The following is a 72,089-nucleotide window of genomic DNA, read 5'->3' as shown; positions in this document are numbered from 1 at the left end:
ACATACTTTTTTATTCAGTTTCCCTATCCTCTCCCAGAGTCATCAGTTGCTTATAAAAAGTAATTAAATTGAATCCACGTGATGGGAGGAGCAAGGAGAATAAAAGCAAGTGCCAAGCAATAGCATTGAAGGATTTGCCAACTTGAAAGCCTCTATTTCATTTCTCTTAAATTCGTCTGCCATCTTTAGTACTGAACTCTGCCTGTTTTATTCCTTTTTGTTTGAATTCTGGACATTTGTAATGGCCCGGGTTAGTTCCAGCAGCCATTGATAATATAATGGGATAAGTTGTACAATGAGGATACTTAGTCAAGAGTAAGATGTAGTGTGCTATTATACATTTATTCTTAAATAATATCTAGAGTTCCAAACCAAAGTGCAGGGCATATCTTCATAATAAGTTAAATGTATAACTAATTAATAATAAAAACAGTGTCTGCAGTGGAGGTTAAAACTCCAGAAATAAAATCTAAATAGGTTAAAAAGCCAAGGTTAAAATGCAGTCAGGATTTTCTCTTTTATATCCAACACTGAGCTTCTGTGCGTCCATCTAAACCGTGTCTCTGCTGATCACCTACCTAGGTCTGTTCAGCCACCAGAGCTGCCTACCGACAAGTGAAGTCCACCTTCAAACCGGCTTACCTCATTCAGTCACCACTGGGGTGGTTCAAGCCTGAATCATATGTTCGCCATCATCCCTCATTGTCTGTGGGGACCCTGTGAGCCTTGCTCCTGCCTCCGACCACCATCTGTCAGGGTCTGCAGGAGCCCACTCAGGAGCAACCTTACCTCGAGATCACCATTCGCTCACTCTTACCCAACCACTTGCCTCCACACTGTCGCACTCGCTCTGCCTCAATCCTGATTTTTTGTCTTAAGAGACTTAACTTCCATCACTCTTTCTTGGTGCTTCTTCTTTTTCCTTCCATCTCAATCAGGCTCTCCTACTTACATGGGTGGAGTGTCCTAATTACAACCTGCGGAGATTCAATGAGGAAATTGGAACCAGCTACGCCCTCACGTGCAAGCATGCTGAGCCCCAGTCTCCTCATTAAACATTCTGGGTCCACACAAACACGTACACCCACACCCACAGACCTAATGTCACACCATTTCTATTTAAAATCGAACATACCCACTGACCCAAATGCATCTTGTCACAACATTAACAGATACTACTGTATATAATTTTCATCTTGAATGAGTAAAGTGTTTATTCCAAAAGAAGAAAGGAATAACTTAGAGATCAAGAGTGAAGAGTAATGTAGGTGTAAAATTAAGAGACTTGTCAGTGAAAAACATCGTATTTTTAAAAACAAAAATGTTAAGCAAAGTAGAAGACAAAATATCAAAGCCAGAAGGTCAAAACACAAACTTAGTTCCTAAACAAATAAATAACCACAAAGTAAATCATTGTTGCTTTGAAAATACCAGTCTTAGCACTGACAGCTGGGTAAGTGAGTTCTTTTTAGGATAGTGATACAATCAAACAGCCATGAAAAAGAGCTCCAATCCATTTGAGCAACGCAATTGCACCGCACTTTGCTACATTGGTGTCAGGAGTGCGGGATAGTGACTTAAGCTCTGATTCAAGCCCCGCATACAGGCTGTGTGGATCGTGAAGTGCACCATGAGGAGTGCCAGCAGTGGTACTTCCCCTAGGACGAGCTGACTAGTGGATCAGTGAGGCCGCAGTTACATCTGCCCCGCTACAATGGTCAACAGACTTGGGAACCATTATGGTCCCAAGTTCAAATAGCAGCCAGGCATAACGGTTGGTACACCCGTATCACTGCCATATCTCTGGGACTGCTACTTGAGGGGGAAGCTGCAAAACTGCTGCTGAACCTCTTACTGGAGGATTACAACTTGTCCACTCTGGTCACAGTCTTGGAGAGGAGGTACAAACAACACCATTTTCTTGAACAAGCTCAGGCCGCATTATTCAATCATCAAAGAGATCCAAAGAAAAATTGAAATCCTGACCCGTAAGGCTCATGCCAGCTTCCCAGAGGCCCTGCCCAAACCGCTGGCTCTGCAAGCCTTTTTGAAGGTGGTAATGTTGTTAAAGGTTCAGCCACAGCTTTGCTTGGCTGCACCACATAGCATGAAGTGAGCCCTCGCAGAAGTCTAGAGCAAAGACACCCCGTCCAGCTGCTCAGATCATCAGTGGTGCCATTCAAAGTATTCTGGAAACTTCACCTGGGTGACTCCATGAAGGAGGCATTGCTCCACCTATCCATCCCTCAACCAATGGGCATCCACACTATTGGCTTCTAAGATCTATCGTGCAGCCCTCAAGTCCCCTGTCACTTTGGACCCAAAAGCTGTCAGGCTGTGGTATACACTGGAATTACTATTTCCAAAAAAAGAAGATCCTGAAATTCCACCTCGGCCCACTTGAATGCAAACAGATTTTGGTTGGAGTAGTGTATATTTGGGATGGCCTCCCTAGCCACTCAAGAAGCACTTCTCGACTTTGCTAGATGGATGCTGCAATTTCATAACCATGAAGTGGGTATCTTCAGCAATAAGACACATTCTCTGCCTTCTCAGATCCAAAGTCCATTCTCCTGTTGAGCTCTGTGTCACCCCGTGTAGTGGCAAGGTTGGCGTCAGACTACATAGTGGGCTTCTTGAGAGAAGTCAGACATGGAAACACAAAAATGTTGTATTTTTCCAAAACAAAAATGGGTTTTATTTACAGATATACAAAAAAAACCCTACAAAAATAATATAAATAATATTTACAGTGAAGCTGTCAGTCCCAAAAATGAAAACTAAAGACAAAAATGTATGCAGTAATCCCTCGCTATATAGCGCTTCGACTTTTGCGGCTTCACTCTATTGCGGATTTTATATGCATATCTAAATATATAATGCTGATTTTTCGCTGGTTCGTGGGTTTCTGCGGACAGTGTGTCTTTTTACTTCCTGTACATGGTTCCTCAGTTGGTTTGCCCAGTTGATTTCATACAAGGGATGCTATTGGCAGATGGCTGAGAAGCTACCCAATCAGAGCATGGAGTTAAGTTCCTGTGTGATGATTGGCTTAGCGACGAAGCGAATTCGATTCCGCTGTGTTAACCAGGAAGTCTCGTCTCGCTCATTCAGCATCAATATGTTTCGCTGTGTAAAGAGTTAACTTTTGTGCTCTTTTGTGTTTATCTTTGTGCATAGTCAAGCCCTTCGTTATGGCTACAAAATTATCTGCTCCTGCTACTGCTTCAGGGGCCGTGCCCAAGCGCCAATGGAAGATGCTAACAATTGCCAAAAAGGTAAAAGTTTTGGATATGTTGAAGGAAGGGAACAGCTACACCGCTGTAGGACACCATTATGGCATCAATAAGTCCACGATTCTTTTTATTTAAAAGGAGGAAAAGAATATAAGATCTACGGCCGCAATGTCCTTTAACCAGGGCGCAAAACGAGTTGTAAGTGGACGTAATAAAGTGGTAGTCAGGACAGAATCTGCTTTAGGGATTTGGATTGAAGACTGCCAGAAGAAGAACAACAGCGATGCTACACAGTCGCCTGAAGAGGGTCCTTTAGAAGAGCTGTAACAGTCTCCTTTGTTGTGCAGTAAAATTAAACTCATTGTTAACGGACAAGTCATTGTGTCATTGTTGGAGAGTAACCATAATAACTTTTCTACATACAATACTTATTACATGTACATATGTTTAATGTCACTGTACACACATTTTACTGTATACAATTTTTCTTGCATTGTACGTATTTATTGCTGGTTCCCTGTCTGTCTTAATGGCTGTAACATATGTGATATTGGAGACGCTCAATATCTTTAAAATAATATTTAGGTTTTACTGTATATACTGTAAACAGTGTGTTTACATTCTGTACATAATTTCAACGAATTTTACCTAATATCTAAGAAAATACAAAGGGTTTATGCTGTATAACTGTGCGGGAAATGTTTATAAGAGTGTGGGAGAGTTTATAAGGGTCTAAAATATATAAAAATAACCATATGAACATATGGTTTTTACTTTGCGGATTTTCACCTTTCATGGGGGGTTATGGAACGCAACAACCATGATCGAGGAGGGATTACTGTATGCACAAAATTGTATTCTTCCTAAAGAAAGAAAATAAGCAGGAAGAAATACCCACAATGAAAATCAAAAAATCCACAAAAAAAAATTACAAAGAAAAAATCTATCTATACTAATAAAAGGCAAAGCCCTCACTCACTGACTCACTCATCACTAATTCTCCAACTTCCCGTGTAGGTGGCAGGTTCATTCATTACAGCTTACTTATAAAAGTTAGGCAGGTTTCATTTCAAAATTCTACGTGTAATGGTCATAACTGGAACCTATTTTTCTCCATATACTGTAATGGACGTTAGCTCGATGGAGGTGGGGGGCGGAGCTGCGTGTGACATCATCACGCCTCCCACATAATCACGTGAACTGACTGTGACCGCAGTACGTGGAAAAGAAGGAAGAGCTCCCAAAACGCTGAAGAAAAACGCAAAATACTTTATTAAGCCAGATACAAGTTTAATGAGAAGACACAAGGTATAAACGAGACTTTGGATCACTTTGTAATGAAGTTAAAATTGCTGTAGAGAGAAACTTTTAAGTGCCGGGTCTTAGCTAACATTAAATAAAGCCGTGGACATAGCAACATCACACAAGAGAGCAGCTCACGTGAACTGACTGACCGCAGTACGAGTGATCACTTCCATGCATGAAACCTGTTCAAAAAACGTATTACACAATTGACAAGGTGGGAAAAGAATGTGCTCCAAGCTGAGCTCCACAGCTAACGCGGTCTTGCGGAAGCAACTTCGTCACGCTGCCACCAAATACTCACAGAGAAATCCACAAGTTAATACACACGCTGTCTCTAGAGTTTCTCCACACTCAATGTATTCCTCACATCCCTGTTACACCCTCTGATCTCTCATTTCAATTCAGATGCCTCCAATTTCCAGTAAGGCTCTGTTTCACGATGAGAAGTAAGAAGTCTCAGGGACAGACCCAACAAAAAGTTGCCATTGATTTCAGGCAAGATTGCTTTTCTCCTGGACAACTATACGTTGCATTCTCAAGAGTGAGCTCACGCAGCTTCGTCATATTACAACCAGAGTGCTGAACTGATATATAACGTGATATATAAACAGAACTATAATAATCGTAATTAACTAACAATAAAACAGCGGAGAACCCGTGGATTAAATAAAAATGCATCTACCTTGGCAAAGCAAGGAAAGAGGATGGCTTTATATGTCGTTCGTTTATAAAACAGCAGAGAAGTTGTGTAAAGGCTGCTTCACAAAAAGCCAGCAGAGCGCCTTCTATGAGCAGGCAGTCAGCTAAAGAAGGGAATCAATAAATATCTCTAATCGTGATAAACAAACAAAAAATAGCGTACAAGCCACGGATTAAATAAAGGAAATGGGTACCTGAACAGTACAGTAAGTCTCGAATAGCTACACAATAACTATAAGAATCGTAATAAACGAACAATAAAACAGTACAGAACCGAGAAGCAAGGAGAAACGACGGTCTTATATGGCGTTCGTTTATAAAGCAACGGAGAAGCTGTGTGAAGGCAGCTACACAAAAAAACAGAACAGCACCACACTCTGAATGTATTCCTCGCATCACCATTATACCCTCTGATCCACCATTTCAATTCAAATGCCTCAAATTTCCAGTAAGGCTCTGCTTCGCGATGACAATTAATAAGTCTCAGGGACAGACCCTGCAAAAGGTTGCCATTGATTTGAGGCAACATTGCTTTCCTCCTGGACAAAACTATACGTTGCATTCTCAAAAGTAATCTCAGTGCACAGCTTGGTCATATTACAACCGAAGTGCTGAACTGACAACGTGGCATACGTGGGGATTTTGCTATATACAGTATATATATACCTGTATATATGTGGATATGTATATATACTGTATGTATGTATGTATATATGTATATGTATGTATGTTTATATGTGTCTGTGTGTATATATATATATATATATATATATATATATATATATATATATATATATATATTGTCACAAGAACGAGACATGGACAGATAAAGGTTTGGGGCAGCCTCCGTATAATGTGGTATCCTGGCTGCAAAAGTCGTTTTAACAAATAATCAGCACTGAAGTGCATTCAACTGAGTCCAAAACAAGACTGAGGAAACAAAGGAAAAGGGGCAGGTTTTAAAGGGGGAGACAGGAAGTGAGGTCATATGGATGCCTCCGAACTGCCTTCACTCAAGCCCTTTAGCTGCCTCCCATGCGCACGTGTGTGTATATATATATATATATATATATATATATATATATATGACAGCAACACTCATAACAGTGACAAAACAATTACATTGACAATCATGTTACGTTATTTTTAAAATGTTTCCTTTTCTTTTTCATAACTTCTTTAACACACTACTTCTCCACTGCGAAGCGCGGGTATTTTGCTAGTATAAAATAAAAATAAAAAGTGCAACATAAACCCAAAGTTTATATAAATACCTCCACCAAAACAATACTTCAACAAGGAGATATCTACACAAGAAAATACAGTATATACAAGTAAAGCACAAGCCACTGTTTGGTAGACTAAATGAATTTCCCCTACACACCGCTGAGTCTAAAGACAACCCCTTGTGGTAGGAAGTGCCTCTTATCGCCCTCAGCCAATCCTGTGATACACTGCTCCCTTACACCAATCATGACTGACATAGGTGCTTTTGGTACAGGTGCTCCTCTCAATCCGTGCAAGGTATGTATTAAAGAGGGCTAGTGGCCTCACATGCGCAAGAGCGAGTAGGAGCGTGAACTTGAGCGTATCCTGATGTGCTCGATACACTACACTACACTACAAAAGTAAGTTATTTTTTTCTTGGGGATCCCCTTCTCACGCTAAGACATGCACAAACTTAACTAAATGCTTTTTACCTTTTCCTTTGCACAAGGGATGGTGGCTAAAAAGAAATGCTCAGCCCGATGACTGATGATGGGGTACACAAGCATCCTCCAGTAGGCTTGACCTGGAGGCACGCACGACCTGTCATTGGCATCCCACTGCGTGAACCTGCCATCGCCAAAGTAAAAAATGACCACGGCAATGCACCCTGCACTTTAACGACTTAAACAGGTAATTGTTGTAACTTTTATTTTGAGAGAAAATCAACTTTTGTTTAAACGGGTAATGCCTAGGAAGCACATTACCACACACGACGCTCCGCAAAGCAGAAAAGGTCAACCAAATCGTCTGCCGTACCCCAAGCCGGTCCTGTAGCCAGTCAAGAGACAGCTACACTACTGTTTAGTGGATGCTGTCATTGGAATTCAGACTGGATGCATTTGCTTTGGGTTGCTTTTTTAGGCAAACATTTTCTGCCTTATCTTTGCTGCCTTGCCTCTTTGTGATTCCTTTTTGAACATTGCAACATACTATTTGTATGTAAAGAAAAAGTGTGTGCTTTTGTCCTTTACGCCATTAAAAGCCTGAGCTCCATTTTGGGTCTTTGTAGACCGGAAAGCCTGCCATTTGCATTTGAGACTAGGTTGCCTGGGGTGAGGCCTTTTTCTGAGGTCCAGACCTTCCAGAATCCTTTCCTGGGTTTTGTTTATTTTTTGGTCTTACAACCACAAGGAAACAATACAAAATAATACGAAGGGGTGGTAACTATAACTGTAAAGAAGATAAAGATAAAAATTCATAACCTTCAAAACATAAAACCTTAGGCAAATCTCTTAAGGTGTCCCTTGCTGCACTTCTCACCTTGACTCCTGTAGCCTGCCAAGCTTGACAAGGTGTTGCTATATTTTTCTCCCTCACAGTGCAGCTTTTTCACCTGAGCTGCAATGGCTGGAGGGGCATTCTGAGAGGATGGCTACCTGATATCTACTCTAAATTTTTATTCAATAAAACTTCAATGACATTATCATATATGGTTGAAAATTCTGAATGCTTTATCACCATTAGAAAAATAGTGCAGCAAACATGTACATTTGGTTGTATTGTGTTCTTTACTTGTAAGATATCATATACTGTATGTTTATATTTTGAATTGTATCCCTTAATACACATGTAATACAGTACTTGAAATTTTAAATTTCTTTGTGGGCAACATTGCATTTGATAATTTACCTTCAGTAACAGTGAAATGCTATATTGGAAATAAGTTTTGATGGACTAAATGGTCCTTTCTTATTCTCTGACTTTCTCCGTACTCCATTTAAGACGTTCTTTTCCCACATTAAACTGTTTAACCCAAATAGTCCAAGGGTAGTTTCAAACATAGGTGTGACAACATTTTAATTCTAACAGGTGATTTTATAAAGCCTGACAGAAACACAACGCCAGTTTAGCTAGTTGCCTGACAGTGCCCATATAATACCTTAGACTCTAATGGAAAGGAGCACGGCAGACACATGAATGACAAATAAAGTTATAGCACCTGGCTAATGAGCACTCATTATTTCCATACTAATTTAGATCACTAGAAAGCCCTGCAAGAAGAACATGCTGCTTTTTGTCATTCATTTCTCATCTTGGTTTGACAAAACCTTATTATGCATTTATATTTTTCACCCTTTTTTAAATATATTGGGAGGACATATTACGAATAAGAATACTCAGATCAGAATATAAATGAGAAAGCCCAGTGACACAGTGGTTAGGGCTGTTTTCACTCATCTCCAAGGGTATGCGTTAAAATTCTGGTAAAACCAGTGCCTGTATGATGTGACTGCTAGGGACCATTCAAATAAACAAATTATGGGAGGTTTGATTACGTTTTTAATTCTCCATAGTAGGATGTGTTTAATATAAGGAAGTAACAATAGAGTGTGCAAGCTGTGATTTTCTCCTGCTGGCAACATGGTTCCTATTAGTACACAAAATATAACACACTTAATCTCTAAGAAGTCTTTTTCAAAAGCCTTTATTGTGGCCTCTTTTTCTTTGTAGCTCAGGGCAGCATTTTTCTTAGCCTTGACACTTTGGCTGGGTATTGTGGAGTTCCTTCATCTGCAGCTGCTACTAGTGAACCGAATAGGGCACTTTTAGACTGGGCTGGAATTAAGTAAACAGCACTGATTTTTTTTGTTGTGGCTATCAATCGTGAGCTCTTTCCTGTTCTCTCGGAAGCTTCCAGACCTCATGTCAAAAGAGAGAAAAAGAAAGGCATCTAGATCTCCTCATCTTTCCCAGGTTGGTCTTGCTTGCCTTCTAATTTCTTAATGGGTGGTAGAGCAAATGATGACTGTGGAGCTTATATCTTCCCTCCACATCTGTATGGCCTTTCCTTGCACATCCCGAAGATGTTTTTCCTGTTCTGCAGGAAAGATAAAGGCTGGAATTAATTTAGTATGGAACCAGAACATAAGACGTGGACAAGAAAACAGGCAAAGATTCATACCTGGGAAGTCAAACACACAGTCCTAAAGCCAAAAATCAGAAATTTAAATCATAGTCAATATTTAATATGCAAGGATTCATACGATAAGAACACAATCAAAAGTACAATATGACAGTCTTAGTTTACAGTCCATAAACTTAGATGTATTGGAAGAGTTTATTTTGCTTTTTATAGCCATGACCCTGTGGTGTCACAGCAGCTCACTTCAGGGTCATTGACCTAGCACCGCGATATACAAAATAGCAGCACCCATAAAAAACAAAATGGTGTAAAAATTACTTGCAAAAATAATTCAATCAAATTAAATTAATTTAATTTGGAACTGGACATGTTGCAAAATCTAAAATAAACATGAAAAGATTCACCAAGGTATCACCAGCAAGCCAAAAATGAGAGATTTTCAAATCATAACACGTGCTATGTTAATTGAGAACTGATAATGAATAAGTGAGTGTGTATATGTGAATAATACAGATATGTGTGTTATACTGACACACACCAACTCACCATGACCCAGCACTACTGAAGCAGGTTAGAAAACATAAGGATAAGGATTTTAATAGAAATGTTAAGCTTAATACTGCAGATTCCTTTAAAATGTATTTACTAAGCAAACATAATGCACTGTAATCTGTAGAGATTTACTTTTACCATCCGAAGTTATTTATTTCTTATTTCATCTCTATATTGTAAAATAAATCATTAATAAGTCCTAACACACTGAAAATGAATACCATGAAGAGCATTCATTTAAACTTTTGTTGCAGTGTTATACTAGTGGAAGAGGAGTCCCAGATTGAAAACCCAATCAGAAATGCATTATTATGGTACAAACATTGATCTGGTAAAAATCAGTTGGGACATTAAGGATATACTGTATATTTTCAGATACACAGCCCCTGTGTTATGTTTCATTTGACCTACATAACACATTTGTTTGGCCACCAATAAGCCACTTGGAACACATGTCCAGCCAATCAGCAAGGCCGTTTTCATACTGTATGTAACAATCCTAAATTTGCATGGCACCGTGGTTACAGCTGCTGCCTTGTAGCTCCATAGTCCTACAACTGAATTACATCATGAACACTGTCTTTGTGGGCTTTGCACATGCTCCCCTCTCTGTGTGGCTTTTTCTCCAGGTACTGTACGTATCCTCCTGCAACCTAAAAATCTGTATGTTGGATTAAATAGCAACAGTACAATTGAGGCTGGGTGTGCCCTGCAGTGGAGTGAGACTTTCTTCACAGTAGCTTCATATTTTGTATCAGGACAGGCACAGGTTTTTCTTGACCTTGAATTGGATAAAAATGTTAGAAAATGAAAGGATTTTTTATTGATTCTTTTTCCCCAAGTGTAATTAACTTTGTTTTTTCTTATATTGCCATATTTTTACTTTCACAGGAATTCTGTTTCACTCATACTTGACTTTGCGGCCAGCCTCTTCATGTAAGGACACAAAATAGAAATGATGGGGTTGTAAATGATTTCTCACTTGTGATTTTTTGGGGCTCAGGAGCAAGATGCTGTTGTGATTGCCTGGCACTTAATAATATGACAAACCTTGTAGTTGTTAAAGCCATCTTGGTCATTTGCACATGGGGAGTTCCCCTATGGCTCAACTGGGTAAAATGGTGCCTTCTGACTCAAGATCCCTGAGTTTAACCACAAAACAGAGATGGACTGTGCCTTGAGCAATTTATTTGCCAGAGAGAATGGACCAGTATAGTACTGATAATCGTGTATGTTCGTCATTATCATATATACTCACGTATAAGTTGTGTCTTGAAACCCGAAAAATCGATCATAAAATCTGCCACAGACTTATACGCCCGTTCAAAAATGCGACACTTAAAAATGTTTCTTTACATCTTCGTGCTTCCTCCAATCTCGCATCAATTTCTCAGATGCATCAAATTTTATTGCAGCAGCACAGTTACAAATTTCTTTTGCTACTTCAACAACATTTAATTTAAAACCAGCTTCATATTTTCTTTTGGTCGAATGCTCCATCATAGATAAGGGATGCTCTTACGATAAAGGTGTATAAGGGTGTGAGATACAAAAGGCACAAATCAGTACAAACGTTGTTTCAGAATAGTTTGGGTATTACAGTGTGGTCACATAGGCACAATACATAGAAAAAAAAGGCAGTGTGCTCCGTGGTTACTCTCTAAGGTGGGCGTTAGCATATCTTAATCTCTTGGACCAATAGCATGAGTTTTCTGCATTCAACTTATACGACCAACATTATAAAATATCAGAAATTATATGGTAAAATCATGTCCCGACTTATCCATGGGAGAACTTACCTGCGAGTATATATGGTAAAACCCACAAGCCGAATATGGAAGCACCACATTGTCAATGGCTGAGCTAAGAATTAAGCATAGGTCGCTACAGCTAAGCACTCTTACTCCACACCACAGCCACACAAAGTTCATCTATATTTGACACTGTGCCTGGCATGATTTGGGTTAAATAGTTTAAAGAAATGTTTCCACCCAAAAATGATATTTTTTATTTTTAAGTTACTTAATCCATGTAGGTTGTGTGATGGCTGAGAAATATTTTCAATCCCAAGTTTTCATGCAGAACGGAGATAACAATGTCTCTGGTAGAACGGTCTAACACATGCATTTCTTCACTTGTGTCTTGCGGGCCACTCACGAAGCTTATGGCCCGACTCCTATATAGCACGACAGCTCTGAAGATGATGCCTTTAAATTAATTTAACTCCAGTTTGTTTTTTTGCATTTGAAAATCACTAATATTATTTCTACAAACTTAAAAATAAAGTACTATCCTAAGTTTTATTTGTGCAACTTCTGAACCTGATATACAACAAACTGCTGACAGCACCACCTCTTCAGTACTGTGATCGCCAGGATTAACAGCACTAAAGTCACAGAATACACTCTGGAGGGACAACGATCACCTCACAACACAAAATGGTGAAAAAAAATGATGTCAATCGTATTTTCGCTGCAAATTTCTTCTTTGAATATCCTTGAAGAATTATGGAAAACGTTTGAAAACTGGCTGAAAAAATGCCAAGAAAATGCTTGCAAAACTCAATTAAAAGGCTCCAAAAATGCCAAGCAAGTGTAAATGCACCTTAATTTGAGAAATATAACATACTTTATTGTATTAAAAAATGAGATTGAAGATTTGCAGTTTGAGGTGTTTTAGCTAAGAGCCCTGAGCTAGAGGTGTCCAAAAGCCTTGGGCCTTGTCTGATCATTTTCAACATTCTGTATGCACAACAACATAGAACTTGACTCCATTATCTTAAATATAACCTGATTGCAAGGAATAAAAAGCTAATGTAAGTTCTTTACTTAATGGTAGAACTTAAGGGAAAGGTGCAGAAAAAAGTTTATTCCACCATCAGTATATTTTCTGAAGCTGCACTACCATTATTGAGATGCATGCAACCTTAGCCTATTCCAGCTACGCTTGTAAAGAAGAAACCAACCTTGGATGGGACAACATCTCCTCAATGTACCTACTTCCAGAATGCACATCCACACTCACACATACCAAGCCAATTTACTGCTTTCAGTTAACTTAATCTGCGCTACTTTGGGATGTAGAAGAAAAACAAGTTTCTGGTGGAAATCCATAAGTGCATGAGGAGAACATGTAAGCTTCATGGAAATAGAGATCAGACTGTTACAGGTGCCCGGGCAATTGGGCTAAATACTGCACCACCTGAGATTTCATAAAACATACAGGCAATCTGAAGTTTGAATTAGACTGTTTTGTTTCTGTGTACGCATTGTTGCTTCAGATCACATCTTTTTAGCAAGTGTGGTGGAAGGCCAAGACCCTTACCCAGGCGGGATGCCTCAACAATGGAGGGACTCGGGGAGACAGCATTTTCAGAACATTTTCTCCCTCAGACCGATAGGGGGAAGCCCTCTTGGCTTACAGAAGGGCCACAGATTTGTAGAATGGAAGCTCAACCCAGCTTGTGCCCGTTGGCATTGCCAGAGGTTGGTTGGAAATTTACTGGGCCCTGTTTGGAAGTACTTCCGCGACACCAGGAAATGCTGCCAGAAGAAGGTCGTTAGACACCTGGGGCCTCATGTATAAACGGTGCGTACGCACAGAAATGTTGCGTAAGAACTTTTCCACGTTCAAATCGCGATGTATAAAACCTACACTTGGCGTAAAGCCATGCACTTTTCCACGGTACCTCATGCCTTGTCGTAGGCAAGTTCTCCGCTCGGTTTTGCAAACTGGCGGCACCCAGCGTCAAAGCAATGGTACTGTTCTTGTGTGATTACTCATTATTTTCATGACGCGGCTTTATAAATACACAGAAACTAACCGCATATTGTTTATTAGTGTAATGCATCTGATTGTAATTAACTCGTAAAAATATAATGGTCCAGGGAACAGCCATAGTATTTCAAATACCATAACTGCTTTAGCGTTGTAACTCTCACTTCTCCTTCTTCTTCTTCTTCTTCTTTCAGCTCCTCCCGTTAGGAGTTGCCACAGCGGATCATCTTTTTCCTTATTACTCTCACTGCACGACTTGGAGTATTTATATCACTGTATCTGAGTGTGAATCACAGCAGCAGCTGATCGGAAGAAATTATCGGTATACAGCTTTAGGACACGCTGTCTCAGCCACTGCAAAACATTTTAAAGCCTTTCCTGTACAGACCTCGCGGTTCAGAAACAGTTTAATCCCAAGAACTTTAAATGCACTCAATCAATTGCTCCTTGTAGAACGGTTTGTACTTATAAGTACAATCACCCCACTGTAAACTTGCACTACAGTTATAATATCTCACAACCTGGGCCACTTTATAAAGCGCGTATTTACATATGATGCGATATCATTTTAAGGTGAAATGCAGCAAAATATGTTTGTTAAATTATACACATAAAACTTTAACTTCATTTAAATAATCTATATTCTTCACTGGGAGTGTCGTGAAGGATAGAATAATTAAACATGTACTACGAAGATATTTCAATGTTCTTTAAACATTTTGAAGAATCGGGCTAAGCTTACAGATGGCTTAACGTCTATTACAGAGCTGATTGTATGGCGATTGGTTACTTGGGGAAAGAAAAGCAAGGACTCTTGGGGTGGCCACGCCAATATATATTGAATATAAAACAGAAAGAGAAAATAACAACACAGCTAAAAGCATGGCGACAAATTTCGACAAAAATAAATGCTTGTCATGAGCACGAGGCTCATGAAACACATGTTTAATAATGTGCTTTAGCTCCTATCATCATGAAAATGACATCACGTATACATCTCAGTATTTTAGTTATTCAAGAGCTGTAATATCACAAATGTAATGGACTCTGTGTCCAGTTGGAGGAAGAGAGCCAGTTTAAGAAGCAAGTAGTGATTCACACACATAGATCACATACGAGTAGAAGATCAAATACAAAACAAAGCATTTAACGTGCTACTTTAATTACGATGTGATTTGAGAAACTGGTTAATTAAACGATTTTAAGATGAAGTTTATAATGTTCTACTAAATGACAAAATAAACTACGTGATTAAAGTGGAAATGTCGAGATTGAAGTTGACATTTCGTGCTTTTTCCCCACCGTGTGCCTTTTTCTCTGTACCCTAATAAACTTTCATATGACACTCAGACAGTGGGCTTACAACTCTTCTTTTCACGGCAACTTTAATATGTGACTTCTTTTTAATTTCCGGCACTGCGCGATTTTGTGAATGCGAGCTTTCAAGTTTCTCCAACACGCTATGTCACTCGATCAACTTCCTTTTGTTGATTATACCACGGTTTATTTGAACAAATAGTATGTTTTTCCTTTGCCTCCACTTGGTATTCGCTGAAATTCTTATATTTTCCCCGTGCTTTTCCCATTGTCTTTTCACAGAAGTCTGCGCTTAAGGGCGATTTATATTGATTTGCATATTCAAATAGGCGTAATTCTGGGAGGATTTGGGGCATTACAAAATCTTGGCGTGCACGCGTTAGTTTTCACACTGATCGGGATTTATGTAGCGGAAGAGCGTGGAAGTTAGATACGCACAGATTCCTGCATCTGGATTTTTCTGTGCGTAAACACATTTCGGCTTTTGTGCTTACGCCATGTTATAGTGAGAGTTCTACGCACGGCGTTATACATGAGGCCCCAGGAGTCTTTCTGGGTGTCCTATAAAAGAGGACAACCACCGCTATTCAATGGCCAAAATCTTGAGGAAGAAGGACAAAGCCTGTATGGAGGATAAGTGGTGAAAAGACTGTGCTGTATTTGTTGGCTTTATATGTACTGTGCTAAGTATGGAGCATTAGAAAAGCACTTCCCTACGGAGAAATAAAACTTCTGTACGCGCCTGGGGCTTCACACAAGACATTAATGTTAAGCTCCTCAGTTTGTGCTATTTTTGACTCTTTGAATTATTGCTTTTGTCTAGTTTCTGCTTAACTTCTAGTATGGTATTGCAGTAATCTGCCAACCTCTGTGTCAATTATAAAAATTATAGTTGCCCTGTAACAGTAACACAGCCTAAATTTTCTTTGGATTCCTATAGGCATTTTGGGCTAAATGTTATGACAGTAGGTAAATGCGTAGAAATAATAAAGGTAAAATCAATATAAATCAGATTTAATGATTTTCCAACAATAAAAAAAAAAAATTACTTGCCAGGAGTAGTCCACAGAATTGCCTCTCATCATGTCGAGAGTTAAAACTTCATTTCCTGTCACATTTCCGAAATGCATATTTAGGCAGTGCACATCTTAGAAATATTTTCCTGCAAGAGAGTTCCTTGGGATGGTGACATCATTTTCCCGCTGTCTGTGCTCATGACATGCCTTGCATGATTTCCAGTGATGAGTTTGTGAGCCCTTTCTTGTTCACTCAAAGGACTGAATGTGGAAGCACCACAAAGACAATGGCTAAGCTAAGAATTAAAAATAGGTCATTACAGCTAAGCACCCCTACTCCGCAGTGTGGCCACACAAAATCCACCTTTGTTTGACACTGCCCTGGCACGATTTGGATTAAATAGTTTAAAGAAATGTTTCCACCCAAAAACTATGTTTCTTTGTTTTTATGTTACTTAACCCATGTAAGTTTGTATGAGAATATGGTAAACAATGCTGGACAAACAGCAAACAATATAAAAATGCCTATAAAAAAATCTTGCATTGATCATGTCACACAATCCATGTCAAGTCATCCAATTGTCACAATGCCCCAAAAACATGAATTTCTATTTAACTAATGTTAAAAAAGCACTTCCCAGAAAATGCTCTTGTGAGCAAAAATAGAAACACATATTTGAATTGTAGTTACTGTGCACATGGGAGATAGTTTAAGAGCTTGACTAACTGGGTTTCTCCGCTGGACCAGAATTTTGTTCTAAATCTTTCTCCTTTTGTTCCTCTGCAGACCAAGAGAAGACCCCACCTCTTAGAGCCATCACCAGCTTCAGGTCCTATGAACCTGCCTCCTAAGGATGTCACTTCAATTTCCGGGCCCTCTGAACCCACCTATCCCTGTCACCTGGCTATATAATGGCCATGTTTCCATTTTGTACTTCAGGTCAGTTGTGGATTCAGATCTGTAAAGACCTCTTGCATGAATTTCACATATTTAACCAAGTATACAGGGTGGCAACCCCAAACCTTTTTGTTGTGTTTGTGCTTCTGATTTTACTATGGTATTGTAGTTATCCATCAATACAGTATCTGTGTGTGTTATACAAATTATAGTTGCCCGATAAGAGCAATATAGTAGCAAACTTTAAAAAGCATATTTTAACACAGCCCACATTTTCTTTGGATTCCTCTAGGCAATGTGAGCTAAATGTTATGGCAGTGTGTAAATATTTAGAAATAATAAAGGTAAAATCAATATATATCAAATTTCATGATTTTCCAACAATAAAAAAAACTTGAAAGGAGTATTCCACGGAATTGCCTCTCCAGAGTTAAGAGCTAATTTCCTGTGACATTTCTGAAATGCATATTTAGGCGGTGCACATCTTAGCAATATTTTCCTGCAAGAGAGTTCCTTGGGATTGTGACATCATTTTCCCGCTGTCTGTGCTCATGACATGCCTTGTATGATTTCTAGTAATGAGTTCATAAAGAGATTACCTGGCAGCTTTTTGAAGGTACAAAATGGCAGGATCAAAGCAACCAAGGCAGCAAGAATATTACAGATCTCAAGATGAATAATATCAGCTTTAAGTCATATTACAGGTTTGCTTAACAGAGGAGAAAAATGGCAAAAAAAGCCCTCACCATATATTATGTCAAGTAAAAGTGAAAACTAAATCCTGTGTTTGTAAAGATCTTTGTAACTTAAACTATTACAGAATCTTAGAGCTGAGTGATTGATTTGTTTTGACTAAGTTTTCAAAATTTCAGAATGTTACCAATTTGTTTTGTGAAAATTGTCAAATTTAGAAGTTGAATATGTAGTATGTAACTCTAAGAACTCATCAGCAAGGTTACCTGACATTTTCTGATCTTTAAATACTATATATGTTATATACTGTACCTCCCACCACACCCACAATTAAAGGCACTTTGTACTGAATGGTTTTGTAATAAAATGTGTTAAAGCTAATTGTATTTAGGTGTCAGCATCTCTAAGAATCATGATGTTCTTTTACAGTGATTATATGGCAAGTTTATGTATTATTTTAATTCTAACAAAGCTCTGGTTGTTTGTGATTACTGCAGAAGTGATATCCCAATACCCAGTGTATATGCTTTTACAAGAACAACACAAAAACATCATAAAGGTTTGTGGCAGCCACCCGTATAGTGTGCCTTGGCTGCAAAAGTTAATTGAAATAATTGTGAGATGATCACAGGACTGAGTCCAAAACAGAACTAATGATGAGGAGGCAAGTTGGCAGCTTTAAAGGCCAGGGCAGGAAGTGATGTCAGCAGGACCGTCACATCATCAGGACAGGAAGTGCCATCATAAATATGCCCGGGCCCCAGGAAAAGGATGTCATCGGGACCGGAAGTGACATCATTGGAGGCACCAGAACCAGATGCGTTGTCATCGGAGGCGCTGGAACTGGAAGTGACGTCGTCGGAGGCACCGGAACCGTGCAGGATTTCCCAAGAAAGGTCTGCAAGAGATTGAGAAAGACATTTAGTGCACCTCGCTGCCCCCTAGTCTGGCATAGAATTAGTTACTTAGGTTCTTTACATGTCTCCTACTCCAATGTGTGTGACAATGCTAACATACCGGAGTATTTTTCAGGGTTTCCTCTATCTGGTTTCAGGTAATGGGAGCAGAGAAATAGAAGTATGTGATCTATTAAGTAAGCTGCTTTTGTTGTCTACTAATTAAATTGAACTTTAGTACTTTTACACATTTGTGTTAATCATGATGCTAGAGATTTACAGCATATAATTAAGAATTTTATTGTACTCTGCACATATGACAATACTATTACTAATACTAATACTGTCTGGAGTTAGTGTAGAGATGCATCAGTGTGCATCTGCAAAGGATAAAAAAAAATAAAGGTTAGATTTCCAGGCTGAAAAGGAAAGAATATTAAAGATATAATGTTTTAGCTCTATTGCCTTCATTGTGTGTGCAACTAAAAAGGAAAGAGCAGGTAACATATATAGGAGGGAACAAAGCCTGGGCAAATTAAAAAGAGGAAATATGTGATTAGGTGAAAAAATCTGCTATCATTGAAGATCAATGGGGGAATTAAAAAGTAAGACCTGGAAAAATATGTGATTCCCAGGATGAGAATGATCTTAGCTTCTTCAGATTTTCTTTGAAAATTGTCTTTGAAGCCCTGTGAAAGAACACAAAAATAGTGATCAGTGTGACTATGATCAAGGGATGTGAAATGTTCTACAATAGGCTTTGTAAGGTCTTTGATCTTAATAGTATGAATGTGCTCCCTAAAACATTCTGCCTTCCATTTCCCTGTATCACTACATAGATGTTTGGAATCTTCCTGCAAGAAATGCAGTCAATATTATTTTTAGACTGGCAAGAGGCCTGTTGTTTAATATACTGTAGAAATTACCTGGGGGGAAAACTCTGCCAGCTGTCCCTGGTCTTCACTTGAAGATTTGTCTCCCACCTTGCTGGACAACTCCTGTTCAATTTCAAACCCGGTTCCTTGACTGACATTGTTTGTGGCGATCCCCTCTCTATCCACTACAGGGGAAGGCACTCTGCAGGTGGCCAAGACCAGTGGGAAGAGAGAATTCCTGTTTTCCTGTTCGGAGCGGCCAGGGTGAGGTGTCTGATATGGCAGTCCAAACCTTAAAATTCTTTCCTTTAAATTTCAGAGGGAGTAATATAGTCTCGTGTTTTAATGTCCACATGGATACAGTGGATTTTCACTTTTTCTGTGGTCTTATAAAGGGATCTGCTGGAACAAGTCTCACAGACTACACAGAGGTCGCTACCAGAGTCCAACAGTGCAGAGAATTCCTGTCCGGCCAAAGTAATAGAGAACTTAAAATTGTCCTTCTTTAACATCTTGAGGGAAACTCGCATACCTGGGCCAGACAAATGGCCATGGTTTGCGCAGGTATGAGATGGCACTCTTGAACTAGATGTACCGGTTGTTTACAGCGAAAGCAGCTGCGTTCAGTCCACACCATGGTGTTCTCACAATGGCATCTTCTCCCTTTGGCGCTGGTGACCCTGGAGGTCTGTGCTGGCTGGATCAAAATCAGGGTAAAGCCTGGGTAGCCCCGCTGTTTCTAGGTGAGTTGTGCACCCTCTAGTCTGTGGGTCAGATCCAGCAGCAAGTGGACATCGTTCCATAGAATTTCATCACAAAGGCTTTTGTCTATCCCTGACAGGACTACATCAATAGCAAGCATCTACACAATACTCTCAAAAGGGTCTGTGCGGATCCAGTTTTGAATCAAGTCCACTAAGCCCTGGATCTTTCCTCGTATGGAGCATTCTGGATCAATATACCACAGACAAAACTGGTGCCCTTTGACCACTGGGCTGACAGCCGTGTGGAGGAGGATCTGTTGCTTCAAGATGTCATAACCATTGAGTCTTTTGGGAGGGAGGTTTCACACGGCCTGTAGAACCTCCCCAGTTTAAAACGGGGCCACGATAGCCGGCCAGGTTCCCTTGTCCCGATGCATCAATGTTTCCGTGCGCTCAAAGCAAAACAGGAAAGAAACACTCTGGGTCATTCGAGGGAGCCATCTTCACCAGCACATCCCTGGAGAGCACGAAGACAGGTGCGCCTGCAGGAGTCTCATTTTGCACCGCTGGTATCAGGATATCAAATGCCTCTTGGGGTTCCATTGGTGCAAGACCCCACTCCTGGTACCATGTGATGTGTGAGCCACTGTGTTGCACCCCAAAACATGAAGCTTAGTCTCAGTAGTTTAGCAAAACCAGCTTTATTCAACTTGAAACAGGAACAACAGAGTTATTTATTGCAGCATGAGCTACCACTCTCCTATACACAGACACAGCAAACTGATATAATCGGGGCCAGGTCAGTGGCCAAGTTATACTGTTCCCTGCATTTCTAATGTCCCTTTCATCACCCATCGGCCACAGGCACCAGGCCACCTTCATGAAATCTGTTCCTGATTGTTTGGTCAGAGACATTCACACCAGTGGCCTGCTGGAGGTCATTTTGTAGGTCTCTGGCAGTGCTCATCCTGTTCCTTCTTGCCCAAAGGAGAAGTTGCCGGTCCTGCTGATGGGTTAAAGACCTTCTACAGCCCTGTCCAGCTCTCCTAGAGTAACTGCCTGTCTCCTGGAATCTCCTCCATGCCCTTGAGACTGTGCTGGGAGACACAGCAAACCATCTGGTAATGACACATATTGATTTCTTATACTGGAGAAGTTGGACTACCTGTGCAACCTCTGTAGGGTCCAGGTATCGCCTCATAATGCCAGCAGTGACACTGACCGTAGCCAAATGCAGAACTAGTGAAAAAATAGTCAGAAGAGATGAGAGAAAAATGTCAGTGACCTCAACCTGTTAAACTATTCTTGTTTTGGGAGTCATCTCATTGTTGCCCCTCTAGTGTACCTGTTGTTAATTTCATTAACACCAAAGCAGCTGAAACTGATTAACAACTCCCTCTGCTACTTAACTGACCAGATCAATAGCCCAGAAGTTTCATTGACTTGATGCTATACTCTGATTAAAAAGTATTTCTTTAATATTTTTGAGCAGTATATATATTATTTTTATTACTTATTGATTATATTTGGTTCCTAATTTAATTTGCTTTTCTTTTTTCATCTCTTGACATCCTTTAAAGCACATGAGAATAAATAAATGCTGATGTTGTTATTTTTGTTGTTGGGTGAAGTAAAAGAAGAATGCATCATTCTGGAGTAGTTGGAGAAGTCAGAACTGGAAGCCCTTAAGAAAACAGGAGCCTGAACAAGAAATTGGGTGGCGTAAGCAGTGATAAAGGATGGAATCTTAGGTTTCTGAGAAAGACGTAGAGACAGATCTTAATCAATAAATTACTGTTTACAGAAGGAGAGACTGTCATCCAAAGCTGCATCAAGATTCCTGAAGACTGAAATGTTATAAAAATACTTTAAGTACAGGATATAATACAGATAATGTGGTAGGTAATTATTATGTCTATTTTAAAATGTCAGCTTACATCTGAATCACAGAAGAGTTCCAAGTAGGATATGAAAGGACTAGTGAGGTGAATGACCATTTCTTTACTTGATTTCTCATTTTAAATGAGTTCACTTAATTATATTGTTAGATAATGAGCTTTACCGGTAATAAAATACAAATATATTTATAAAATTATAAACTTATTGTAGTAGTAGTGGTGGCGGTGGTGGTAGTGGTAGATGTAATAGTTATTGTCATGTCTACGGAGCACAATGAAATTCTTACTTGCATTTCTGTCCAGCATACAGTCCAACATGTCTCCATTCTACAGTGTGATGTGGCGGCATAGTAGTTCTTGCTATTACTGTACATCAAAGTTCTCAAGACATGGATTCAGTTCCTGATTTGTTCACTGTCTCTGTAGTTGCTGTGTATTTTTTAAAATATAGTGTTGACAAAGAGGTTAGTGTTGCTGCCTCGGAGCTAAAAGGACAGATGTTAACTTCCCATTCTCATAATTACCTGTGTGGAATTTCCCTTCTTACTCGCCCATGACAGGGCTTCAGATGTCTCCAGCAGTACAAGTCTGCTCTCTGTGAGGTCATTCTTCCCTATTCATCTTCACTTCCTCTGCTAAGGGCCATTTCCCTTCTTTTTCTCTTACACATTGTAAAACAGCAAGCTTAGCAGCTCGGTCAACCTGTTCATATGATAATTAGCAGCCACCAGAGGGTTGCAGAAGAATTCAAAGTCTGGCCTCTGGGAGCTGCCTTGTTTATGCAAATAGCTGTCGCTGAATGTAAATAGCTGTTGGAAGATTAGGTTATTGTAACCCCCGTAGTGTGTCCTCTGAATGGAAGCCCCACTTGTGTGTTCCCGTCATCTTGAAACTATAGCACCATTAGGAAAAGAAGCCCTCTGTGTGCCATTAGCCTGATGTTATTGATTGTTTGTTATGTGTAATTAGGTATTTGCAGTGATCTTTTTAAGAGATATTAAAACAGAACAAAAAAAAAATCAACAAAATTCATAAAATGTTAAAAAATACTTGAGAATGTTAAATTGTCTTTTGGTTCAGCTTTTTATACCTTGTCAAATTTATCTGTGTGCTTAGTATGGAGATACGATTCGGTTTTTTGGGGGGAAATCAGAGTAAAAGGAGTAACTTGTATGAGCACCATTCTCATTTTTAGAGACTGCTAATGATAATGACAAAAAGTTCAGGAGCTGTTCGGTGACAGTACACAGGAGCGGCATCACAGAATGACTATATGTGGTAAGGTAGTAGTTAACAGCTTCATTTAAAAAAAAAACAAAATTTGTTTGAAAATGTCTAAACAATATATGTATTGTCAGAATTTGATCTGTCTCCTTGTCATGTTTAGACCAAAGCATGTCGTTGCAAAGATATGCTCACAGAGAGCATTCTGAACCATACATTACGGAGCCTAAAGCTATCAAGAGTTTTATGGAGGGCCACCATTTCTAATAATGCCCAATCCAAGAAGTTTAAAGGGGAAAGAACTTTTACAAAGGTTGTTCAGTTAAGCTACCTTCCTTGAAGAGAAAGGAATGCCAACATATGCCACAAGGAAAAAACATTGCCTTAAGGGACCATGAAGACCTAGGAGTCCTAACCCTAACCCTAACAAGACCTTTCTAAATTAAAATGACATAAGCCTGCCTACTTTGAAATAATTAAGTCTGGTACTCTTATTCTTCAAAGAAATTTTGTTAGGAGAATTGTAATGTAAATGGTTTAGAATTTCAAAATCTCAAATTAAAAATTATTCCAAGTCATTTATCTTAAAAAAGTGAATTTTTCAGTCTAATTTAAATTTAAATTACTGATTAACTTTCAAATTTAAATTAAAAAGAAGTATTTCAATTAGTATGTTTTCTCCTTTAGCCGTTCTTGACAGCAAATAATACTCCCAGTACAGGTTATTAAAACAACAGCAGTGATGAGAATGGCAGGTAAATCACCTGGTTGTACTGTATGTGCGGGTAGATTTTAACCTTGGATTAAACTCTCCTTGGGTTCTTCTTTCGAAAATATATTGTTTAAGAAATAAAAATAAAATTAACAAAAGACTCTACATGAAAAACATCTATTAGCAGAACATCAGTTAATGAAATTTCTTATCACCTAAGTTGGAAAGCTCAACCATCACCAGGCTTGGTTTTTATTTACACGACACTGTATACTGTTATTAAAAGAAATTTATTTTAAGTATTCTAATAATATGTGTAATTAAATTCAATTATCACTGTTGTTTTTTAATATAACACATTTTTACAAACTTATTTATTAAACAGAAATGTGATACCCCCGCTTTTGTTAAAGTAAATAAACGAAATGGAAAAAATGCTCAAACTTTTAAAACAGTCAATGAAGTATACTAATGTACATGATTGTTACACCAAGCATGAATTTTGAAAAGTGTTTATTTCAGCTGCTTTATGGTTTATTATTTCATGATAGGTGAAGATACAAATGCTGCAAGTGATATACTTCTTTTTCAGTAATAATGTACCATCAGTCTAAAACCCTAATTTGCATCTCTGTCCATTTGTACGTGATTCTTTAGCATGCATGCATTGAACATGAGCACGCCACCAAGGTAGAAGATGACACAGACAGATTCTCTGCTATTATCTAGGAGGATTGCCGAACCAAATCTCATCAAGGCAAAGACAACATTAAATGCATGCTGTTGCATAACCAACTACACTAACCTTTCCACTGCTTAAGGATGCCTGACTCCCACCTCCCACAACATGTCCTCTATTACCGGCTAAGCTGAAGTCAGAAAATCTGGAGTGGCCATAGGAAACAATTTAAAGTAAGAGCATTACCTCAGCCTCGTAATGTCCCTAAGGTGTTGCTTGATTCATTAAGTGGTACTGAGATTTAAGATGAACCACGTCCCTAATAATTTAGACAAAAAACTGTGACGGAGAAGAGAACCAGATTTGTGGAACTTACTCCTAAACAGAACATCCACGCCCCACTGTGCTAAGTTCAGTGGCTCACGTTCTGTGGACTCCTCAGCCATCTAAGGATACACAGATCACCTTGACTGGCATTATTTTCTTTTCAAGTGACTGCTTAGAGGTAGATACAGAAGAAGCACAGAGGTAGTGGATACGTTTTACTTTTGGTTTGACTATGGCCAAACGGGAACATTCAAAGATCTAAATACATTCAGTATGTTTGAAGTGAACCACACCCCATAGATTTAAATTGGAAATACTAATATATTGTTAATAATTTTATTAACCTGCAGCTTGCTGAGATTAAACTTGAAAGTTTGAAATCCATAGTTCCAAAATAAGAAAAGCAGATAATAATTAACATGGGTAAGACAAACACACACAAAAACATCTCACTAAAGCAACAATTAATAACAAAAGACTAGCACTAAATTCTCATGTTGCCCGGGTTCTTATTGAACTGTTGTTGGGCTGGAAAAGTAGTTACTGGAAGCACTAATACAAAAATGTGAATGATTACAATGAAATAAATAAAAGTATATTTTAAAAACTGCATTACTAGAGTAAAATCTGACACTGTATAAAACATTACTTAAGAAACCATTGCATACACAAATGTTTGACAGAAGTTTCCTACTGCATCCCCTGAGCCATTGTTACTAATTAGTCACAAAAACCTCATACATGAAAGAATAAAAGTGCCCCAGTCTCCATACTTCAGGTCACAAATTGAGTTTATATAACTGCCTGATATGCTGTACAACAAAACATGTCAAGTTTTTTGCACTCAGAGGATAAAGTGTCAAACGTGACGGAGCAGCGTTTCGTGTTAAACTCATCTGGAAGGTTCATAAACATTTACCCTCTAATTAGACGCATATGAGCTGTGTGCGTTAGAAAATGGCACCGGTGTGTATAGGAAACTGTCAGTCTGATCAAAAAGTTTTGTCTGTATCCTGTTCAACTGCATAACTGAACCACTGTCAAAAATGGTTAGCAATAAATATTTTAAACACAAATATAGTTTTATTTAAGTAAAGCCAAGAACAAAGACCACACACTTGTGTCCTGTTCCTCTTGCTAGGTTCTTCTAAAACAAGAACCCTCAAGATTTCTAAGCAACATTTTAGTGGTTTCAGAATCTTTTGCTGAGGAATAAATGGGACGTTCTAATAATAAAAATATTTTTAAAAGGAAACTGTTTCATCTGACACTTCAGTCTAGTCATTTGGTGTATTACACTGAAAAGTAATTGAGTAATTCAGAGAGCTTCTAAATATTTTTTATTTATGAGTGTATTTATATTTTACTTATTTATTCATCTACATTTCTTATTTGTTATTGCATCTTCGGTTTGCTTTCTGCATTACTCTGTCTTAAACATGAGCATGTGCATAAAGGTTTACTTCAATAATAGTAACTGCTCCAACACAGAATATGGAGGCCTGATAATACTCAACAAGACAGCCACCTTTGTGTTTGCCTGCATCTGTTGATGAATGGTTTGAATCTGATGGGATTGTGATCTTTGTGTGCAATGTTGGCTCTGGGTAGGGACACTCTGTTCTGTAGGACACAAATGTGCTGTGAATACATTAACAGGGTGTCAGATGTGATTTCACATTTCCAGTAATGTAAAAATTCAACTTTTTGTTCATAACGTTCACAATTTTGAAAAACAAATTACAGGCTATTATAAGTGGTTCTACTGTACTACTTCCTGGTGCTGAAAGGGCCCGTTTTGTCCACCTCAGTGTATTTCAGTTAACAAGTAATGCGCTGCCTATAATATTGCCTTTATGTCGTCTATATTATTGCCTTCCCCGTGTAATCAAGACACCAACTGTTTTTTGAAAAACTTAATTTTCTCTAGCTTCAGTTGTCTTTCCTGTTTGAATTAGCCAATCTAGGTATGTTTTTTCATTATTTGCGGCCCTTAATACAAACATGGACATATATTATGTAAAAAATTGAAAACTCCAGGCTTTCAATTAAGAAAATTGTAAATAAAGTGCTATACCAGGCAATACCTGAGTATACAATAAAAATGGCAGGCCAATTTTTTTTACTATGAGAGGAAAATTGTATGTTTATGAAAAGCCTACAAGTTTTTGGAAATGAAAAAAGAAAAGAAAAAATAAATAAATAATAGAATAAAGAATAGATATTCATTTTCAAATGGAGATGCCACCGTCTGACTTGGCAGCATTGGCTACAAGGTAAGGAAGCAGTCGAATACAGTTCACGTTCACGCATGTACCAGACCAATTTACAGACACTAATCAACTTAATAAGGATATGGAATGAAAAGTGGATGAGACAAGTGCTCTAACCAAGACCCCCAAGCCTTGAAATTAGACTTCAAATCACTTCACTTTTTTGTCCTCCTGACTCACCAGTATAAGAAAACCCCCACGTATGAAACATTTGTCTACATATTGGAACATGTTCTAAAATTACAACCACACTAACTCTGTCTCTCTCCTTCCTTTATATCCTCAAAAGTCGCCTCACTTTCCTTGTGTCACATACTTGCCATAATTAGTTTTATTTACATAGCTCATGCACTGATCTGTGAGTCCAAAAATATTCAGTGGCTGTCCAACTAGCACATGCCACACCTAATAATATTGTGCACATAAGAACTCTTTTGAAATCAGTTCAGTTTTTTGACACACCAGCATGAGAAAATCGCCACTTGTGATATACTGTTCTTCTTGTCTTGATGTCTAGCTTTGGATGATGTCCACCTTTTTGGAAGTCCCTCTTTATTTTTGGTCCTATAGCCCATTTTTTGAGCATATTTTTGCACAGAAAACTACAAACTTATGATAAGAGTAAACCAACAGGTTTATTCAGCAAAATGACCAGAAGGACATGAAGTTGTGCAATGCCACTAAAACCAACCACAGGGATTCGCCTCTCAATTGATAGATAGATAGATAGATAGATAGATAGATAGATAGATAGATAGATAGATAGATAGATAGATAGATAGATAGATACTTTATTAATCCCCAACGGGAAATTCACATACTCCAGCAGCATGCATACTGATAAAAACAATTTTAATTAAAGAGTGATAAAAATGCAATGCAAGTTAAAAAATGCAAGATGGAGAGTGCGAGGCAGGTATAACAGTCTATATAATCTTGTATAGTGTTAACGTTAACTGAAGAGTCGCATAATGTGGGGGAGGAACGATCTCCTCAGTCTGTCAGTGGAGCAGGACAGTGACAGCAGTCTGTCGCTGAAGCTTCTCCTCTGTCTGGAGATGACACTGTTTAGTGGATGCAGTGGATTCTCCATGATTGACAGGAGCCTGCTCAGCGCCCATCGCTCCGCCACAGATGTCAAACTGTCCAGCTCCGTGCCTACAATAGAGCCTGCCCTCCTCACCAGTTTGTGCAGGCGTGAGGCGTCCTTCTTCTTTATGCTGCCTCCCCAGCACACCACCACGTAGAAGAGGGCACTCACCACAACCGTCTGACAGAACATCTGCAGCATCTTATTACAGATGTAGAAGGACGCCAGTCTTCTAAGAAAGTATTGTTGGCTCTGTCCTTTCTTACATAGAGCATCAGTATTGGCAGTCCAGTCCAATTTGTCATCCAGCTGCACTCCCAGATATTTAAAGGTCTGCACCCTCTGCACACAGTCACCTCTGATGATCACGGGGTCTGTGAGGGGCCTGGGCCTCCTAAAATCCACCACCAGCTCCTTGGTTTTGCTGGTGTTCAGGTGTAGGTGGTTTGAATAGGATATGAGTTGTCAAAATTACTTCTTTAAAAACTTTGAGAAAATGAGGGGCTGATAATATTGCCGTGTGGAGTGTTGTTTTTATGCCGCTTTGAGGTTGCTGATCATTTATATGGTAACATTTATGATATTTAATATATATAATATTTATTTTATATAAGTTTAAAAATGACAACTTTCAAATATAAGCCTATCATTTTAGTCTCTTTCAAGCATTACGACTATGGTATTATTTTTGATTTTTGATCCTTTACTAGGGATCTGGCCTTATATGGACATCTAACAGAGAGTGAAAAACTACACATTTATATCACAATCAAGAACATTTAGACTTTAAACAAATTAAATCAAAGCACACATTGTAATATTTCAAATATATGATGCAACTATTTTTGTTTATTATAGTTCTACCTCATGAAGTAAATCGTTCCATTTCTTATGAACATCACAAATTAGGGCAGCTTACAGTTAATTCAGATTTTTTCACTTTCTTATTTTTGTACCCCATTGTTTTTTTTAGTGAAAGGCACATACTAAAATAACATGCAATCACACTGTAAATGCATTTTGTGTCTGTGCCCATGCTCAGCGTGAAGGGCACATATGGGAAACATTTAATGTGAATACTGTGCTTATTGCATCTGTAAAATGCAATTATCACATCAACTTATGTACCTGCATTTTGAAGTTTTTCCAGTTTCTATGTACAGATTACACTCAAAGGTAAGGAAGTGCGATGTGGTATATGTTTTAGACTTCAAACCCTGAGGCTGTGGGTTTACATCCTTTACTGACACTGTATGACCATAAGCAAGTCACTTCACCTGTCTGTGCACCAACTGGAAAAACAAAAAAGGAAATGTAACCAAATGCATCTGAAATGTTGTAAGCTGCCTTGAAAAAAGGCATCAGCCAAGTAAAAAAATATAAAAATATTAAATTAGTTTGTAAGATTCCCTTATTTCTTTATTTTTTTTTTTGCTTCAGGCTACTCATCTCCAAGTATAAAATCACAGGTCAGTGATTAGCACACTGACTCCCTCATTCATCCCATGGGTTCTTTTATCAGTGCTATGCCGATGATACACAGCTGTACCTATTGTTGTCAGAAAACAATACGGTACCAATTAGAGTCCCTGTATGTCTTACTGATATCTCAACCTGTTTGAAGGACCACCATCTACAGCTCAACCTGGCAAAAACTGAGCTTCTTGTGATTCCAGTCTGTTCAACTCCCCATCTTTGTTCAGCTTTTCTCAATGTCCCTAAAACCCACCAGGTCAGTTTACAACCTTGGGGAAGTGGTTGACCATATTTCTACCATTTCTCATTTATGCAGGTTCACACTGTACAACCTCCACAAGATCTGACAGAGTATGCAGTACAACCTCTAGTCCAAGGTTTGGTCTTCTCGTATCTGGACTACTGCAACTCACTTCTGGCAGGAATATAAATGTTCTATCAAGCTGAAGCAGATGGTCCAGAATGCGGACACCCATCTTGTATTTAACCAGCGGAGACAGGCACATATCACTCCTCTCTTCAGGTGGCTACAATGGCTCCCTGTAGCGTCACACATTAAGTTCAAAACCTTGATGTTAGCCTACAGATCAGTCAATGGGTTAGCACCTGAGTATACAGAGACACTGGTGAGGTGCTATACTCCTTCTCCCCTACTCAGGTCTGCCAAGGAACAGTGTTTGGAGATGCCACCTCTGCATAGTATCAAGTCTCAATCCAGACTCTTTTCCTGTGTAGTTCCTTGTTGGTGGAATGAGCTACCACCTCCATCTGTACTGCTGACTCCCTCATTGGATAGAAGAAGCATCCATCTATCCTGCAAATATCTGACCAATAGATTGGGAAAAATAATAAAAAACTTTGCTCTGTGATATTTTTATATTGTTGGTTAATTTGTTTAACCTACTAGACTAAGTTTAATTTCTTTATCGATAATGCATGGTTGTATATTTATTACTTACCAGTAACGGTGCAGTGAACGATAACGTGCAGTGAATACATTTGACTTGAGCATTCATAGTTTTCATCCTCTTTCTCTGTACGTTTAGCATTCATTTGCTCAGAGGTTGATGTGCTTGCTGCTTCCTGAGCAGTTCTTCTTTTCTCCACCCTAGCGACCCGCTTCTTCTCTTTTTCCGTCAGCATCTTTTCGCATTACAACTGATTAAGTCAGTGTTTGTGTTGCAATTCCTTAGTATGTTTTCTTTCATTTTTCACTTAAGCTGGCACTTAAGTCTTCAATTTGCCTCAAGAATGATTTACGATATAAAGAGGTAGGAGAAGTGATGGTGAAGGTGGTAGGGAACGGTGCATGTACGCATGCTGAGAGTTAATTCTACAAAAAAATAAAATAAAAATAAAAAGATTAATAATTCCAAAACTCTTCACTTTTGATATAAAGCTGTAGTGCAGAGTTTCAGCATAGTACGCGTGTACCAGATTTCAGGCTACAGGTTATTTGATTTTTGACCCTGACCTTCCTAGGTTGACCTTTGACCTTGGAGGTCAATCATCACCCTGAAAGCAGATAGTAGACATCACGTAGTATATGTGTACCAGATTTCAGGTCAACAGGTCAAATGGTTTGCGAGCTACAGGTGATTTAAAATCCTGGACAGACAAACGGACAAACACGGTAGTGTATTATACAAGAAGATTATGTCATTTTCAACTTAGGCCAATCAACTTTTGTTACCTGTCCTAATACACTTGCTGAGCAAATAGGCCCTAGCCTAATGTTACTTGATTATGTTTACCTTTTTTGAAGTCACTTTGGAGAAAAGAGTCTGCCAAGCAAATAAACATAAACATAAACGTAAATGTAAATGCTACTTTGAGGATCCATTGTGCAAGGATCAAAGTCAATGCCATGTGGTTGTCTGTGTGGACTCTGCACACTCTCCCCGTGTCTATGCAGGTATTCTTCTCCATCCCAATGCCATACACTCTATGTTAGAATAATTGCCAGTTGTCCTTTTGTGGGTGGGTGCCTGTTTGGGCTCTGCCATGAGCTGGTGTGCCTTCCAGGGTTGGTTCCCTGCAGCTCTAAATTGGTTGAATCAGTTTTGAGAGGGCTATGATTCTTTTCATAAAGTAGACAGTATATATTTGTGTTCAGATTTTATAAAATCAGCAGCAGCAGCAGCTGTTTGGAGCTACAACAAAAATCCCAAGAGACACATGTTGTAACATTGTTCTCTGATATTAACGATGTTGTTAAATGTAATTACAGTGATGTTCAGTTTTCTAAGGTAATTCATATTTGTCCTTTAGCATTTTTGTTGTCTTTGATTTTTTTTTTCTTTACTTGTTTCAGGATTGCTTTTCCTCAGTGCCTTCAAAAAGTTATTTTGAAGGACCGGAAAGTTTTGTGAGCCCTTCATTCTTTGTAGCTTTCCTAAATAATCTAAAAAAAGTCCAAACTGTAGGTTTTCAGGCAGAGAAAAAAAATAAATACACATTGTCGAGGATGGCCAGGGCCCATGCCTGGCTGGGACACCTCTTCTGTGTATGTTCCAGGGGAGTAAGCATGGGCTACACAGTACCTCCCCCAGACCACTTGGTGGCAGCCCCCCTGGGTGACTGTAGTGCCTCAGATACCCGCAGGGCTCCAGGGGAGATGGATTTCTCCACAGCAATGTTGGGATATGGGGTGGCCACCAGGAGATGCTGTAGGGGTTCCTGGGCCCATCTGGGCCATAGTTCACCCACACCTGGAGGTGCAATTGGAGGCAGGTGATCAAACACCTGAAGTACTTCCGGGTGAACTATAAAAGGGGTCAGCAGCCACCACTCTAGGAGCCTGAGTCGGGAGGAGGAGGACAACACTTGCCAGGAGGAGTGGTGGTGGAAAGAGTAGTGTGTGTTTTGATTTTGGTTGATGCTTTTGGGACTGTGTACTGCCTGTGGGACACGGGGAAGACGTGCCCCACAGGTGAAGAAAAATATAAGTTTATTTACCTTTGTAGGTGCCTCCGGTGTCAGTCTGTGTCGGGTCGGCGCCTATATAGCACCATTGTTACAACATATACAATTATCAACATTTTTCTTATTTGTTACACATTTAGTTTTTCTTTAGGGGTTGCAGTTTAGTGGGACACTGGTTAGAGCTCCTCTGAAGTCACTTCCATTATGGTGTTTACAGGGTCTCCCAATGTTTTTCTGTAAGTAGTTTCATTACATTTTGAAACCATGCTAATCACTTTTTACTGTGCCCTGTGAACAGACTGGCACACCTTTCAGGTCCAAGTCCTGCCTTGTGCAATCCAGCCACAACAGAGTCAGGTAATAGTTTAAGCACATTAGCAGTAAGAGCTGGGTGTTTTTAAAGCATTGGCAAAAGTAAGGTTATTCTCAGGGAACACAGTACAATGAGACACTTATTACGTGTTTCTCAAAATCTAGTGACAGTGAAACAATTCTAAAAAATGATGTAAAGAACTGTAGGAGATATACAAGACAATACCCAAGGCATGCTCATGCATTAGTCAGTATGAGCATACAAACTGTTTAATGGTTCTGTAACACTTGACAGAATTGAGAAAGGAATAAAATGACTGTGTGGGACTCTGAGGTCTTTAAAACTTGTAACAGTAGTGGTGGTGGTAATAGAGGTACTGTCACATGTATAGAGTACAGAGAAACTCTGATTTGTGGGTCCAGCCAAAACATATCATGTCACCACTGTCCAGTGGCATGATAAGGAAGAATCTATTAAAATGCATAACTTACTTTCATTTAATAGAAAGCATAAAACAGATGTGCTTCTTTCCCTATCACATTGTTTGCCTTTTCTGAACAGAAGAGTACTGTGTGTCCATAATATTCAGAATTGACTTCATCACTTTCTTCAGTGCCTAGTAGTCCTGAGCTGAGCAGGTGCCATACCAGAATATAATACAACCAGTAAGAATGGTCTGCATTGTTCCCTGTAGATGATGGTGAGCATAAAAGGAGACATCTGGGCTTTCCTCTAACAACTGATAAAATAAAATGGTTGGTGAATTTTCTTGACAAAAACTGAGATGTGTTTTGTGTACTTCAGGAGAGAATGTTGTCCTGGCACCACTGTGCTAGAAGGCAAATCTCATCGTTTTTGGTCAACAGGCTAATGAAGTGAGCGCTACCAGTCAGTAATCATTAGGACAAACAGCATTTGTTTTCTTCAATACATTTTTTAAGCAGGTGGAAATGTTCTCTCTCTATGGTATTAAAATACTAATATTGTATAGTTGATAAATGCTTTAATATACTAAGCAGCAGACATCTGGTGAGCAAAATGGCCATGTGTTAAATTTCTAATATCAGAAAATTACTTTAAGTCAAGAAAACATCATTATTTCTGGAATCCCTGAATTTTAAAATATAAAGCCACCAGAAACAAATTAGAAAAATGTATTAAGTCGCTTCTTCTCAAAAAACGAGAAGATCTTCTTAGAAATTTCCATAACACGGGCACAAGTGAAGCAGAACATAAATGTCTTGTAATTCGCAGATGAAAAGTTCCAATTGTGGACAATTGTCATATTTTAGCCAAGGGGTTCTAATTCATGTTCATTATTGATTCTTTTATTTATGTTTACTATGTACATCATGTATTATTTTTGATTTTGTCATGTATGTAAGTTGTCTTTCTTATGTTCCATTTGTTTTGTGCGTGGTCCCCCCTAGAAGTGAAACCATCTTCTGGTTCATTTTGAATTTGATGTGTTTTGTGGTTCCTTGGATTTTTAAAATATCACTCAATAGTTTGACTACTACTGGGATTTCATATTGGGTTGCATTGGGCTGTTTTATTGCTTTGGACAAATTTCTATACTCTTTGTGCTCCGTGGAGCTTCATTGCTATTGAAGAACACTGTTTGTGAAGAATACCTCTTCCATATTATAAATATTCTATAAGGCCCTTTCTGTGTCTTGCTATTGGTTTTTATGGGACTTTCACCTCTAGTGGACATTTGTGGAAGTGCTCATGGGACTTATGTGCTGTGGGACTCCTAATTCATGACAACAATGTATTGGCCAGTATTGTGAACCTCCCAACTGTCAGCAAGGAAAGTAATAGAGCTGAGCGGATCGGACTAATCAGACTGGGAAAGTCCAAGTGAGCTGCAAGTACGTTCTCTGCTTCCGGCACTCCTGCTGAAGTCAATTTGATTTCTGGTTTTGATCAGATGTAAAGCAAACTAGACCTGGCTAATGATATGGTGTCTCTGGTGCAAAAAAAAGCAAACAAACGGAGGCAGTAGGAGTGTGTTGAACCAGCTGCAAAAGAACCTTCTCTTTTTTAGATTCTTTTGGTGTGCAAGAAGTTGCTGAATCTTTTCCTCTATGGTTCGAAGTTTTTTGCATACCTGCTGAAGCTTGTAATTACCATTTCTCTGTTGTACTACCACCACTGTTTTGTACAAGAAGTGCATTGTGTGGTCATAGTGCGCTGTCTGACGCATACACGATAAAAAAGTTTATTAGTGAATGGAGACAAAACTATTTAAAGCCTTTTATGTTAAAAGGAGTGTTTTGATATTGGCTCTAAATTGATAGGTACATACCTCCTACGTCTAGGGATGATCATTCCAAATAGAAAACTGGCTAGAATTTAAAAGAACTGAGCAGGCATTAAGTAAACTATTGCAGTTGTGTGCTTAAAATAAATGCATGCAAAAAAACATGTCTCAAGTATTTCAGTCGTTGCAAAGCTAACACCTCTGTCTCCTGTGATTTAAGCAAGTCCAATGTTCAAGTCCTTTGAGTTAAAACTTTCTTCTGTCTGCAACATTTTCTTCTATGTTTTTTTTTTTTTGTTTCAATTATAAAAGACGTTTAGATCTCACTTATCCATTCTTTAACTAACAGAAGCAATCATTTAAAGGCACAATAGGAAAATGCCATTAGATGGCATTGATAAATATGGCTGAGAGTCATCTGCATACAATACTGAGACTCAGAGGTGGCTGACCAATTCGACGCGGGGACGGTTACATCAAATGCTGTTACCAGTAGGTGTTGTGAGCTTGGGTCCGAACACCATCAGACTAACACCAGCATTTTACGAAAAACACATGTTTATTAACACAAATAAGTCCCACACAGCACACAGTGCCCCCAGCACCAATCACCCTCTCCATGGGTCTTTCTTCCAGTGTCTGTTGGCCGCTTTTCCTCTCCTCATGGGAGCTTCGTCCTGCTCCCGCTCCCGACTCTAGTCCCTGATTGGAGTGAGGCGGCCCCTTTTATTCCCATCTGGATGTGCTTTAGGTGCCTGATGACACTCTTCTGGAAGCACTTCCCGGTCACCCACTTGCAACCCCCAAACATCGCTCTTGCTGAGACTTAAGGGTCAGTTGAGTTATTATTCTTATCAAAACAAAAAAGAAAATTTAGATTTATTTATCCAACATTCTTTCAGAAATCTGAAGGATCACTCATATGGTCCTCTGCCACCTTAGTACCTTGATCTGCAATGTTTTTTGTTTTTGAGAAAGCAAGAGTTAATGTGAGAAATATAACTGCCTGCTGGAATTAGCTGCACTTGATTGAAAGAAAAATGTTCAGAAAATGGACAGATGAATAGAAGAAGACAATAACTGCATTTTAAATATAATGACATATCCAGATTTAAACACAAGTTTCATCTGAGGCAGTGTCATGGGAATTTAATCTATCCATCTACTTTAATCCATCCATCATTACGAGTGATATTTACTGTACACTTAGTAAAGGTTTAAGAAGTCTGCTCTTCCTCTGATCACTACTCACAGCCAGCCATGCTTTGTCCTCCTCACTCCTTAATTCAATTTTGAAGCAGTGCAGGAGATTTCAGCTAAAGAGGTCAGAGAGAGTCAGGGTTATAAAGTCAATGATCACACTGAAAACTTAGTGTCAAAGGGCAGTGGTTTCAGGAAGTAGGCTTGATGTATTCAATGTTCATCACTGTGTAAGCAGCCATGCTCGTCATGTTGGTGTTGAAAGAAAAGCATTTGGTCACTGTATGGATGTGCTACTGGAAGAGAAAAAAAAAGCAAATAAAAGAGCAAGAAACTTGCAAGCAGGTTCAACAGAGGCCATGCATAAATCATCAAAGTCCAGAAAGTCTGAACTTAAATGATGTGAAAACAAATAACAAATAATATTAAATTTTAACTTATTCAATAAAAATGCTTAGAATATTTGAGGTGGTCTTGTCATTCTATAAGGCGCTACAAATGATTTTCTGAAATATCAGTTGAAAAGTATTAAAGGAGTTCAAATATGGTGCTATATTGGTGATAATCAGTTAATAACCCATTTAATTTGTTCAGAGTATAGAAAATTTCTAAGGTTTCGATCACAACTATATCATGATGTGCATAATGCTACACATTTAGGGCTTAACCTTGTGTAGCTTGTGTCACTGCATTTTTCTGATTTCCAAATTTCCGTAGCTTCTGCTTCCTCATGGGGTTCAGTCAATGAGTGAGATTTGTTGACATATATGCATGCAAATAATCCATTAGTTCAAATGTCTTTGTTTTAAAGGTTTTAGTATAAATTCAAAGCAAAACAGTTTATACAAAAGGAAAGTTCTTATATAAGATATTTCATTCCCAGGCTTGTATATTGTGTTTTGTTTTTATTTGATTTTCTCTTATAAGTTCTCTATATAACATACATAACATGCGTATGTTCATACATCAAATATATAGACATGATACATGAAAGATCAGAAAACTGTATGCCATTGTTACTCCATTGAAAACAAGATAAATCAATCAGTTTTACTTCTAATTAACTAAAGACCGGAGTTCAGGTAAAGCTGAGCAATAAGGAAGTTCCACTACAAGTTAGCTTTAGGGGTTAAACAGCATCATCCATTATCTACGCAGCTATGAGAAACTCACAAACTAACTTTTGTGCATTTTAACATTAATAATAATAGATAGCATAGAATTCTAATATTAACAGATAGCATAGAACGGGCCCCCTTAAATTTATTTGCTATTTTCTTAAGTCACTTAACACTTTTCCTTAACATGGCCTGTGATCTGCCTTTGATTTGATGTGGCACTGGGTATAGATGCATATCTGATTGCCATGTTGACATGACTTAGCCACAAGGGATAGCCATTTTTTCATCTTTTTAATGGACATTCCTTTACAAATGTCTGATGCCTACCTGTCTGCAGTCCTTTAAAGTTTAATTCACTGTACATTTAGCCAGGTCATAAATACCATATTAGGTACCAGAAGTATGTTTTATGTGATCCCTGTGGTGCTGCTTTTGTTTTAATGATTCCATTTGCAACCTATGCACTAAAAAAGTTGCATATTTGACAGGATATACCAGTCAAGTCTATTCCCAAGTTGTGTTTTATGCATGGGGGGAAATGACATGAAGAAACCACTGTCCAGTCAGTGAGTCCTAAGGTATGTCATTTGGAAGAATTCACAAAAATACGACCATTCCTTATTAACAAGAAAACAGATTACAGTTACTAATGTTATTATACATTATTGTGAAAAATATTTAAAAATGCTGTTCTAAAATAGTATGATACATTAAAAATATATATTTTTTCTTTTAAAGAAAATAAATACACTATAAACAGTGCGTTTGAAAAGTATTCAGACCCCTTCACTTTTTATACATTTTGCCACATTGCAGCCTTGAGCTAAAATTATGTAAATTCACTTTTCCTCATCAAACATCACTCAATACCCCAGATAGCGAAAACAGGATTTTGGAAATTTTTGTACATCTATGAAAAAAAAACTGAAATATCACATTGGCAAAAGTATTCCGACCCTTTATTTAGGACCTTACCTCAAGAGCTGAAGTACATTTGGCAGCAATTGTGGCCTGGAGTCTTCTTGAGTCTGAAGCAACAAGCTTTGTATACTTGGATTTGGGGATTTTCAGGTCTCTCCAGAGATGTTTGGTTGGGTTAAGTCTGGACTCTGGCTGAGTTACTCAAGAACATTCACAGAGTTGACCCTGATCCACTACTGTATTGTCTTTGCTTTGTGCTTACGGTCATTGTCCTTTTAGAAAGTGAGCTTTTGGTCCAGTTTGAGGTTCAGAGTGCTCTGTAGTAAGTTTTATTAAGAACAGCTCTGTATTTTGCTTCAATCAACTTTCCCACAACTCTGACTAGTCTTCCAGTCCCTTCCCCTGATAAACAGCCCCACAGTATTATGTCGCCACCAGCGTGCTTCACTGCTGGAACAGTATTGCACAGCTGATAAATGGTGCTTGGTTTCCTCTAGACATGATGCTTAAAATTGAGTCCAAACAGTTCCATCTTGGCTTCATCAAACCAGAGAATTTTGTTTCTCATAGTCCAAGAATCCTTCAGGTGAATTTTTGCAAACTCCAAGCAGGCTTTCATGTGTCATCTTGCCACTCTGCCATAAAGCCCAGATTAGTGGAGTGTTGCAGTGGTGGTTGTCCTCCTGGAAGTTTCTCTCATCTCCACACAGGTTCTCTGGAAATCAGCCAGAATGACAATCAGGGTCTTGGTTGCCTCTCTTACCAAAGCTCTTCTCTGCCAATTGCTCAGTTTGTCTGGGCAGCCAGCTTTAGCATGTGTCGTGGTTATTCCAAACATCTTCCATTTAAGAATTTTGTGCTCTTGGGATCCTTCGATACCACAGGAATTTTTTTGTACTCTTCTGTCATCAACATAATCCTGTCTCAGTTGCTTCTAACTCATAGTTTGGTTTTTAATGATTATACAGTACACATTGTCAAATGTGGGCCCTTATACGGACAGTATATGATTTTCTTAATCAAGTCCAATAAATTGTATTGACCACAGGTGGGTTCCAAACAAGATGTAGAAGCATCTCAATCGTGATCAATAGAACTGGATACCCCAAGTTTGAAATATCATAGAAAAGGGTCTTAATACTTATGTTTATGCAATATGTCAGTTTTTTATTTTAATTAAAATTTCAAAATTTGCCTAAAATCCCATTTTTGCTGTGACATTCTAGAGTATTGAGTGTAGATTGATAAGCAAACATGGCACATTTATCCATTTAAAATTAAATCTACAACACAATACATTGTGCAGGAAGTCAAGGAATTTGAATATTTCCTGAATCCAGATCTGTACAATATCTGCAAAATTTCAAAGTCACTATCAGATTTGACAGCGTATGGGATGTTTAAATGAACATGCTGAAGTAAATAACAGTCATTGTTCTTTAAAATGTTGGATTAGTCTACCTTCTTAAACTGATGTGCTATGATTAATAATGTGTTTTTAATGGTCAGATACTGCAGTACCCGTTTTCACACATTCAATTTTATCTCATTTTAATGTATCCTTTTTGGTCTAAAAAGATCATCAATGTTATTTGCTGAAGTCGCAAAGCTGTGTGCTGTAGTCAGTGTTGCATGACACCACATGATTTTGAACAAGAGAATCAATTACCAGTATTTATTGAAGGCTACACATCCTGCTAAGGCCAACGATTTTATTATTTTCTGTGCTCAAAGAAATAAAACAACAGCATCTATCTATCTATCTATCTATCTATCTATCTATCTATCTATCTATCTATCTATCATTTTAATTACTTTACAATAGTTTATTTTTCCAAACTGGTAAGTACATTTACATTAAATAATTTTATGTCTTTTTCTAAAAGAGTATGAAAAAAATGTGTACACTATATGAAGTATGAAGACCTTTTTCACACAATTAATCAAATAAAAACATACATTTGCGTGGCAGTTCTGACTGAAATCCACAGATGAGACTAATTATATGTTCCATCACTGAAATAGATTGCTAGTTCCGTAACAGTCTGATATTATGAGAAAAAACAGGTTGATGAAAAGGTTATTAATTGGATCCCCTTGGTTTTTTATGTGTATATTATTTTTCTGGCAGACCCCTTTAAAGGTTACATCATGTAAATGCCATAAAGAAACTCCCCTTGTGGGTGGTAACCTTGTCAACACGTTACGTTGCTACCTTACAGATCTGCTGCCAGCGTCGCAGCAAGCTGAGGACATTTTATTGCCAGGGTGGGACTGAATCCTTTTAACTGCATTTCAGAGCCTCAGCTTAGGTCCATACGATTAATGGTATTTGTTCTGCAGTGTCCTCCCAACCGGGGAGAAAAGCTGTGCAATTAATCTGGATTTAATTGTGCTATGTATTCACTATATAAATAATGTACAGTACATATACAGTACATATGAAAGCCAAAATGAATAAGAAAACTACATGATATAGAACATTCCCACACAATTTGTATGAATAATTTTAGCAGTGTATCAAAGTAGATATAGTATTGTTTACATATTAATCATTATTCTAAAGATGATATTCCTCAGCCCTGGATTTAAATCTATGTCTAGTCACTATCTCTACGCAGTATTTATATCCTTGCCATGCTTGCATTGATACACCTTTCAGGTAAATCGGTGACTTCAGACTGGCACAGTATGGGTGAATCTATCAGTGTCATCTCTAATAGACGAATGTCCCATCTACAGTTGATTTCTTTCTGGTACTTCATCCTATGGGGATCGTCCCTTTCAGGTTTCTGCTTTCCTGAAAATGAATTAACTTTGCAAGTAAAATTACCTTTACATTTTTGATAAAAGTGTTCCACCAGTTCAAGGTTGCACAGATCATAACCCTACACATACGTAAAATATACTATATACTCAGAAACAAAAAAATCCTCTAGATTAAGTGAACTAAAATGGAATAGAAAATTCTGCTGACTGAAAGCATAAAAGAATTTTTGTTGCAGATTATTGGATGAAGGCGGGTGCAACTATTGGGGTGCCACACCAGCTGATCTTCTTTTAATTGACAATTGTCTGAAAGTAAAAGTTAAAAAATAAACATACATTTATAGTATATGTATTATCACATGTCTCTTTCTACAATATTTTGGATTGTTTTTTGAAATCTCTGTCTCCCAACTCATCTGGGTTCAATAGATGCCCTCTGGTTCTCGGCCATCCAGTTTTATGGGCTCCAGCTCGAGAAGCACAGGACTGACACCATTTCCCTTGGAGGCAGAGCTAGGCCACCGCTCCTGGCAACTGCTTGGGTCTGTGGGAAAAGCATGAGACACTGTCAGCAGCCATTTCCCATCTCACCCCGGGGTGGCATTTGTTGACTTAAAAAACTTCAGGTAAGATAGCGAAAGATGAAGTGAGGAAGACATAAAGCATGGTAAGATAGGACAGGAACAGATAACATGAGTTTACTGCACACAGAGAGGAAGTAGGTGTCTATTATTTTATATTACACACACCATAAAAATCATTAATAAGATGTCTAATACAGACATTAAATCATGCAGCAAAAACATAAATTTAGGATTGTGAAAAATTAAAAATTCTTCTCTAAATTTATATCTACATCCTGTTGCTAAAAGTTTTAGTCAACATGGACACAAAGGAATGATTATACCTGTTTTATCTAAGAATCCTAGCCTAGGGTAAACAAAATGACTCACTGAACCTGCCTAAAGGTTATATTATGCGAGTGTGGAGAATTTTTGTTTGATTGTTATGATTTTTATCAATCTCATATAAGTCCATGTAACCGAGACCTAAGTTGAAAGAACTGAAAAGGAAGGCCAATATCACTGAATGGAAGAAAGGAGTAATATGCTGTTTATAAGTGAATGGTAAAAGGGGCATTATTTATTTGTAAATATCAAAAATGTAATTTCTGTAAAAAGTGCCAAGGTGGATGGATTGGCATCGTGAATGGGATTGAAGGTCAATCCTTGCCCGGGCAGGAAGCCGTAACAGAAGGACAATGTGAGAGGAGGTACATCCTGGCCCGGATGGTTATTGATTCCTATCACAGTCAGGATAAAAGAATAATGGATGGACTGGGGGATTCTGAGCAATTCATTCCCCAGTATGACAGGGGGGGCAGTGTGCCTCTGGTTTGGCCCCAGCCTGGCCACCTACACAGTTGCCTGGGACATGTAGTTTTGAAGGGAAAGTCCTGTCGGTGCCTTTGGGTGCCGCCAGGGGCTGCCATGTGGAATACACTTCCCAGGTTTGGGGACGCCCTTATGCAATGCTGTGGATCTGGAACTACTGCTGGGTCTATCACTAAAGGAATCCATCTCAGTCCAAAAGCTGAATCGGGAGGCAGGAGAAAAAAATTCAGCTGGAGGAGACGAAGGAGGTATTGTGCATTGGAGATTGTGATATGGTTAATAAAGTTATTGTAAATAAAAAACATATTTTTTGCACCTGGGACTGTCTTGGTGTGGTTGATTACGGGGCTTGAGCATGGGAAAGGCACTATATAAATAAAATGTATTGTTATTATTGGGGCTCAGTAGCACTTCCAAGAGGTCACAAATTAAAGCCTGGAATAACTACTGTTGATGTGGAAAAAACTTTCCCCAGTTTTCAAATAAGTCATTCTTGAAGACCAGCTGTTAATGCAGAAAGATTCTTTATTTGCATATAAATATGTATGAATGTCTCAGTCCATGGAGTGGGCAATCAACAAAACAATTCATTCCCTTTTATATTTTTCTGCTACCATTACCTTATCTAATGCATCACATCATCTGACTCTTAATATGCAGAATTCTATGATTTAGCTGATCAACTACAGCCACCAGTCGCTTCATGTACATGTTGATTCTTCTATTATTCTAAACATCGTTTCATTAATAGGGGTGTCCTACGGTTTTTCCCATTGATCTTATCACCACTTCACAATAGGGATGGACTTTCTCAGTAGTTTGTCCTCACTTTTTAAAGGGGTGTTTATTATTCATTTACTTCATTTTAACCTTAGCAATTTCTTCGGTAGTTCCTCTAAGATGAGGCAACCCTCATATGCTCAGGTTTTAAGCCACGATTAGCTAACCCTTTAGTTACTTTTAGTACTTTTCTTTGTGCTTTTAAAAATCCATTGTTACAACTTCATTTAAGTATATACTTGTATTAAATTGCATACATTATCATGTATTTGATTAAAATTCTATACAGTACAACTACACTTCATATTAATATAATTTAGTACAGTTTAGTTTATTGTTGTAAAGTGCAGTTCCACTGTTGATTTCAGCTATCTATACACTATTGCATATATAAAATATTTAACATAAAAAAACTACATATGACAAAATCCTAAAAAGCTAAAGGCATGCATGTGCAGCATCATATACATTGCCTATTACTTACTTTGGATGACTTGATCTGTGCTCTGATATGTCAATAATCGCTGATTACCGGTAAGTTTTGGTCAAACATCCTCTTTTCACAAATAATGGTTGAGAATAGACATTTCAAACTACTAGGCCTCAAACATATAACAAGATTTTCCATTTTTGTGTAAAACAGACTCAGAATGGTTGAATAACAAGAAGACATCCCAATGCAGGCTCTAAAGTGGCTATCTGTGCTTTCATTTGTATATAGTTTTAAATAAAAAAGGTAATCTTCCATCTTCTTGAAGGACTCTAATGTTACATGTCAAGGATTAAGACAAAATTCTATTCTCATTCACCTCTTGGGTACCGTCATATACCACCTGAATCACAGAGGACTGAAATTCATCTTGGAGAGTGATTATTGTGATAGTTAAATGCTGAGCTCAAAACACTAATTCAGCATAAAGTGTGTCACTTTATGGCCATGGGATGCTCTTTTTCAAATGTGACAATGCACCATGTCACAAAGCATATATTGTATCTACTCAAGCTGGTCTCACAAACATGATAGAGACTTCAGTTTATCCCAATTACCCACATAGTCCCCGTATCTTAATCCAGTAACACACAGCATGAATGTGGGGCTGAAAAATCAGGTGAGACTTGAATGATACACTGAAGTCACCATGGACTGAAATCCTAAAGCAATGCAGTCCTTGCTTCAAAAAATAAGGCTGTTCTGGAGATAGAAGGGGGTCTTACTCAGGTGCTAGGTAAAAAGGTGGTCATTGAGTATATTTAGATCTGTTAACTCAAAAAAATTCTGCTCAAAATAAAGAAACATTAAGACACATCATCTGCAGAATAAGACCTCAGCCGTTATCTGTTCATTCATTGTTTCATGTGTGCTCATTTAAAGCTAAAATCCATTCTTTCTATAGCGTACATAACTTTGTTATTCCATTTGATTATCTAGAGGTTACATTTATACCATGGTCATTTAAAATTTTCTCTCAAGCTCAACCTTATGCTATTTTTTTGCTTGCTTCCACTTCATTTACTCTTTAAAATGGAAAATTATATTTAAACAGTGATTCCCTCAGTCTGCCATGCACTGATTGCTTATTTCTCCAACAGCTGTTACACACACAGGATGTGTCTGCCAGGAGCAAAAAGAAAAACATAAAATAAAATAAACCAAGTTAAATTGACAAATCACACAATAAACAGATACTACCAGTTCTAAACAGAAATTCTGCCATTTTGATAATGCCTAACAAAAAACGGAGCCAAAAACAGCAGAAAACATCCAACCAAATCATGCTTCTTATCACACTTTTTTACCAAATTTTGCGAAGAAGGATGTGTCTTGAAAATTGACCTCCATGTATACTGGTCAACCGGTCAACAATTGAAAAACTGGAGTTTTTCTAGAACTTTATGTAATAAGAAACAAGTTAATGGAATCTGTAGAATAAAACATTTTTGATAAATCAGTGTCTTCTTATAGTAAAGAAAGGGCTAATAAATACCTTTTCAGGATATTCTGATTTCTTTCTACATTCTATTGCAGGAATTGTTGGGTAGAGGGTTGCTTTCATCGGATTGGCTGGCCCAGCACTGTCTCATCTGGGGAATGACCAACAGGAGAAGGAAGCTTGATGGCTGAGGTCTCCAGGACTCTAAACAAATCCATATTGTATTATGTGATATCATGTAGTGTTGAATTCTGCTCTGTACTTGTAATATTTCTTTTGCACTATTATTTTGTGTTGAGGATTACTTGTGTTATGTGTATTGTATTGACCTGTTTTTTTGACACCCATGGCACGCCCAACCTACCTGGAAAGGGGTCTGCCTTTCCCAGTTTTTCCCTGCATGGGTTTTTTTGGGAGTTTTTCCTTGTCTTCTTAGAGAGTCAAGGCTGGGGTGCTGTCAAAAGGTATGGCCTGTTAAAGCCCATTGCAGCACTTCTTGTGTGATTTTGGGCTATACAAAAATAAATGGTATTGTATTGTATTGAATTGTAAAGATTTGTATATTTGATTAACTTCTGACTCAAAATACACAAATGTGATTGCATGTGCTAGTATGTCCTGTGAGATGTACAACCGTGTATTTATGAAAAATGTAAAGGTTATTTCCAAGCTGAAAAGGAAAGAAGGTTAAAGACACAAAATTAGGTGAAGGCTATTCAGCCAAAACATTGTGTCTTTATCCTTCATTACTTTTCCTTTGCAGATGCATGCTGACACATCCCTTCATGAACTCCATTGCAATATATTTTTCACAATATATATCGTTACTGTGGAAGAGGTGCTCTATCAACCAACACACAAACTCACACACCAAGTCTGCCATGAAAGAAAACAAAAGATCTATTGTTAAAGCACTGCATTTCAATTAGTCTTGGTTTCTGGGACTGATGTCTCTTAAAAGGTAAACCCTTCTGGTGCTTTAGTGAACATATTCAAGGAGTTCACTGTCTTCTCTTGGTGTGTATTTTCTCCAAGCATTAAGTTTGAGCTGACGTTTGGTTTTGATTGTCAAAGAGTTTTATTTCCTCCCCATACCACATCCAGAAGTGAACTGATGTCTTCCTTCTAGCTTCTCCTTTTATCACCAGCGTGACAGCCATGTGTACTCTCTTGACCTGTCTGGTACTTATGGTGTCCAAAGTGGGAACTTACCATAAAAAGAGAAGAGGTATTCATAATCCTCCATTCCTACCTCAGGATTTTCCATCACTCCAAGCTTAGTCATCATGTAAAAAAGGAGCAAACCATGATAATATCTGGAGTGTTAGTATGTACAGGCATGAGAGTATGTGTGATGCAGTAGCACACAAGGTTGGTTCTTGTCTTGATCCACTACTATCTGGTAAGTCATACAGCCAAGAAGTAGTAAAAAGGACTAGAAGATGGAAAAACACCCGACCAAAATTTAGAGACCGACTGGGGTCAAATACCGGGATATCAAAATAACAGTAAACATAAACAAATTCATTAACCTTAATCAAAGTGAAAAATAACACGCTAGAAACTTTTGCCAAATAATCAAAAAAATTCTCAGATTCATTCATAAAGTTACTACAAATCCATAAATGTGGACAAGGGAAGATTGCTGACACCAGTCTTTATACTATCACACTTTTGACAACATGAGTCATGACTCACATGGTGGCATGCATAGCAAATATAAACAAAGTGGCTCAAAATTGCTGCCCAAAAGGAAAACAAAATGGTGGAGTGCCAAGACTTTAATATTTTAACACACTAAAAATGACCCAGGATAAGAAAAGCAATTTAAAATTGAATTGTATGCATACAGAACTCCTTAAAAGCCCTTTATAATTTATGACAGCACCCAAGACCGCTATCATCTCCTTATACTACGAACTGGATACCGGCTGCTTTTCTATACATATAATTGACCAATTCGCCCGACCATGGGGTACGCATGACAGAGCCCCACCCGCCCACTCTAACCCTCCTCTCGCGTCATGGGGAACACACAACAGAGCCCCGCCCGCCATCTCTAATCCTCCTTCCGCGTCCACCGTTGCTCTCGAGGCTAAAGAGAAGGCTAAATCAAACAGCAATAATTAGCAAACAAACAAAGATAACTGGCAGTAACAGTGCAAAATTCACAACTGGTATGTCAGTTTGAAAAGATAAGTTTTGAGGGTAGTTTTAAAATGTGTTATTGAATCGAGCTGATGTATATGAGAGAGAAGAGAATTCCCAAGTTGAGGAGCACTATGAGAGACGCTCGAGCTCCCATGGCACAGTACAGCTGCAGATGAGAATCTGAGTGAGCAAGAGGAGTGTCAGTCTGTAGGAGATCAGTGAGGTTGTGGAGAGCTTTAAATGTTAAAAGCGGTATTTAGTATTGTATTCTGTAGTTAACAGGGAGCCAGTGAAGTTGAGAGAGAATAGGTGTAGTATGTTCAGAGGATTTAGAACAGCAGGTTATTATCCTGGCAGCAGAATTTTGAATAAATTGTAAGCAATGGATACGTTTTTGTGGGATGACAGATAGAATAGCATTACAGTAATCAATACCTGAGGTGACTCGGGCATTAACCAATACTTTAGTACTGTGTTGCGTAAGAACAGGACGAAGTCTAGAAATGTTTCGGAGATGGAAGAAAGCAGTACGAGAAATGTTACTTATACAGGAAGAATTATTTAATAATATTATTATCTATACTAATAAAAGGCAAAGCCCTCACTGACTGACTGACTGACTGACTGACTGACTCATCACTAATTCTCCAACTTCCCGTGTAGGTAGAAGGCTGAAATTTGGCAGGCTTATTCCTTACAGCTCACTTACAATAGTTAAGCAGGTTTCATTTCGAAATTCTACACGTAATGGTCATAACGGTCGATAATGGTCGACAACGTCCGCCATGTTGAACTTTCTTATTTATGGCCCCATCTTCACGAAATTTGGTAGGCAGCTTCCCTGCGCTAACCGAAACTGATGTACATTCTTATTTCGATGGTATGACGCCACTGTCGGCCGCCATATTGAACTTTCCAACGTCACTAATTTTCCAACTTCCCGTGTAGGTAGAAGGCTGAAATTTGGTATTTATTTCGGTGGTATGATGCCACTGTCACCGCCATATTGAACTTTCCAACGTCACTAATTCTCCAACTTCCTGTGGATGTAGAAGGCTGAAATTTGGCAGGCTCATTCCTTACAGCTTACTTACAACAGTTAAGCAGGTTTAATTTCGAAATTCTACACGTAATGGTCATAACGGTCAACAACGTCCGCCATGTTGAACTTTCTTATTTACGGCCCCATCTTCACGAAATTTGGTAGGTGGCTTTCCTGAGCTAACTGAAACCAATGTACGTACTTATTTCGGTGGTATGACGCCACTATCAGCCGCCATATTGAACTTTCCAACATCACTAATTCTCCAACTTCCCGTGTAGGTAGAAGGCTGAAATTTGGCAGGCTCATTCCATACAGCTTACTTACAAAAGTTTAGCAGGTTTCATTTCAAAATTCTATGCGTAATGGTCATAACGGTCAATAACATACGCCATGTTGAACTTTCTTATTTATGGCCCCATCTTCTCGAAATTTGGTAGGCGGCTTCCCTGAGCTAACCGAAACCAATGTACGTGCTTATTTCGGTGGTATGATGCCACTGTCGGCCGCCATATTGAACTTTTCAACAGTCTTTGTTATTTATGGGCCCATCTTCAAGAAATTTAGTACACGGGTTCCCGACGCTAACTGAATCCTACTTACGTACATATATACGTCCATAGCCTGCAGCTCGGTCACTGTGTGAGGCGTTGGGTCCCCCATCCCAACGCCTCCCACGTTGTTGGCTGCCTGGAAGACCGTCCATCGCTCCGGTCTCTACATTCCCTTCCTTGCTTCGCCACGGGATTCACGTCTTTCTACTGATAACTACAGCCTTTTTGTTTAATCCACGGCTTCTCCACTGTTTTATTCTTTGTTTATTACAATTATAGTTATTGTGTAGATATTTTACACTTACTTTACATTGCTCAGGTACCCATTTCCTTTATCATTCCAACCCCCATTACCATGTCTATCGAGATGATCATATTGCACGGCCATATCACTCTCACTCTTTATATCCAGAGGAACATTGTGTCTTATGTATTGAATGACTGGGACAGGTTCAAGGTGTGGACTGATGACGGACGGTACAGGAGATAATTATACTACACAGGAGAACTATAAGAGTGAAATGCTTAAGCCCTTCACCTATGGTTCTGCATGTGAGTTGATGGCTGCCACTGAATTGTTCAATTGTTGCTTTCAAGTGTACCAAAATGGCCAAATATTTTACACCTTTCGACAACCGCCAATGCCTCTTAAACATCTTAGATTCACAGGTGATGATTTCAGTAGTGGACACTTTGATGTTTATGAATGTTTAAACTCTCAAAAGCTGGATGTGATTTTATCAATGAAACTGGTTGTGTGCTTACAACGCTTGACAGATGCCAAATGTCACTTCAACACAACAAATCCTGCAAATACTGTTGTAATTGAAACAAACCATGAAACTCAAACTGATTATGACAGCAGCAATCCAAGCTGTGAGATTTGAGACAAGATTACTGTTCACATGGCCAGCTGTACGTTGCATTCTTAAGAGTAAGCTCAGCGCACAGCTTGGTCATGTTTCAACCGGAGGGCCGAAATGACAACATGGTATACAAAGAGATCCTTAACAAATAATTATTGGCATATTTTCCCTGAGTTTAAAAAGGTTTAATTTTCTTAATAAAAATTTTAATCCAGTACTTCGCTGCTGCGAAGCGCGGGTGTTTTGCTAGTTATTTAATAATTGCCATTATTAGTGTATAAATGGATATAAATAATTGCATGTAAACGATTCACCAAAATCTGTTGTATGTAAACGATACTGTTTAAAACGTTATTGTTTTTTTATCAGAAAACCCAGTTTCCACGTCTACCTGTATTAGTTTAAATGGCGCTTTTACCACTCGCAATAGTGCGGACGTGTTGACTTATCGTGTCGACTGGGCAACACAGTGAATGCGGCGTCTATCTATATATATCTATGATTTTCATAGCCTACTACATGAAGGTACTCTCTCGACCATTGGCATTGGTTTCACTCCTTGCTATTTTCGTTATACTGCGACGGTGGTTTCCTAAGCCTTTGTTATTCTGAATTCCTTTCTCACCGTTTTCCATTCCTGTTCTCCTTCGGCTAGTTGCTAATGTTATACTTGGACACAAGTTTGTCCGTGGGCAAATGTGTTAGCCACTTTCAACTTTCCCAATAATCCATTGCTTCATACCTTCACTAAATTTTTGATGTCACCTGTCATCTACAGTTTCATATTGTGGGTCTACTTCACAAGAAAACAGTTTTCAACATTTTTATTTTGATGAATCTTGGTATGACATTTGTATACTCATTCAGATCTGATGAGGAGCCTCTAAACATGCCCCAGTATTTATCATCAAAGCAGTACTGTTTTTTCCTTTTACTCTTTGATCCAGGACTGTACCACTTTTCTTACTGGCTTCTCACACTTCAGTTTATGGCTGTAAGCTGATAGCATTAGTAAACATTCATATTCTGTAATTAATTGTTCAAACTGTTGAGTGTATTATTGGTGTTGTCTTGTGAAGGAATGTAAACATTCACCAGAAAATACTGGGGAACTCCGTGGGAAGATAAAATGGACAGCACTTAATCATTAAATACACCTGATCAGGTCCGCAGTTTTTAAAGATGATTTTAACATGTTGTACACCACACAAAAACAAACAGCAGTTTCTGATGTCTGTTTATGAAGCCAGTCTTCCCTGAATATTTTGCAGTTTATTATCCAGCAACTGCATCTTAGGCAGAAAAATGCTGGGCAGAGGAGATTGACTACTATGGTTTTTATTCTTTCACCTGTATGCTTCCTGTATTTCCCCATTTCTTAGCTCTCTTTAAGTCATGCCTCTTGTTTTGACTCTATATAACTGATATAACAGGCTAAAGGTTTAATCATGAATACTCAATCTTATGTTAAAAAGATTGATCAACTATAAGTAATAATAATTATGGCAAAGTACTATGAAAACAAAGAAAATAACAAAACTATATTCAAAAAAGCACAGAAGTCTGCATTGAAAAATACACAATACATTACCAGTGTCCTGCGCTTGATCTGCATGCAATATGTGGAGTTTCTTGACATTATGTAGTATTATTAACTGCACTGAGTTCAAGGCAGTTGAAAAATCTTGCATGGGATTCAAATCTACTGCGAGACACAGTAACACAAACACTCACTCACTCAAACCCTTCAGGTTTGCCAATTTACCTAAAGTGTGCATCTTTTAGATTTGATTCTTATGTAAATATTTATTTTCTGTAGCATATTTTATTGTTGTTTATGTTGGCACAATGATGCAATATCAAATTCTTGAATCCTCAAATTAAGTTCACAAGAGCTTATGCTGGCAGCCTTGGCTGACAAGGCGGAAAACAAATTCAGCACATCAGTACTTTATAGTGCCAGAGACTTGAATTCAATATCTAGCTTGAAAATTCTCTCTGTGGAGCTTGTGCACATCCGGTGGGCTTCTTCGGTTTCCTTACTTTTCTCCTGTGCTCATTATAGTAAGTTGATGGAAGACAAAGGATTAGCTTGGCATAAACAAGTGTGTCTGCCATATTGAACCAAATGCATAAACTGAACTTCCATTAGCCCAGTATTACATAAAGAAAGCTCAGAAAATGGCTGGATGTACATTAGTTACGGTATATCTAGGTTCCTAAAAGATACACTATATTGTCAAAAGTATTGGGACGCCTGCCTTTACACACACATGAATTTTAATGACATCCCATTCTTAATACTTAGGCTTTAAAATGGAGTTTGCCCACCCTTTGCAGCAATAGCAGCTTCAACTCTTCTGGGAAGGCTTTGTACAAGGTTCAGGAATGTCTTTATGGGAATTCTTGACCATTCTTCCAGGAGAGCATTCGTAAGGTCAGGCACAGATGTTGGATGAGAAGGCCTGGCTCGCAGTCTCCGCTCTAATTCATCCCAAAGGTGTTCTTTGGGTTGAGGTCAAGGCTCTGTGCAGGCCAGTCAAGTTCCTCCAGACCAAATTCGCTCATCAATTTCTTTATAGACCTTGCTTTGTGCACTTTGTGCACATGTTGCCATCCCCAAACCTGTTCACACAAAGTTGGGAGTATGAAATTGTCCAAAGTGGCTTTGTATGCTGAAGCATTAAGAGTTCCTTTCACTGGAACTAAGGTGCCAAGCCCAGCCCCTGAAAAGCAACCCCACACCATAATCCCCCCTCTTGGCACACTTGGCACAATGCACTCAGGCAAGTACTGATCTCCTGGCAACCGCCAAACCCAGACTCATCCATCAAATTGCCAGACAGAGAAGTGTGATTTGTCACTTCAGAAGACACATCTCCACTGCTCTAGAGTCCAGTAGCAGTATGCTTTACACCACTTCAGCACTTGGTGATGTAAAGCTTGGATGCAGCTGCTTGGCCATGGAAACCCATTTCATGAAGCTCTCTACACTCTGTTCTTGAGCTTTTAGAGTTCTGTAGCTATTGCCTTTGTAGAAAGTTGGCGACTTCTGCATACTGTGCGTCTCAGCATGCTCTGTCCCCGCTCTGTGATTTTACATGGCCTACCACTTCATGGCTGAGTTGCTGTTTTGTTCTCAATTGCTTCTATTTTGTTATAATACCACTAACAGCTAACCATGGAATATTTAGTACCGAGGACATTTCACAGTACCATGCTTGAATTCACTGAGCTCCTGAGAGCGACCCATTTTTCACAAATGTTTGTAGAAGCAGTCTGCATGCCTAGGTGCTTGATTTTATATACCTGTGCCCATGGACATGATTGGAACGCCTGAATTCAATGACTTGGAGGGGTGTCCCAATACTTTTGGCAATATAGTGTAAGTCAAGTTTTTACTGATTTTTTAATTTGCCATAAATTTATCTAGGAAGCAGATTATCTACTAGGAAAAATGTGTTGTTGTGTATAATACATACTTTATATTAGCTATTTAGGAGCCAGTAAAAAAAATAATCCAACACTGAGTGTTCACAAAATATAAAATTTTGATCTTGATGGCAAATGAATAAGCTTCTATAAAGTGGTGAAAGCGAGAAAGATTACTTTCTTTGAAGATATCCAAGTGAGGCGAATAAAAAGCCGTTAACTGTGGTTATCTGTAGCATCACTACATTTTATATTTTATTGCATTCGCTTTATTGTCTGTGTCAGTCTTATTGTAGTGCATTTTATTGGATGGCAGGGGTATGACAGATGCCTCATGTCACGACTAGCATTTTAGAACTCTCTAAGTCATCATTCTTCCTGAATTATATTACTGTAGACTTTTCATTCACAAAAAATTAAGTGTTCTAAGTAAAGCTTTATTACAATTTCTGTCAGTTGACATGGTTACTAGCTGAAACAGGTTTAAAAGAATTGGTTTAAGATAATAAAAAGCTTCTAGATTTAGAAAAAACAAGAATGTATGACTTTAATTTGAATATATAACCGTGTATTTTACATAAATGGCTAACCCAAATAAACACTTTGCCAGATAGATAGATAGATAGATAGATAGATAGATAGATAGATAGATAGATAGATAGATAGATAGATAGATAGATAGATAGATAGATAGATAGATAGATAGATATGAATGGCACTATATAATAGATCGTGTCACACCCTCAACCTGAAGAAGTGGCTTGCTGGCTCTGAGCAGCAGATTAAGACAGAGAAGACTAATGGTTTGAAACAGTCTTTAAAAAGTCTTTTCCATTGACCAGAGGAAGAATTTTCAAGCGAACTATGACATCACTTCCAACAATCAGTAAGCAGCTTTGCCCTTTCCTGTCTAGCCCCTACATATTTAGATACCTGCATTGACGTTAGAATCTGAATCTTGATGATATTCAGGCATATTTTAGCTTGTTTTCCAATACTTTTATTTTCTTTTTAGGTACTTTAATTTCTAAGTACAAAGTAGTTTTTAACATGTACATGTATGGTGATTTGGGCTGTAGCCAATTGTATATTGAATAGTTCAATACAGTTTTGCAGTTACACTTAAAATGATATATTTTCTAAGTCACAGTGGGCTACTACCCATGTAAGATAAGTCTTCGATTAAAGTACTGGATCAGTTCTGAAACATGTAAGTGGAAGAAGCAGAGCTGTGCTTGAGCTGTACCAGGACAGAAAATGTTGGCATTTAGCTGAACAATAGAAACATTTTAGTTTTCAGCCAGGGGTACAATTTTATGCCTATCCATATTGCTTTTTCTTGTATATGGTGATATGAACAGCCTTCATAGGAACGGATGTTCAAAATTTATGTGACTTATTGTTCTGCCTCTTCCCCATATATTAGCTCATGGTGCTGATATACACTTGATATTTTCATTTATTTTTCTTTACTAAGGTTGAGTTTAATGTGTGTGCATCCTGTCTGCATATTGAAGAAACCTGAGCGGTGTTATTATGTCCATTCCTGTGGGCATTACCGTATTTATGCATGTACCACGCGCATATTTTTTTCCCGAAAATTAGCATTAGAAAATCAGGTGCATGTCATACACAAGGAAATGTTCTGTAATGTTTACTTCTTCTGCTCGGGCTTGGTCTCTCTCTTGCTCGCTCACGCTCTCTCTCTCTCTCGCTCTTGTTTTTGAATCAGTTTGGCGTCGTCATTCAGCATGGATAGTAGCAAGCGTTTACGCTCCTTCTCGGCGGGAGAGAAACTAAAAGTGATTTTGGAAGCAAAGAAGATAGGAAATCAGGCAGCAGGTCGCATGTACAGTGTTCCAGGGTCATGTGTTCGAGATTGGCGATGGAAGAAAGAAAAACTTTCATCATGCAACAAAAACAGAAGGGCATTTCACGGAAAACGTGCCCTAAACGCTTCCTATACAATCACAACGCGCATCGTATATGGGGCAAAACGATTTTTGTGGTTTTCTTTGTAAAAATTAGGATACACAAGGGCATGTGGTACACAAGTAAAAATGGTATTATTTCATGAATGTGTGTTTATGACAAAGATAAATGATGAATCTGGCACCTGAGTTTTAGTTTTGTTGAGGTTCTGATATCGTTCTGTTGGTTAAACATATAGATAACACTGATTAATGTTGTTTTTCATTTGATGATTGTTGTCTGCCCTAATCTGGTCACATTAGAGATATCCATAATGATGTATGAATATCAGGTGTCACACATTGGTAATCCTACGGGCTCCTCAGAGGTATGTTCTACTTCAATGGGTCGAGAGGGGCCGCTGGTGCTAACATTATCATCTTTTGTTCCCTCTACAGTACTGGGAAGATCCCCAGTGAGGTCATCTGACCCTGCCCCTTCCAGCTCTCCCAGTTTTATATCTCCGGAAGGAAGCGCCACTCGATACAAGAGTGCACTGCAGGTCAGAGCTCCTAACCACAGTGATTAAAAGCAGGCTTTGCAAGCCAAGAGAGGTTCCCTAGCTGAAGGAATCCCTTTTTTACATATTTGTTTGTAATTTTCATTTGATTAAACAGGGACGACATTTCAGCTTGTGGACCTGCAATCCTTCCATCGACCACAAGTCTAGTTATGATAGCCCTTATATAAACCTACATCCCACTAGAAGTTGGCATTCATTTTAGACTCTGACCCAGAAGCAGATAACACTTCATATGTGACAGACTGAGAATTTAATATTTTGAAGACTACAGTCCTTCACCTTGTTTTTTGCCTATTTACTATTGATTTTTTCCTCAATTAAATGGGGCTTATGCCTTAGCACACATAATACCCTGATGTTCTTTGGTCTTTTGCTTTACAATAGATATATGTGAAATTCATTATATAATAGTTATAGATAGATATGAAGGGCAGAATATACTGTAATAGATAGATAGATAGATAGATAGATAGATAGATAGATAGATAGATAGATAGATAGATATGACATGCACTATGTAATACTACTACTATTACGACTAGTATTTATTTATACAGTAGAGATATAAACAAATTATAATGGCATTATATAATAGGTAAATATGAAATGCAGTATATGATACTGCTATTAATAGATAGAGTGATAAACACATATGAATGGCACTAATGTATATAATATACACATGATAGATTTTAGTGTTAGGACAGTCCACACATATTAACAGCAGTCATATATACACTAAAAGCTGCACTAAAGCATGAACAGTAAAATAAAACATAGATTAATAATAAATTATACTGCCTTATGAAGAAAATAATTGACCTTACATAGCCTTTATTGTAAACCTTAACTTTAAATTGAAAGTAAATGGTTAATATCATTCTTGCAGTCTACTTTCATAAATGTTAGCTTTGTTTTTTTCTGTAGCTCTGTCCCTCCAGGGATACACAAATGGACAGTATTCTTTGGTAGCACTGCTGTTTCCATTACCATGTGAGGAAAATGCATCTGAGACCATAATAATATAGTGATGAAATATAAAATGTCGCATTGCCATCTTTGTGAAAGTGAATGGAGATTTTGTTATGCCATTTTAGGTGCACTAATAGCTCCTAAAGTCCCTGGGAGTATCCTAATGTGAATTTAATGAGCTGATAGTGTACAAATGACATGAACGTGGGGTGAAGGTGGCAACCTTTTTTTCTTTTTTGATGTGATTTTTTTTTTATTTAATTTGCCTCTTTTTGCTGTAGGTTTCAGTGTCACAAAGATATTTTATTTTCAAAGTACAGTAGACAAAGACATTGGTGCAAAGAATGATTTTAAAAATAATTGTTTACCTGCTGTTTATACTGATCAGTATAACAAGAGATGGCAGTCAAAAACTTTTCGATGCTCCTGTAATTAAAGAGCGAATAATCAGTAATTGTATAGATAAAAAATACATAAGCACTATATGAGCATGAATTAGGAAAAATGCAGAGGAGAATCTATGCAAACGTATATTGAAAGCATTGGGCATTGTGTGCTTTTAGGGTATTATCATTACACAGAAGCAGTTAAACATTAATAGTATTCATCTTTCAGATTAAATGTTAATTTAAAATCCTGGGTTAGGCGTTTGGGAAATTCTGATTTGATATGATTGCACTGAAGAGCTTAATGGAAATTGGGACTAACGCTATGACAGTTTCCTAATATTTAATGGAGGGGGGACATTCCAAGCATTTTCCATCCGCCATTCTTTGAAATGTAGTTCAGTATACCATACCTCATTTTAAGAATCTTGAAGAGCTTCTTTTAATACTTTAATACGGATTCTGAAAATGAGTTGATGGTGAAAAAATGATACTGTGATGCTGTTTTACCAATCAGGTGTTTGCATGTTACTTTTCTCCATCTCGGTGTGCCTACAGTCATAGTCTTCAGCCTCCGTCCATATCCTGTGCTTTTAAGCTACATTGTGTACATTGCAGTTGCAGAAGGCAGTGAGTGGCTTCTCAGAAGTCCATTCACACATAATGAGTCAAATATAATTATTGTTAACCATTTTAAGAAAATTAATCAGATATTAAGGTCTCTTTATCATAATGGAAGTTCTAAAAGTCAGTTACGTTACATTTTGATCATTTTTCCCTTTCACATTGGGAGTCTTAATTGCTATAACATAAGAGATAAGTGAGCTATTAGGCCTGCATTCTTAGTATCCCACTTCTGCACTTACACTGTTACAGAAAATGGTTCTAAAATGGCACTTCACTTGGTTGTGGGTCTTTCTAGAACCACTGCTGGACAAAAAATCATTTATTTCTGGGAAGGGTTCTTTACATATGAATTGATCCCTAATACTGTACATGGACAAAACAGAATTTTTTAATCTGTAGTAGGCTACCTAGAAGGGTACTGACAAATTAAGAAATCCTCATATTAACCATGATATTGTATGCAGCAAGAGTTCCTTAAAAAACAGTTTGTTTCACAAATCAGTTATCATCTGGTTTTGGATATTTATGTAACCTGATCTAATTAAATATAGTTTATTTTTTTATGGAATTTTCACATGAATGGTTCTTTCGGGAACCAACAATGGTTCCCCTAAGGCACGGGTGTCAAACTCCAGTCCTGGAGGGCCGCAGGTTTTCATTCTAACCATCTTCTTCATTAGTGACCATTTTTGGCTATTAATTAACTTCCTTTTCTTTAGTTTTAAATCACTTCACTCGGGCCACTTAGTTGTCTCTTTATCCTTAATTAGCAGCCAAACAATAATGAGACACAAAACAAGCCGCCACATGACCAGCTCACCTGTGCCTATCATATGATATCTGAAAATAAAGAAAGGTCTGGGCCTCAGTAAGGTTGATCTCTCAGGTCACCCAAACATTTTGATGGTGAAAAACAGACAATCAACAGTTTTGGAAATGTCTGCTATGGCAGAATGAGAGCAGCAACAAGCCATGGAATTAAATAACGGGTTTAATTAACAGCAAGAACTGGCTTCTCATTAAGAAACTGGTTGGAGTGAAATTGGTTAGAGTTTGATGTTTCAGTTTAGCTTGTCATCTTTTGTCTCATTTCACATCTCATTTCTGTTTTGCTGCCATTTAATAAAGAAACGAATCAGTTCAGAGGACTGAATCCTTAAAAATAGGGCTATTAAAATGAAGGTAAAGGAAGTTAATTAGCACTGAATACTGGTCACTGGTTAGGAAAAGGTTTAGAATGAAAACCTGCAGCCACTGCGGCCATCCGGAGTTCGACACCCCTGCCCTAAGGCATCCCTATGAAGGTCCATTTTGCCCCTTTTATATTTAAGAGTGCATGGTGCTCTTTCTTTTATTTTCATTTTTAGTGCTGTGTTGAAGGTTTCACAATCAGAACATAAGAACAATTTTGACGAGCACAAGTAACTCACCTCAACAAGCTCACTAGTTTGTCAAAAACAGCATCAACTCAAGTTACATTCAGTAAGAAAGTTTGCAGCGAAGGAGTCTGTCAGTCGTTAGCCATTACAGTATAGTTTAGTGGTCAGGCATTTGTACTTCAAACAACTTTTGGTTTCATTCTTGCTTCCAGTTCATGCTATCACTTAACCTGCCTGTGCTCCAATCATAAAAAAACTGTATTTAAAAACTGGCAATAGATCCTGAATGTGTCCTAAGGTTAATAAAGGCATCAGCTCAATGTATAATAATATTCAAATGCCAGTGTTTCTCAGAACATAACAACCTTCACAAATGTGTGAAGACCATATAGCACGTCAAGCTTGTTTGCTCAGCTAACACCTGAGTTGTGTCAAAATGTCATGTAAATGCTGTTGTATGTTGCTAGCTTATGAAACTCACAATTGGGCTTACTTGTAAATAAACTAGACCTGAAGACTACCTTGAAGCCGTGAAGCCATAAAGTAAGCCTCAGACAATCAAAAGCAAGCATGGCCTCCAACTTGACTAGACAAAAGAGACCAAGTTTATCTTTCTCAAAAATTAGGAGGAGAAAAACGTAGCCCAAAAATGACAATAATAAAAGATTTATTAGTAAATCATAAAAGAACAAGAACAAAAATGTTAAAAAGGTCGCACAAAAGCCAAGTCCACAATCCAAAGACAAAACGATGATTTCAAAAACCACACATCAAAACACACTTACAGAAATCTAAGGAATGCGAAACAAGTTGAACAGCCATAGTATGAAAACAAATGCTTCAGAGATGGTGCTGATATCTTACAGTTCGGAATGGAGCTGAGGGCAGTGTCTCCATTGCAGCATTGGGGGACCCACAAACAGCAAGGAACACAAGACAAAGAAAAGCTAAATTTATAAGTAAATAAGACAATAATACAGAACAGTTTTTAAACAAAAAATATTCTCAAAGAAGTAATAAATAATTACAATGGACAAAAGAATCTATACTAATAAAAGGCAAAGCCCTCACTGACTGACTGACTGACTGACTCATCACTAATTCTCTAACTTCCCGTGTAGGTAGAAGGCTGGCAGGCTCATTCCTTACAGCTTCCTTACAAAAGTTGGGCAGGTTTCATTTCTAAATTCTACACGTAATGGTCATAACTGGAAGCTATTTTTCTGCATATGCTGTAATGGAGTTGAGCTCGAAAGCCGTGGGGGGCGGAGTTTCGTGTGACATCATCACGCCTCCCACGTAATCACGCAGTACGTAGAAAAAGGAAGAGCTCCAAAAACCGCTGAAGAAAACATACATTATATAATTAAGAAGGCAGCGAAACAATTAGAAGTGAGCGAGTGACATATAAAACCATATTCAGTGGCTCACGTGAACTGACACAGTGCGCAGACAAAAAGCAACAGTTCCAAAGAGTGCTGAAAAAAACCCGAATTACACTGCTACGCTCAAATAGACAAACCACACGCCGTGGCGCAACACTAGGCGTCCGAGGTTCGATTCCCGAGAGGGGATGCACTAAGTATGTACGCGTGCTTCCCGATTCATTTTAGCCTCGCATCCCCTTGGTTTGAGACGTATGAAAAAATATGCGGTTAACGCAGAAAGACAGATCACCAATTGAAGCTTTATGAATAATGGATACTTTATTTGCGATCAATGATTGTTTTGGTAAAGCCATACTCAGTGTATTCATTAGATGAACGGTAAAAAAGTAAGAGCGAGGGGAGAGTAACTTATTGAGGCACGCAGGCAAAACCACAATAGCACGCGGGCTCGATGTACTGTAGTGCGTGTCAACTCGATCTGAATTGCGATCACATTTGAAAAATATATCTTTTCAAGTTCTATTTAGTCCATATGTGTCAAACTCAAGGCCCAGGCCACATCCGCCCGGCGTGTAATTATATCCGCCCGAGATCATTTTATATATTATTGTTATTAATGGCCGGGGATATGAAGCGCTGGTAACACAATAAACTACAGATCCCATAATGCAGCGCTTCAGCTGCCTTGCGAACACTTACGCGTTAATCAAGTCTAGCTTATGATGCTGCAAGTTATTGCGAAGCTAGCCCACACGATGCGAAGAAAAGGTGATTCTGAACATAGAGCCTTTAAAACCGATGGGAGGCTGAGTATATGTTTACTGACATTGCCGGTAAACCCGTGTGTCTCATTTGTGGAGCTAATGTGGCTGTAATTACAGAATTTAATCTAAGACGGCACTATGAGACAAAACATCAAGATAACCTGAAAGACCTGAATGCAATGCACAAGATACAGAAAGCAGAAGAGTTAAAGAAGAATCTGACACTTCAGCAGACGTTTTAACCCGTGCAAAATCACAAAGTGATTTCAAGTGAAGCTACTTTTATGGGAAACACAAATGCACCAGTGCAACTTGCCCCACTTTCCCTGTTGCCAAGTAATGTTGAACCAAGTCGGCACAACGGTGTTCCCAAATCGCACTTTGCTGATAAACTGAGCGCACTGCGCACTGAGTTCGCACGCGCTTTGGTGACTTTGAAGAACAAAAAGAATTTTGAGTTGTTTGCAACCCATTTGCCGTCGATGTGGAAACTGCACCTGTGCAGATTCAGATGGAGGTGATTGAGCTGCAGTGTAATGGCACACTGAAGGCAAAGTACGATACTGCACGCCCACACAGTTTATTCACTCCATTCCCGCAGAAATGCTCCAGCTCCGTCTACATGTGGCTCGAACCTTGTGCATGTTTGGTAGCACATATCTGTGTGAGAAGCTCTTCTCAGTCATGAAGACTAACAAAACAGCACACAGGAGTCGCCTCACTGATGAGCACCTGCAGTCCATCCTGAGAATCTCCACAACACAGAACCTCACACCAAACAGAAACAAACTTGTTGCCAAAAAAAGATGCCAGGCTTCCAAATCTGATAAAATGACATAAGAGCAAAGACAACTGAATGATTTGATTTGTTATTGCTGAAAAGAACAAATTTTATTTATATTTCCAGGTTTTGTTATGCACCATGTTCATATTTGAATTTGTATAATTTTGACAGGATATATTTTTATGGAGAGCAAAATCTTTTGGGATATTTAAAATTTAAGTTTATTTTTATATAAAATTACATAAGAGTAAAGAAATTTGAATGTTTGTTCTTTTAACGTTTACTTTATTTCTAACTTGTATAATTTAGACAGGATATATTTTTATGGAGAGCAAAATATTATAAGTTATTTAATGTTTGAGTTGATTTATTCCGGAATAATATTCTGTTGACTAAATAAAAATTCCTTCTATTTAAAATTTAAATAGAACTTGAACAGATACAATAGTTCATAATATCCAGGCAGACTTGCACGTAAGAGCGGGAGTCATCCGTTTTAACAAACAGCGTATTGCACTGATCTGAAATAGCCTGCCCATTTAATTATTTAGGAATGGATAAATAAATTAAGATTTTGTACAAATAATGTTTTTCATTTTTCTTCCTTCATGGATTCTGGCACCCCCAGCAACAGTTGCTCGCACTCCAAAGACTGTATATACAGTATGTGTATATATATATATATATATGTGTGTGTGTATATGTATATATGTAGATATGTATGTATATATATGTTTATATATATATGTGTGTGTATGTATATGTATGTGTGTATATGTACATATATATATATGTATATATATGTGGCTGTATGTGTATATATGTATGTATATATGTGTGTGTCTATATATATGTGTATATGTGTATATGTATGGATATGTATATATATATGTTTATATGTGTGTGTGTGTATATATATATATATATATATATATATATATATATATGACAGCAACACTCATCACTCACAACAGTGACAAAACAATTACATTGACAATCATGTTACATTATTTTCAAAATGTTTCCTTTTCTTTTTCATTACTTCTTTAACACACTACTTCTCCGCTGCGAAGCGCGGGTATTTTGCTAGTACATAATAAAAGGAAATGACACTAGAATGAGGGACAAAGCCCCAGTATGCACTGACAGACTCTTAATAACTTGGCAAGGTAGGTTGTACCAGATTCCCATGATGCTTCCTGTAAAGAAGTGTTTCCTAGCATCAGTGTTAATATTTCCATAGGCTGAATTTACAAGGCTGCAGATTTTGGTGATATCATGCACAAGGTGTTGTGAAATGCCTGTTTATTAATGTTGCATACTTTCTTCTTTGTTATTTTTGCTATACAGTAGACCCCCGCGAAGTCACAGTTCAGAGTTCACGACCTCAGTCATTCACAGATTTTTCCTTAGAACCTAACTGAATTGTTAGCGGAAACCCTAAATATCCCACTGCACTTTATTTATGGCTTTTGTCGTTTCAATACTGTACTGTAGAGAGAACACAAAGCAACCGTAGAGGAAAACGCAGCTTGTGATGGTGAAAGTAGCCAATCCAAGACCGTTATTCATTTCTCCTTGCTGCTGATTGGCTTCTGCTCTGTGACGCTTCTCCAGCAGATGCAGCCCAGCATTCCCATATCATAACAGTTTACCACGTGTAGCTACCTCGAGTGTTTCGCTGAGTGTTCTCGTGTTTTTCATTTTGTTCTTCTTAAAGCCCTAATATGCTGCCCAAATGCATTGCACCTTCTAAGGCTTTTGGCAATGAACCTATGCACCAGGAAAAGCTTAAGATAGTCCAGAAGAAGGTTGAACTACTGGATTTGTTTCCAGAATTAAAAAATTATGCCGCAGTAGCCACCCTCGGAGCTGTAAATCCACTCCTTTGCGGTGCAGTCATTATCTTCATCACATACCTTCATTGTACTGCACTGCTGATTCATCATCTTCAATCAATATCATTCATTATTCATGAGTATCCATACATTTTACTGTAGTTTTATTAAATTAAATTCAATTATTACATATTTACCCTACTTATACCAAAGAAAACGACAGCGCATACTAAAGAAAACGCACTTGCATGAATTACAGTAGATACAGGGGTAACATCGGTATTTTACATTCTTGCACTGTGGGAGACATAGCAGTACAGTACTGTATGGTATACAGGTTTACCTTTACATTATTTTTTTAGGGTAATGTATTAAGCTGAGTTTGAAATGAAATTAAAGTGTTTTGGGGGCATATTTAGGGTTTAAACTATAAAAATAGGCATTGTCGCAGTAGGGGGCGCTAGTGCTCCCTTGAACCCTCAGGTACCACGCCACACACCTGGTAAAAGTGCTACAATTATTCTTTTTATTATAACAATGTGCACTAAGCACCTCCACACTATTCATAAACCACAATAATAAATCAATAATCAACAATCAACAATCCTCCACTCCCAGACGCGTTGCCCTCCTACCACCCAGCTCAGCTCGCCGTCTGGGAGTTCCCTCAGTCCTTTTATATTCCCTGACCCGGAAGTGTTCCCAGTCCCCAGTCCATGTGATCTTGTATCACTTCCGGGTCAGGTAAAAAGTACTTTTCTTCATCCCGGAAGTCCGTCGCTCTTCCTATGACGAACTTCCGGGTCATAGTGTACAAATAAGTCTTTGGTCCTCCCTGCAGCTCCCTCTTGCGGCCCCTGTGGTATCCAGCAGGGCTGAGGATAAAAACTACATAGTCCATGACTCCCTGCTGGTCTTAGGGGCACCTCCATACTGCAGGGAGGGCTCCATCTGGCAGCTTGGGGGACTTGGCCGGGATAAACTGCCGGGCACAGTCCACAGTATTTATAGGCATTTTTGACCACATCCAAAATTTGTGGTTTTTCACAATTCGCAGGTGCTCTATGAATGTAACCCCACAAATTTTGGGGGTCGTCTGTATACTGTGTTCGTCTCTTCTCCCGATCAGTCTCATAAAATTGTCAGTGCTTCTCCTAACCACAATACAAGGCAGGACTTTACCCTAGACAGAATGTCTGTCATTACACACAAACACACAGTAAAGACTGAAGGAGTTCTTTGAATCAGGGGAAGAGGTCCCTGAAAAAAAAAACCCACACAAACACGAGAAATCCATTAATGCCAAACAGACGTGTAATGTGTGTATGCTGTGTTAGAAAGTAAATTAAGTAATACTTTCATTCCTAGGTCAAGGCAATTGTATCCACTTTTTTTGGGAAAGCATACAAATTAGTTTTCTGTTAAATGATCAAATCTGCTTATTTAGGATTCATTAAAAATTAAAACATCAACTAGTCCATCTGTTCATACATCCTTTATCTGATCTGCCTAATCCGGCTCAGAGTCACAGGGGACAGAGCCTACTGTGATGTATTAGGTATGAGGTGTCTGTCCATTGCAGGGTATTCTCACATGAACATCCACACTCAATTATAAGGGTCCAATTAATATAAACTTCATGGCTTCAGATGTGAGAGGAAAGCCAAAGAACCTAAAGAAAAACTCTCACAGACATGGGAAGAATGTCACCAACCTCAGTCAGCAACCAGGACTCCAGAGCTCTGAGGCAGAACTCCTAACTGCCACACCCAACACGGACAACTAGTATTTAAAAGCATCTCCGATATTTTGAAAGTAATGTGCAATAAAAGACACTGTATAAAATATAATGTTGCTGACAAGCTACTTAATGTCATGAGAAAACTATAGGGTCTATAGTTCTATTTGGACAGGATTAGATTTACATCAGGATGTGGAGTAAAGTAATTATTACTTTACCTCTGTTATTTTATTCATGTCTGAATCGCTCATCTCAGCAACTTTTTACAGACTTTTTTGTTCATGTCTCAGTAAAGATTACAGTATCTTTTACCTACTATAAAAAGTCCACAAAACAAAACCCCAGGTTAAACTACTGTCATGCAAATAGGCATGTCAATAAATGTCCACTGTTTGAGCGATATATATATTTTTTGTTTGTTCTTTATTTCACCTTCTTGTTTTAGAAATTTGTTAGTTTTCACATACCCTTTGGGGTCACAGCACAGGGTCAGCCATTGTACAGTGCCCCTGGAGCAATTACAGATTAAAGGCCTTGCTCAAGGGCCCAGCAGAGTAAGATCTCTCGTGGCAATGATGGGGATTTGAACCGGCAACCATCTGGATACCAGCAAAGATCCTTAGCCTCAGAGCCACTACTCCACCCCAAGGACTAAAATTACAGAGGTCCTCTGGTAATCATTTCTTTAATAAGTGTCTGAAGTGAAGAAAGAAAACTGCTGGTACTCATTGTTGTGCCAGCTGAATAGTGGCAGCGTAGGGTCCAACTGTGCGCTACCAATACTCATAAGACAGAATGGGGAAATGCTGGTGTGGAGCACCGGTGCATACTGGCCAAATTCAAGCACTGACTTTATCCAACATCTTTGTGTAAAACTAATTTCATCCAAATTGGGTTTAAAAATTACAGATGTTCACTAGAATTAATAACTTTACACCACCTCCTGGAATAAAACTAATCCCATCCAAAACGGACTTTTGTATTGTTTAAAGGGAAACGTTAACCCAACAAGAAGATCTACGTTAAAAAATTCAGGATTGATAAAGTAAAGTTGCCAAAAAGGTAGTAAATAAGCATTTCACTTACCAACAATTTTACACTTTTATACTGAAGTCACAATGACTTGTTAGCTCAATACAAGTATAGGGCACCATGTTGGTAAACATGTTCAGAGGAATCTGAAAAAGTAGTTGCTACTGGCAACTTGCTTAATGAGATCCAGCTTCACAGCAAGGATTCAGCCAGTCTGTGATTTAACATTGCAAAAAAAAAAATACAGTAAGCAAGAGCAGCAAAATATATTTTAGGACCAAGATTTAATTCATAACTGAGGAAATGCATTAGTTGTGGTTGACTGCTTAGAAACACAGGCATAAAGCCAGACGGTCCTTCTCTGAATCCCAGCTCAGCCACTCGCTTGCTGTGTGACCTTGTATGACTTGGCCTTCTTGCACTGTGCCCTTGCTTCATCACCATGCTATATAACTGGCCAAAAATATGACCCTGCTGGAAAAACATCATGTTGCATTTTAGGAAGTCTATCTAGCATAAATAAAAACGAAAAAAGTGTAAAGCAGATGGCGACTCAAATGTACAGTGTCGAAAAATTAGTTACCTAGTGTTTAGCACTGCTGCACAACATGAAGAGACTGCTAACCTCGTGGAGTCCTCTGCCAAATTGAATATTGGTTAAAAAACATTGGCAGGATTGTAGAACATGCCTAGAATCAAAGTATACTACTTTCCAGGACTGGCCTTAGGCCAACTGACCTGTTTGACACAATTATTGGAGGCCCTTGCATTAGGGGTGACATTTCCAGCTTCCTAGAATAAGGAATGCACTGGAGTAGAGTTTTGGGGGGTAGGTAAGGGAGCAACAGGGAGCTAAAAGTGTAATTAAAATATAGTTATGTAACCAAAATGGAAGTTCATTGCTGTACCAGATGCCAACAAAAATAATGTACAGTAGATCAGGGTCACCTTTTGGTCACTGCTCACATCAATTCTTTGACTGTGTGCTATCCACAAAATACTCTAGCCTTGTGGCACACAGCAGGCATTAACTTCTAAAATGTAATGCATGGAGCTGATGAACACCCACATTTATAATGACAAGTATTCTTATTTCCTCTTCTACCTCTAAAATCTGGATCTCACTACCACCTTCTGTGTTTCCAGATTCTTAAAATCTCCCTTCCATCAAGAAGCAGGTCTGTCAACACACTAACAGATGTCGGACTCGTTCAGGAAAACGAACTTGTCAAGTCTGTAAAGTTAGCAGATTGAGATGGTCATGTGCTGCCCAAGGAAATGGAGGCACTGAAGCCAATTCTTCCTTCTTAACACTTTGGAAAGTCTTTGAAAATCCTGGAATTCTTTGCTGTGAATCTGAGAGCTACAGAATTTACAACTTTTTTATAATTGCTCTATGCATATTTTTGACAATAATAGTTAACATGGTTTAAAGGGAGAGGAGCTTTTCCAAATATTAACTAAAAATTAAATGTAAAATATACCATATTATTATGCTATATTATTACATATTACTATATTATTTTATAATGATGCTATATTATATAATGATACTATATTATTATATAAATATGACTATAAAATAATAGAAAGTATTAACTATATTTTATCTTAAAACAGCCTGGCAATATTATCCATGGCATGTGATCAAGCAAAAAAATTAAACCTTGACAGAATTTTAAAACTCTACAGAACAGAAAGCAAGCAAGATTTTCTTTAAACTGATGGCCAGATGTGTGAGAACTGTGCAGCCTTAAAGAGTACTGATTTATGACTTCAGGATTATGGAACATGTTGAATCAAATTCTGCAAATAATTTGTATGTATCATGTCATTTTGATCATTACGGTATTTTTATCGTAATGTTTGTGCCATTATCATGCTCCCACTTTTTAATATTATTTTTGTTCATGGGTTCCATCTGCACACTAACTGTACAAAGCGGCAGCAATAAAAATGTAATTTTCAAATGGACTGATTGAGATAAAATCAGAAATTTGCCAGGGCAGACATCAGGAAGTCAAATAAATCTTTAAAACAAGCCAAAAACATTAAGCCAAAATTATGGGAAATAAATGTAACAAAAAAGCCAGAAGCCAGTAAGTTCTGCAAGTAGCCTATGCCACCATGACAGATAAAGTCATAGTTTAAAATGGAAGAGAATTCATTGCCAGAATATCTAGAAACACAAGAAAAGGAACACTAGAGTTTTTTTAGTATTATTATTAATATACACAAACTTGGGCAATCAGGAAGTGTATGATGCTGACCTCTTTACCTTTGACTTGGCAATGTCATGTGGTACACATTTCCTGTTGACCTCAAACCAAACCACAAAGCACGATACTATAAAGTCTACAAAACAAGCAAAGTGAAGCAAGGGAAGAATGTATTTCATTAGTAACCTTGTCAAAAACATCACTAAATTAAAAATAAATGTAAGCCCTGAATTCTTTGGCCTCCTAGACCCTCAAAATGATTCCTTGGTACAATTTCTAAAAGCCAAGGAATGACTTTAAAAAAATTAAAGCATGACACTGCTATTTTGTGTATTTTTTTAATATGTGTGTTGATATTGTTGTTAACAATGAAGGTTGTGAGTGCAACACGTGAGGTCATTGTACTGATGGTAATTTTGAAAAATTTGCATTTAATTTTATTTGGGCTTTCCAAAAGTTAAAAAAATAATTAATGTGTGTTTTCTTTAGTTTTCTTATGTCCATTTTTTATTTCACAGCTTTGTTTTGAAGTTTACAATTTTTTCCTGCTCTTTTCATTGCTATTTTGTTTTTCTTCTGGGTTGTGGTTAAGTTGTGGTTTGTGCATGTCCCATTGTCATGGGAATCCTTCCCACAATGCATTGGGGTTGCTTGATAGTGACATAATTAGAACAGCCACATATTGATCACTTTACACCAAACACTATCTGAGATTGGATTAATTGCAGTCAATCCTCAACTTCTGCAGGGGAAGGGTTCCTAGAAAATGACACGAAAGTTGAAAACACAAATGTTAATACACTGATCCTGTGGGAAATAAGGGGCGAAGTTCCTACAACCACCAAAAACTGTAATCTTTCACTAGAGATTGCTCAAAATACACTTTTCTGCATAGAATTCTTTAAATTCTTTATATTCACATCATTCAATAGAATTCTGTGACATTTTGTACTAACATCTCAATTTTAAAAAAAAAACTTTAATCGTTGCTGTCAGAAGACGCCAAGGCAGGTGTGGTCTCAACATCACCTTGTCCTTCACTTCTGGCGAATGGTATTGTTGATTGTGAAGGATAAATTGGTGATGTCTTCATCATGCATCGCTTGAGATCCTTAAAGATCTTGGCGTATGGAAGTATAGCAGAGGCGAATTGTTACTTAACTTTGAAGTTGTAATCGATAATGGGATCAGCAAGACTCTAGCTAGTTGGCCGATTTCTTAAAATCAAACTCACGGCTGACAGCGACAGCTGAAATTTGCAGTTTTATCTGACACCTAAATTTTTTCATTAACCCACATCACTGACTTTGCACACTTGGGCTCAGCACCTGAAGGACTTTCACTACACTTTGGGGGCATAACTGCAACAAAAAAAAAAAACACATTTTAAGTAAAACAATGAAAACTAGCCAACCTAGTTTATTGATGGGTGAACACTTCCTGAAAGACACAGTTGTCCAAATGGGGTAGTTTGAGGATACGACTGTGAGTGAATGAAAAGATGGAACTCTGGAGAGAGCAACATACAATTGTCCCTGACTGAAAACTGGTTTTGGCAGATACAGGCATATCTTTTTGAAAGTTTGGCCCTGTGCCTTATTAATTGTCTTTGCAAAGACCAATCTAACAGGAAATTGTCTGCATGTGAAAGTAAAAGGCAAATTTGAATCTGATGGGGTCAGGGAAATCTGGGGAATAAGGACAGTTTGTGAGGTAGCAGCTGCGATAGTTTTACACTCCGGTACATTGTGGTGAATGCTGGTAACTGGCAGGCGGGCGGGCAGGCGGGCAAGCCAACAAAAACACTATGCTCTTAGTATGAATCAGGTTTTTGTAGACAAAGGTTTTCCCTGTTCCTGCAGGACCATCTAAGAAGAAGCATGTTTGTCGTGGATGGGAATCACTGTATGCAGCGTGTAAAACAGTTTGCGAGGCTGGACGCGGGAGGAGGGTTAGAGTTGGCGGGCGGGGCTCCGTCGTGCATATCCCATGGTCTCTGTCTTGCGTGCCATGGTCGACTTAGTATATAGAAAAGCAGCCGGAACCGAAAAGAACAATGAAAAGTCAATGTGGCTCAGAGGTGCATGTGGACTGTAGCAGAGACAAAAGCGACTGAGGCTGTGTTTGGTGAGGTGTTGCTTGCGGGCACATGAGCAGGCAGTGCGCATGCCTCGAGAGCGTGGGTGGACGCGGGAGGAGGGTTACACTTGGTGGGCGGGGCTCTGTCGTGCATATCCCATGATGCGGGAGGAGGGTTAGAGTTGGTGGGCGGGGTTCTGTCATGCGTATCTCATGGTCTTAGAGTTGTGGGCAGGACTCTGTGAGTTGGCGGGCGTGGCTCTGTCGTGCGTATCCCATGGTCTCTGTCTTGCGTGCCATGGTCAGCTGCTTAATGAATTATATATGTAGATATTCAATAAATCCACAGGCAGCTCTCTACTCTACAAAGGAAGAATAGACAAGACCAGTGAAGCACCTGGAAGGATACTAGCCACTCCCCAAAGCTGCACACATTGATCCTCTCATTTTATTTTCTACTGTACGTGTGCAAAGTTTTAAGTGTGAAATTTAAAAAGGGTCTATAAATAAAATCGTGTGAATGCTAGAAGTCGTGAAAGTCGTGAGGATTGACTGTATTTATGAACTACATGCTTATTTTGTGAACTTCTCAGAATTTACTTTTTCTCTGAACTAAGCCTTTAATTTAGTTAATGTTACTGGACGTTTCTGTCTTTGATCTCCAGTTTTGACCATTTGCTTTGCTTTCTGACTTCATCTTTTCTCCCAGTCTTCTCTCATGAAATTTTTCTGACCTTTCACTGAATTCAGTACATTGGTGTCTTGCTATTCCTGATATCCAGTTTTCTGGGGCCTCATGTATAAACAGTGTGTACGCACAAAAATATTAAGTACGAACATTTCCACGCTCAAATCGCGATGCATAAAACATAAACTTGGCATAAAGCCACGCACATTTCCACGGTAGCTCATACCCTGGCATACGCAAGTTCAGCACTAGGT

General features: G+C 38.4%; 1 long non-coding RNA gene across 1 annotated transcript; it reads right to left on the bottom strand.

Annotated features, from left to right (window-relative positions):
- Positions 1-41,723: 41,723 nt before the first annotated feature.
- Positions 41,724-57,334, bottom strand: LOC120530594. Its single transcript, XR_005634001.1, has 3 exons — positions 57,279-57,334; positions 45,454-45,603; positions 41,724-41,838 (listed from the first exon to the last, which is right to left on the bottom strand). It is a non-coding gene; the product is annotated as an uncharacterized LOC120530594 (long non-coding RNA).
- Between the last annotated feature and the right edge of the window lie 14,755 nt (positions 57,335-72,089).

This window comes from Polypterus senegalus, chromosome 6 (genome assembly GCF_016835505.1).
Source record: "Polypterus senegalus isolate Bchr_013 chromosome 6, ASM1683550v1, whole genome shotgun sequence".
NCBI lineage: Eukaryota > Metazoa > Chordata > Cladistia > Polypteriformes > Polypteridae > Polypterus > Polypterus senegalus.
This window is presented reverse-complemented; position numbering and strand designations above follow the sequence as displayed.